This window comes from Delphinus delphis, chromosome 12, assembly GCF_949987515.2.
Source record: "Delphinus delphis chromosome 12, mDelDel1.2, whole genome shotgun sequence".
Lineage (NCBI taxonomy): Eukaryota > Metazoa > Chordata > Mammalia > Artiodactyla > Delphinidae > Delphinus > Delphinus delphis.
In genome coordinates, this window is record NC_082694.2 from 15616405 (window position 1) to 15673989 (window position 57585).

Genomic DNA, 57585 nt, shown 5'->3' on the forward strand with positions numbered 1-57585 from the left:
ATTCCTGTTCTTGAGACCAGTGACAATGATGGAACAAGGGGAGATAAAGAAAGACAGAGAGTTTCCATCTTTCTTCTCCAAACATATGCTCTCCACTCCTCCAACAGCTTGGGCCTCCAATGGGAGGATCTCTGCCAGAGGGCGTCTTTAGGGAGAAAAGAAATGGAAGGGCCAAAGGCAAAATGGAAAGGGAGAAAGTACCTCACATGCATAGGGATACTGAAAGGTCTTTATTGCCCACTGGCCACCCTCAGTTCCATCAGTTTCCCAGCCATGTGCTGGCCCTTCTGGGTCTCTCCAACCAACTCTGAGGACCCCTGAAACACAGCCACAGTCCAGCTCTCTCCTTCTGAGGACCAAGGTGCTCCCTGGGTCAGACAGTGTGGTAGAGGGGCCCCAGAATGAGGGGCGGGAGGATGGAGCATCATTCCCTGTGGAGAAGGACAGGAGAGAGGGCGCCTCTTGGCACCCACTATGGAAGGCTGCCCCCCAAGAAGAGGGCAGGGTGGGAGGGGTTCCCTAAGTTACTTAAGGGATGGCACCCGTGGCAAAGAGCACGATGAAGAGGACGATGATAAAAACAATCACGCAGATGAGGACGATCATCTTCACATTCTTCCACCAGAACTTCCGAGCCACCTTCTGCGATGTGGTCTTGAAGTGCTCGGACTGTTGGGAATAAGGCAGAATCACCCAGTGCCTCCCGCCGCTGGGATGAGCACACCGAGACCCACACGCCATACATCTAAACACTTAAGTGCTACGTTGAGGCAACAGACTGCTAAATAAAATAGTTAGTTCTGTCCTCCTACCTTGACAAATGTACCTTCACAACCATCTGGTGAACCAATTCAAATTCAGAATCCTTGGGCTCCCTCTGGTCCCCTGCCTGCCCCCTTCTCTTCTTTTTTTTTTTTTTTAACATCTTTATTGGGGTATAATTGCTTTACAATGGTGTGTTATTTTCTGCTTTATAACAAAGTGAATCAGTTATACATATACATATGTTCCCATATCTCTTCCCTCTTGCGTCTCCCCCCTTCTCTTCTTACCACCGCACTGCCATGCACACTGAGGGGCCTCTGATGCATGCTCACACCCAGGGTTGTGACACTGGCAGCACAACCCACCCTTGGGAGGGCAGACACTGGGGCTGAGGGGTGCAGGCTCCAGGTGGACACATCTCCCTGGTTCCATAACTCCTGGCCACATGAGGACCGCTGAAGCTGGAGGAGGGGCCAGGGCAGTCCAGGGGTTGGAACTGAGGGAAAATGCTCTTCCTCTCCCAACTTGAATTGGAGAAATTGTTTCCCTGGGCCATGCTTCCCAGCCTGGGCTGTGGAAAGAAACACTAAGTCCCAGGGAGTGAAATGAGCTATGCTCAAGATTACACACAGGACTCAGAAAGCCATGGCCAGTCTCTCTCCGTGGACACGGAATCTTAAGTCTCCAGCCCTCTGTTGAACTTTAGAGTTACTCCCTCCCTGAGCAGCTGGCTTCAGCCTCTGGCTGGAGGGAGAGAAGAATGAGATCTAGCAAGATGTGTGGGAGATATTATTCCAGCCTTCAGCCAGCAGAGGATCCTGGGATCAAAGACTTTTACCCCTCTTCCCAGCTTCTTTTTAAAGCTGGCTCAGCAAAACTCTAACAGTTTTCCACCCCCTGCCTAATAACTCCTGAGGAAGGCCAAAGGCCCTAAGAGGATTTTCTGGAGCCAATATTTTTGTCCTGGGGAGGCCAGGTCCAAATAATGTCAAGGGCAGCCTTCAAAGTGAAAGTCGATTTCATAGGAGAGAAGCCTAAGACAGCACAGGCTGACTGAGCCATCCATCAGTCTCACAAAATGTCTCCATGGGTCCACCCCCGCATCCCCAGCCCCAGTCCTTGAACCCATTCCCTGGACCCCAGTACCAATCAGTGGAGTAGAGCAGAATCAGAAGTGGGGATTCAGCTCACATCAATTCCCAACACAGGTAAAAAGGCAGACTTCCCTCCTGATCATTCTGCCACCAAGACCACCAAGCCTCAAGCCCCCAATAATCCTCCTCCCCCCTCTTCCCCTGGCCCCCACTGGGCTCCCCATCATCTCACTGTGGCTTCCAGATCCTCTGTCTTGTTACGGAGATGATCCAAGTTTTCTCCCCGGGCCAGGATCCGCTCCACATTCTGGGTCATAATATTCTTGACTCCCTCCACTTCGCTCTGCAGGTTTCGCACACGGTCATCTCCTCCACCACCGCTGGCCTCCTCCTGGGCAGCCACACAGGGGTTAATTAGGCCGAGTGCTGGAGGGACTGAGACTCAGCCTCAGAGGCCGGAGGAGACGGAGGCCTAAGGTGGACTTAGCTTTTTGTAATGCTTGAACTGTTTGCAGAGAGAATGTTTTCCTTGTAGTACTTGTGTAATCAAAAACAAATGCATTTTTAAGCCCCAGATGGTGAGAGCCATGCTAGGAGACAGACTGGATCCAACTTCTTTGTGGGTTTTCAGGGCACGTGAGACGACAAGAAGCACACCCCCAAAGCCCTCTCCACTGCTTCCTTGTTCCTCGGAGAGGGTCAGAGGAGACCGCTGAGCCAGCACCTCACAAGGCACAGCCCCACCATTACCTGTGAATTCCCAGATCCCACCGGTCCTCATTAAAAATGCCTGTGCCCCTCCCCCCACAGACCACCCTCCCCTAGCCTAACCCGCCCTCTCTTCAAGACAGCAGCTGGAGAGCTGCTCCGGCCTCCTGGGCAGCCTGAGCCACGGCAACCAGGCTCCAAGTCCCTCACAAGGCCCCGCGAGAGACAGCCGTTGGGCCACAAACTTCTGCTTTCCCCATCACTAAGGTCCTCGCGTAGGCACCATGCCATTGCCTACTTAAGCAAGTATGAAACATACAGACAGCAGCCTGGGTGTTGGGGGAAATGGAGGGCAAGTCCTCCCTGGCTGATGCCTCATCCTCAGGCTTTCTGATAAGGTTTTTGAACAGGGAGGGAAAAACACTACTAAGCTCCTCCCTCCCTGACCCACTAGACTTCCAGACACAAGCCAGGGGCGTGGGTCCAAACTAGATTATTACAGAGAAGCAACTTGTCTTTTTTTTTTTTTTTTAACAAACCATCAGCTCTCTTCCTCATGTTTATGGAGAGGGGGCAGTTTCCTTGGACTCGACGGAGAGACGAATTCTTTGGGTTTCTGTACAGGGATAAAGTGAGGGGCAGAGCGGGATTCCTGCCGCTGGGCTGGAATCTGCGCTGGGAACAGCAGAGGCACTGCCCAGGAATGTCACAACACCCGAAGGCCAAAGGCCGGAGGGCTGGAGGAGGAGATGAATTAGGAGCTCACACTCCCACCGAAGCTCCACTCCGGGCCAGCTCAGGGCTCAGGGGAGGGAGGGGGCAGAGAAGAGCAGGAACACCCGCCCAGGCAGCTCAGACCTATTTGCAGCCCAGCTGTCAAAGAAGAGAGGTCACAGTCAGCGCTGGCCCAGCCCTCAGATTTTGCCACCAGCTTTCCTTTGCTGCTCCCCAGCCCCCAGCCCCCTCTGGCTGCTCGTGAAATCAGCCCCTTCTTAGTTTCCCGCTCTCTCACCATGTTTCCGAGCGGCTCGGGCCTGTCGGCAGCAGGACTCTCGCCTAGCTTGTTTCCTCTCGGGCAGCCGTCGGTTCACTTCCTGCTTGTCCAACTTTCAGCCTGCCCCCGCCCACCTCGCCTCCAGAGCCTCTCCGGCCACACCTCGCTCAGGTTCCCCAGGTAGGCGGGCACTCCACTGCCCTCCCAAGTCTCCTGGGAAACCAGGGCTTAGGCTTAAAGCGACAGGGCTCCCCCGCACCACATTTCTAACTTGTCAGGAACAAGTAAAGAAAGATCAAGCAGTCCTCCTAGGTTTCCTGGTATAGAAAGGGCAGCCGTCTCCTTTTTTTATTTTTACTATTTTTTGGCTGCACCACGCGGCATGCCGGGGATCTTAGTTCCCTGACCAGAGATGGAACCCGTGGCCCCTGCAGTGGAAGAGCGGAGACTTAACCACTGGACTGCCAGGGAAGTCCCCCATCTCCTTTTTTTATGTGCTGAGTATCTCACCCCCAATTCTCAGAGACTGAAATCAACCCTAAGCACCCTGCCAGACCTTGTTCGCATGGAAACAGAACACAGATATGAACATTTCTTGCTGGACAACCCTTGTTCCCATGTCCGTCTTATTGCAGAAAGCATTGAAACCCCCAGAGTCTGGAACGCTGTAATCCTGGGCTCTGGTGTCGGAAAGCTGCACACTGAGTGAACCTTTTCACCTGCCTGGGTTTTGCAAGTGCTGATGCTTAACCTCATAGGGTGGTAGTGAGGAGTAAAAGGATAGCACATGCCATGTGCCTAGTACAGTGCCTGGAACAAAGGGCTGCCCACTGCTCAAATCAGGGAATGATGGCTCACCAACCCTCCTTTCCTTCCAGAGTTCAACAATCCTGCACGTCCCTTCCGAGGCCACCACGTCGGTTGGTGAGCCCCATCAGAAAGGGTCATGCGACTGCCCTATGGACAAGAGAGAGGGCCCAGGGCAAAGGATTTTTCCACCAACCTGGCTCCAGGCCAGAGAAAATCCACTTTTCCTGGACAGTGTTTATGGAGATAAAAGAACAATAACAGGGACCTGCAGAAAGGAACAAACATTCCTGTCCCATCCCAGAAGAAGTACCAGTTCCAAGAGGGAAATGTCAGCTTCTCTGACAAATGCTTTTTTAAAGAGTCTAATAAATTTTGGACCTCTGTAGCATTTGGAGACCCTTTATTCTCATTTATAATGAAATCTTACTCCCAATTAGATCAGATTATTATCTTTTTCAGACCTGAATTTTGGGGGACAGGATCAGTCTGCTTTCACAGAGAACGTGGCTGCCCCACTCCTCACCATCCTTAGAAAGGCGACAATGAAGCCAAGCGGAGGTGGCTCAGAACCCTTGATCTATACTTTCATTGTTCAATACAGTAGCCACTGACCACAAATGGCTGTTGAACATGTGATACGTGGCTAGTCTAAACTGAGATGAGATGTAAGAGTAAAACACACAGCAGATTTCAAAGACTTACTATGAGAGAAAGACTATAAATATCTCTTTGGTAATTTTATATATTGATGACATGTTGGAATAATGTTTTGGATCTTTTTTTTCCCTTTTAAAAAAAATCTGTAACGTGCTTTATTTTATTTATTTATTTTTTTGGCCACACGGCATGCGGGATCTTAGTTCCCCCACCAGGGATCGAATCCGTGCCCCCTGCAGTGGAAGCGCGGAGCCCTAATCACTGGACTGCCAGGGAATTCCCAAGTGCCTTATTTTTTTATTGAGTTATAGTTGATGTACGATATTATATAAGTTACAGGTGTACACTATAGTGATTCACTATTTTTAAAGGTTATACTCCATTTATAGCTATTATAAAGGCTCTATTATAAAAAAGCTACTATAAAATATAGCTATTATAAAATATAGCTATTATAAAATATTATAAAAAATAGCTATTTATAAAATATTATAAAATGTATTATAAAATACATTTATAGCTATTATAAAATACATAGTAGCTTGCACCTCTTAATCCCCTACCCCTAAATTGCCACTCCCCCTCGCTCTCCCCACTGGTAACCACTAGTTTGTCCTCTATATCTGTGAGTCTGCTTCTTTTTTGTTATATTCAGTAGTTTGTTGTATTTTTTAGATTCCACATGTAAGTGATATCATACAGCAGGGGTCCCCAGCCTTTTTGGCACCAGGGATGGGTTTCGTGGAAGACAATTTTTCCACGGAAGGGGTGTGGAGGGGTGGGAGGGATGGTTCAGGCAGTAATGCAAGCGATGCGGAGCGATGGGGAGCGGTGGGGAGCAATGGGGAGCGGTGGGGAGCTATGGGGAGTGGTGGGGAGCGATGGGGAGCGGTGGGGGGCAGTGGGGAGCGATGGGGAGTGGTGGGAGTGGTGGGGAGCAGCAGATGAAGCTTCACTCACTTGTCTGCCGCTTACCTCCTGCTGTGCAGCCCGGTTCCTAACAGGATGTGGACTGGTACCAGTCCAAGGACCGGGGGTTGGGGACCCCTGTCAGACAGTATTTGTCTTCCTCTGTCTGACTTATTTCGCTAGGCATAATACCCTTGAGGTCCGCTCATGTTGTTGCAAAAGGCAAAATTTCACTCTATTTTATGGCTGAGTAGTATTCCATTGTATATATATACCACATCTTCTTTATCCATTGGTCTGTTGATAGACACTTAGGATATATTGTTAAATAAAAAAAAAATATTGATAAAATTAATTTCACCTGTTTCTTTTCTCTTTTAATTTGGCTAATAGAAAATTTTAATTACCAACGTGGCTCAAATTACATTTCTATTAGATATGCTGATATGTACCTTAATATTTATGTGACGTTGGACAGATTTATGTAACATCTCTAAGCCTCAGTTACCTCCACTGTCTATGCCTGGTACTTTAAAAACCCTCAGTAAATGGTGCCTTTGTGATTACTATTACTAAGAATTCCAGATGCTAAGTGAATTGGTGGTTAAGAGAACATGAGGGGTGCCAAGAAACAAAGGGTCAGAGTAGGAAGTTTGTGGGGAGCAGGAGGAAATGACAGAGGATTCCCAGGGAGGGAAGGAGAGTTCCAACAGCTGAGGAGTTACTGGGGTCTGGTATGCCACTGCAAGCCTTGGACATACACGGGTGTCCCTGAGGGAGATGACCCTTGGCCTAGACCCAGCAACCATCAGGGAGATTCCGAAGTGCCCACAGTTGGGCCTGTGACCTGTCTGTCCTCATCTTCACCATAGAGAATTGCCACAGGCTTGGCCTCACCTGTACAAACATTACAATGTTACCCTTTGTCAGAAGACCATCTGGGAAGTTCCCTGTTGGCCTAGTGGTTAGGATTCTGGGCTTTCACTACTGTGGCCCAGGTTCAAACCCTGGTTAGGGAACAGAGATCCCACAAGCCGCAAGCCATGGCCAAAAAAAAGAAGAAAATGAAGAAGGAAAAAAGACCATCTGGCTAACACCCTCACAAGGTGAGACATTCAGTAAGGCACCAAACAATACTCTATGAGCAGAAATGGTGCTGTGGTCAGGGAACAAGAGAACAAAAGTCACTGATTCCTTTACAGTCAAGGAAGGCTCTGTCCCAGGAGAAGGGGAGTGTCAGTCACTTTGTAAGGAGAAGATGCTACATGGTAGGAGTTGCAACCAAAGAAGCAATTGGGGTGTGATGAAGAGTGTTCTCAGTCCCTGCGTGATCAGAAGATTTGGGCATCAGCTCTATGGCTCCCTGGTTGTGCTGTCTTAGGCAAGGTTCCCTCTGGGAGTTTTGGTTTCCTCATCTGCAAAATGGGAATAAGAATGAAAGCTATTTTGCGGGGTTATTATCAGGATTAAATGGTATGGGTATATATTTCTGCTAAAGCACATTACAAATGAAAAAGGAGACTAACAGAACAAATGGAATGAGAAAATAGGGGAAAAGGAATATGAACATCCTGCAAAGCAACCAGGCAAACTTTGTGGTACACTGGCATATATCCCAGTCTCATTTATGACCCAAGGGGGCAGTTGACTCCTGTACCTCTCAGGGAAAAGGCTAGCGAACAAGAAGAAAGCACGTTCGGGAGGCTCAGTTGGAATTGCTCCCTGAAAGATCATAAAGCTCTCCCCACTGCCTAGGCCTCTTTTGTCTCCAAAACCCTCTTTATAGACTGTTACACCACTGGCCATCCCATCTGTGACACAGTCACCCCCATCTTTCCCAGTGTGCTCTTCCTTTCTTACCGTGACCTTAGAACCCAAAGGTTCTGCCCTTGGCCAGCTTTTGACTCCGCACTCTCTCCTAGAGCAATCGGTTCTCTGTGGGGTTGATTTTGCCCTCCAGGGGATATCTGACAATGTCTGGAGATATTCTTGTTTGACACAACTGGTGGCGGAGGTGTGCTACTGGCATCTAGTGGGTAGAGGCCAAAGATGCTAAACTTCCTACAATGCCAAGAACAGCCCCTCCCCCCACCTCACCCATCCCCCCCAACGACAAAGAATATGCAGACCAAATGTCAATGCTGCCAAGGTTGAGAAACCCCGCCCTCCCTCTGGAAGTGCAATCAATGCCTTTACGGTTTCAACAGCCATTTATGGATGATCCCCAAATCTGTACATCTCTGTCAATTGCCACTGCTTCCTCTCCAATACCCTGGTCAGTCCACAGACACAGCCGACAGCCAGCCCAAACCCTTTATTTTTTCCCCGTGTTCCTCCTCCTGGATAGTACTCCCATTCTATCAGTGTCCCAAGTTAGGAACCGCTAAGCCATCCTACACACACAACGGGACATCACTAAGTCTTGGTCATGTCTCTCAAATCCACCCCCTCCTTTCCATATCAGCTTGTGCTTCCTAGGTAATGCCGGGCATTATCTCTTCTCTGAACAATTCCAGCCACCTCCAAACTGACCTTTCTTTTCCCATCCATTCCTCCTGGGGTTACTTGTTATCTTCCCAAAACACTGACTCGAGTATGCTGCACCTCCAGAGTAGAGCCCAAACTCCTTAGCATTCCAAGATTGCTGTCAACCTGCTTTTTGAAGCTTATCTCTCATGAGACTCACCTCCCAGCCCCCCAGTCATACTAAATTACCTGCCCTTCCCATAACACATCATTCCCTTTTATACCTTTGCTCGAGTGGACTTGTCTCATGATGAGTGACTATCCTCCTTCATTCATCACTGCCTATGGCAAGTCTATTCATATTTGAGACATTGCTTCCATGAAGTCTTCCAGATTTCCCCACTGAAGTTAAAGTCTTCCTCTTCTGATCGCCATCACACTGTATCTTTTATAGAGCCTATAATATGCTTTGCCATTAACTACGTACACATTTGACTCCTCTGAGACGCTAAGCTCTGTGAAGGCAGGGGCTGTGTTTTTACTTTGGTACCCCTCGTAGAAAATAACATATATCCTGCATGTAGTAGGCACTCACTAAATGTTTAGGGTATTGAATTGAGAGATCTGAAAGAGGGCTTCTTTCTCCACAGTGCAGACAGAAAGAGAATTTTTATTAGAAAAGAACCATGAAGAAATTCCTTTTGTAAATTTTGGACTATTTTATGGATAAATGAATGTCTGATGTCATGAGTCTCTGTATATTGGTCCTGAAAGGATAAACTGGAAATCAACGCCTTGAACAAAAACAAGTTAAAATCATGGGATGGAAAGGTGAAGAGTTAGCACAGCTCATTTACTAGCTGTAGTTCTCTTACACAGAATGCTCTCAGTTCACCCAAGACTATTGAGAACTTTTGATTTCCCTCTCTCCTCTCAAAATTTTACTCATCTTTTAAGGCCCAAGTTTTCAAAAAAACTTTCCTGATTTCTCCAGTCATAATTCATTTCTTCCTCAGTGCTCCCGTAGCACTTTGAACCTCACTTAATACTTATGACTTCCTACATTCTATTATTATTTTATTATTTCTATATATTTTTATTATTATACTTCTATAGGACAGAGGCCACAACTTAATCATTTCTGTTTCCTCCTCTGTAACTTGTCCAGTTCTTGGCACGTAACAGACCATCAACACTGAACTTAATGGAACCATCTAATTTTGAGTGATCCTGGAAGATCTAGCCCAAACTTCCCAACCCACACTGTATTCATTTGGACTGGCTTTGACAGTGGATTAAGAGATCCATCCCCTAAATAAATCTATGGCTTCCAAAGTGACTTGGCCCCCCTTGCCTATTAGGATGACCTAGAAGTGGGCCAGACCCTCAACAGCAGGAACACTTGTTAGCCCAGTAATTCCACCTGCCAAACACAACTGTGCCCAATAACCTCTACTTTTCCATCTACCCCTGCCGCCTTTTCCCTTTAGGATAGTGGTTGTCAGCACACGGTCCATGAACCCCTGGAGTCCTTAGGGACAAAACTACTATAATAATACTGAGATGTTATTTGCCTTTTTAACTGTGTTGACATTTGCACTGATGATGCAAAAAGCAATGGTGGCAAAACTGTTGGCAACTTAGCAGGAGTGAGACAGTGGCACCAAGTTGTAGTAGTAGTCATTGCATTCCTTCCTGCCATGCGTTTGCAATTTAAAAAAAATGCCAGTGGGCAGCCTAAAAAGAAAGTAAAAATAGAAAATAAAATGCCAGTGTCAATTAAGAACATCCTTAATGAAGAAGTACAAATTAATAATTTTATGAACTCTTGACACTGGAATACAGATCTTTTTACTATTTTGTGTGAAGAAATGGGAAATATGCATACAATGCTTCTGCATACCCAAATACGATGTTTCATAGTTTCTAAGAAAAAGCACTTGTGCAATTAAACGGTGAGCTCAAATCACCTTTGTTTGTTTTCAAACTAATAGACTTTATTTTTTTGAGTAGTAAGGACAGTTCCCATACACCCCTCATGCTCTCCCTGTTTCTCCTATTACTAACATCTTGTATTAGTGCAGTATATTTGTTACAAGTGATAAGCTAATAGTGATATTATAACTATTAACTATATAGTTATATTAATAACTATATATTATAACTATAATCATGGTTTACATTAGGGTTCATTCTTTATATTATACATTCTATGGGTTTTGACAAATATATAATGACATGAACTCACCACGACACCATTAGAGTATCATACAGAACAGTTTCACCCTTCTAAAAATCCTCTGCGCTACATTCTTCTCTCCCTTCCTCCCCCCCAATGCCTGGCAACCACCAATCTTTTTGCTACTTCCATAGTTTTGCCTTTTCCAGGTTATCACACAGTATGTAGCCATTTCAGATTGGTTTCTTTCAGTTAGCAATATGCACTTAAACTTCCTTCATGTCTTTTTGTGGCTTAATAGCTCATTTCATTTTATCACTGAATATTCCATCATATGGATGTGCTAGTTTATTTTACCCATTCACCTATTGAAGGACATTTTGGTTGCTTTCAAGTTTGGGCAATTATAAATAATGCTGCTGTACATTCACGTGCAGGTTTTGTGTGGGCATCAGTTTTCAACTCATTTGGGTAAATAACCAAGGAGCACAATTGCTGGATCATATGGTAAGAGTATGTGGAGTCTTGTAAGAAAATGCCAAAACTGTCTTCCAATGTGGCTGTACCATTTTGCAGTCCCACGAGTAATGGAAGCAGAGTTCCTGTTGCTCCACGTTAAGAGGCTCTGCATTTAAAACAGCTGTGTAACTCAGTGAAGCAATGTTTTCCAAATGACCATGCATATTTTACAAAATCATGCGTGAGTAAACGGTCCATTCAAAGCGCAAGATATACCAATGATTTTAATGTAATAGAGCATAAAGTTCATTATATGATTTTCAATTTCACATCTGACTAACCTTTAAAAAACGACTACTTGTAAGTTTGGGTGTGGTACAAAAGAATATCCAGTTATCTAAACAGGCTATTAAAACGCTTCTCTTGGGCTTCCCTGGTGGCGCAGTGGTTGAGAGTCCGCCTGCTGATGCAGAGGACGCGGGTTCGTGCCCCGGTCCGGGAAGATCCCGCGTGCCGCGGAGCGGCTGGGCCCGTGAGCCATGGCCGCTGAACCTGCGCGTCCGGAGCCTGTGCTCCGCGACGGGAGAGGCCACAACAGTGAGAGGCCCGCGTACCGCAAAAAAAAAAAAAAATAATAATAATAATAAAATGCTTCTCTTTTTTCCAACTAAGTATCGGTAAGGCCAGGTTTCCTTCACATACTTCAATCAACACCATTTCACAACAGATGGAATGCAGAAGCAGATACGAGAATCCAGCTTTCTTCAATGAAGCCAAACATCAAAGAGATTTGCATGTAAAAGAATACTATTCTCATGTATTTTCTTGGTATGGAAAATATACTTTTTCTCTTAAAAAGGTTATTTATATAAACATGTAATGGGTTTATTACTTTTTTCTTTTAGTGAATCAATACATATTTTAAACATTTCTCAGTGTAAATTTCCAATACGGTAAATATGGGAAAATATAACCCATTATAAACAAAAGCTCTTCAGGGTTCTCCATAACGTGGGTATCAGTGTAGAGGGGTTCTGAGACTAAAAAATGTGAGAACCCCTGGTGTAAGATGCCTTCCTCTGATCCTGCTGGTCAATCCCAGTGCAGAGAATTAGATGTTACAATGCTGTTCAAGACTCACCTCTCTTAAGACTTTCCTTGATCGACCACTCTATTCATTGCCCCTACTCTGCATACCCTCTGCAGCTATGTTGTTCCGGTTTCCCCTGCTGCTTTCAAACCTCTGGTTCATGGCAGGTACTGGAAGAGAGAATAAAGAAACTTGCACACAGTCTCTAGACCGGGGCAGCCCTTCCCGGTGCGTCCTAATTCGGCGGGAACCTCTCTGGGAAGAGTCTGACATTTGCGCCCTCGCTGCTCACGTCTGGAGAGGCCTAATGGGTGCGGGGAGTGACCCAGGGAAGCTGCGGGATCTCGGAGTCTTCTTAGGTTGAAAGCGCGGAGAGGGATCGGGAGGCCTCAGGGAAGAGACTGGTCATTCGGTGGAAGAGAGGCAGGCCCGGTGACACCTTCGCTCCTCCTGGGTCACCGGGGAGGCCGGGGCCTGACCACGCCCCTTCGCGGCCGCTTCGCCCCGCCCCAAGGCTCCTCGCTCCTCCCTCTGCCGCCAAGCAGGGAGCCCGGCGCGGCCGACTAGGGCTCTTCACGACAGTCCCGGCACTTTCCGGTCGGCCTCGCGGGTGCTGTTGTGTCGAGGAGGCGGGACTTAGGGGAGTTTTCCCTCGCGACGCAGCTACTCGGACGCTGTCTCTTGGCCGACCTACCTCCACGAGGCCATGGCGGTATCTGCTCGGTCTGCGCTGTCCCCGCCCGACTCAGGTAGGGTCAGAGCCCCGCCTTGTGGCGGATAGAGAGGGGCCCGGGTTTCAGAAGGGTGGGGGCCGGAGGGGCTTCCCTGTGGGACCTGGGGAAGGGAGCCTCCGATGGGAAGGAGCCGTAGAAAGAGATTGCAGTCTTCGGCTTCGGGGTAGTGATGACATTCAGGACGCTTTGCGGCTAGAGGGCTGCTGTCTGAGAAAGGTTCTGGGGCATTGGGGGATCCTGGAGGAGGGGCTGCACTGCAGGGATGTTTCGGGTAGTCAGAGATCAGAGGAAGAATCCAGGTAGGCAGAAGACCTGGGCCTGTGATTTCTGTGATTTGAGGAGGAGCCTATGTTAAAGCATCTCCATTCCCATACGCGCACCCACAACTTTCTCCATTTATCGGTTGCAGATAAAGTACAGAAAGATAAGGCTGGACAGACCTCAGGGCGCCGTCAGGGCAGCCGAATGGGGAAGCTCTTGGGTTTTGAGTGGACAGATGTGTCCAGCTGGGGGAAGCTGGTGACCCTGCTGAATAGACCAACAGATCCTGCAAGCCTGGCAGTCTTCCGTTTTCTCTTTGGTAAGTCCAGTTTCTGGGAGGGGCCAGCATGGTTGGGGATGGGGAAATGACAATCGTCCCTTGTCCATTTCTTGGATACTTACTTGCTTAGTGGACTTACCTTGCTTTTCCTAAGAGCTGAAGTTACTGATATCCTGGAAGAGGTCGTTGTGACCCAGTTTTGTCTCCGATTAGGGTTTGGAGACCAGAAATGCTTTGGTCTGAGGCTATAGGAAATATAGAGGTAGAGGAACAGGAACCCATTTTATTTGTGGCATGAAGTTGCCCAGTAAGTATGCTAAGGACTAGACTTTAGAGAAATGGCAGAGGTGACAGGGCAGACATTTAGGCCGTGACTCCCTAATCCAGATCTTTCTAACTCATAGGCCACAGCGTGTATGTTTGGAATGGGTTACAGATATGCTGAGATATTACTCCCTGTGCTTCTCAACGGGGAGTGAGTTTGCTCTCCAGGGGACATTTGGCAATGTCTGTAGACATTTGTATTTGTCACATCTTGGGGGTGGGAGGGAAGGGGAATAGGTAGTTACTGGCATCTACACAGAAGCCAGGGATGCTGCTGCATGACCTATGAACCACACGGTAGCCCTCCCAGCAAATAATTAACCAGGCCAAACTGAATAGTCCTGGGGTTGAGAAATCTTGCCTTAACTGGAGATGCCTTCCTGGCCTGAGTACCCCTTCTCTTTGCCCCAGTGTGCTGGCCAGACACTGCTCTGCCAGGTGTGCCAGAAAGTAAAAGAGGTTGAGGAGCACCACCCCAGAGCACTTTCTCTAGCCAGTAGGGCAGACCTTTACAAATATTACTATCAAATCTGAACAGCTTTGATCGCATTTTGTACACTTCTTTCATTTAATCTTCTCTGAAACCCTGCAAAATATTATGAGCCCCCTTTCACAAATGGGGAATTGGCTCGGTGAGGTGCAGTGGCTGTCTGAGATCACACAACTGGCATAATGCCTAGCACAGAGTAGGCGCTCTGTGGTTATTGTTGAATGAATTCTTTCCGGGGTTTGGAAAGAAGTCTGACCCTGGAACTGGGCGTGCTCGACTGTATTCCAGCGTGTTCCACGGCTCGCTTTGCTAAGGCCTAACGGCCCCCTCCCCCTCTGCCTTCTCAGGGCTGATGATGGTGCTGGACATTCCCCAGGAGCGGGGGCTCAGCTCCCTGGACCGAAGATACCTGGATGGGCTGGAGGTGTGCCGCTTCCCGTTGCTGGACGCCCTGCAGCCACTGCCACTTGACTGGATGTATCTGGTCTACACCATCATGTTTCTGGGTGAGGGAAACTGAGGAGAGATGGGAGTATTGACTGGCCTACCCAAAACCCAGAAATACAAAGCATGCTGGTGAATGACCAAGGTCTTGGGTTTCTTATTTCACTTCCTCTGTGACTTATAATTTCATCCTGCTGACCTATGTGTCATGTGAGCTGTGACCCCGTAACTCTGTTTAAAATGTTGAAATAACATTTAATTGAAATTTATTTTCACCTGGTTATAAAATGTCTGATGACCTTTCCTAATCCTACCCACAGCCTGTCCCAGGGGAGCTGGGCCTGTAGTGCCCCTCTGACCTCTTAATCCTCTCCCCCACAAATCCCAGGGGCACTGGGCATGATGCTGGGCCTGCGCTACCGGATAAGCTGTGTGTTATTCCTGCTGCCATACTGGTATGTGTTTCTTCTGGACAAGACATCGTGGAACAACCACTCCTATCTGTATGGTTTGTTGGCCTTTCAGCTGACGTTCATGGATGCAAACCGCTACTGGTATGAGTCTGGGGAAAAGAGGCAGGGGTTGGCTGCGTCAGGATGGTTACCAGAGATAGGGGCCCGGTGAGGTCCTAGAATTTGTCCCAGCAAACGTATTTTCAGCCATGCGTTGCAGAGTGTGGTTACAGGGTGACACTTTGATTTGGATGGATTTGGGAGAGGGAAGGGTCCGTGAGGTTGGGGCTCTTGGGGTGACAAAAAAGCAAAATGGCTCCATTCCCACCCCTTCACTCTTTCCCTATCTTCCCAGGTGCCTTGATCTATCCACTTCCTGTAATCCTCTTAGAGAGAAGAAGAGAAGACTAAAGCCAGACATAGCTGTTTTCAGATACTACAAGGGTGGTCATGTGGAAGAGGGAGCAGACTTTCTCTGTGTGAGCCCAGAGGTGCAGAGTTAGAGCCAAGAGTAGAAGTTGCTGTGGGGCAGAGTCATGTCAGAAGGAGAGGGCCCACCAGGGCTGCTGAGCAGTGCTGTCCCGGGAGGAGGTAACCCTCCTCGACCTCTGGCTCAGGTGACCATCTCTCAGGGGAGATGGAGAAGGGATTTGGAGGCAGGGTGGCAGGGCAGATGACCTTTACGGGTTCTCCCATTATTAAGTGAAAAGCGAGTATGAGCTGTCAGTAACATGAGTATAGGGGGGAAAAAATCTCAAACATTGGATTTGTTGGTGATTTATCAGTCATTAATTAAACTTCTTTCATCAACACACACATGCAGATGCTCCTTTTGTAAACCTTTACATTCATTCAGAGTGGCCAGCTGTCATCACAAAGAGGCACTTTTGACAGAATACTCCTGAAAAGTCTCATTTTTATGACTTTTACACAGTTTGAAAAAATATCCATCACTTACTGAAGGCTTTCCACGTGCCAGGCACTATGCTAAACACTTTTAATTTTTCCACTTTATAACCCCATGAGGTCCATAGTGCTGTTCCCATTTTATAGATGAAGAAACTAAGGCTTAGAGAAGTAAAGGACTTGCCTAGGGTCACATAGCATGTAAGAGGCGTAAGTGAGACTCCAGGTCTCCTTAACTACAGGCTCCCATGCTCTTGACCACAAGTGTAAGCTGCCCCTTTCCTGGCTTCTCTGCTCATTCTGTGTCTTCTTGAAAACGTACTTTGCTTCTGCCTCCCCAGAATACATCTAATCTTAGGAGCCTGGTTTTATCAGTTCTTAGCCTAGGTAAGCTGTTAGCAGGTACCCTCTGGCACTAGATCCTAGCATCTAGGTCTATGAAGTGTCAGTTTGTCTTAGAAATTGAAACTTGTTTTTAAATGCACTATATATATTTTCATACACCTTTAGCTTTTCAGACGTTGCCTCAAATTCGTTCTTTTTCATATTCAGCCATATTCTAGCATTTTAGTCTTGTTCCCAATCTATTTCTTTAGGAGAAACTAATTTGCTAACTAAACGAATGGTGAACACTGAACTTTCCGTTGTTATAACTCACTAGTAATATTTCTGTTGTGACTTAAAATAGTCGTTGTTGCAGTATGCTCATATAATTCTAAAGGACCTCAGAATAGCCCAGAGGACCAGAGAAGGTGTGGGAGACATCCTGGGATAGAGAGAGCATTACACTTAAAAAGCATTTCTACCAGTCCCAAGGTAGAAATGGGACTGGACTAAGAAGCTGTCCTCTATCCTTCTCCCCCTCGCTGCAGGTCTGTGGACGGCCTGCTGAATGCCCGGAAGCGGAACGCCCACGTGCCCCTTTGGAACTATGCTGTGCTGCGTGGCCAGGTACAGGATTTCAGGAGAGGGGGAGGTGTTCTCAACAGCCATTGTCAGCACGGCCGTTCCACTGCCAGACTAGGCTCTGCTCTGCCTCCCTGGATCTTCTCTTTTCCCCCTCTTGCTGGAAAGCTGGGCTGGCCTTCCCCTTGTTTCCAACCCCCTAATCTCTGGGGTCTCTCACCTTGTCATAGAAAGAGTCGAGCTTTGTTCCCGCTGGATTAGAATCCTCATGAGGAAAGAGTAACATTATGACTTTCCTTGGTGCCTAGTACTGTGCCTGGCATCTGTAGGATGTCGGGTGAGTGAATATATGAGAAGAGTGAATAGAAGAATGGATCTAGTCTCCCTTGGGCCGTGAACTGGCATCAGAACTGATTTGTGACTGTCTGTAGGGGACAAGGTTCTGACTTTGTTTGAACATTTGTTTTGTGTTTGCAGATCTTCATTGTGTACTTCATTGCGGGCGTGAAAAAGCTGGACGCAGACTGGGTGGAAGGCTACTCCATGGAATACCTGTCCCGGCACTGGCTCTTCAGTCCCTTCAAGTGAGCGGCAGGGCAAGAGGCCTCATGTGGCCCAGGTGCAGAGTGGGGGGCTTGACTCCCTCAGGTCTGCAGTCACGGCTGCTCTTCCCACTTTGCCTGAATTTGCACGTGTTTCCCTCTGTCCACTCATCTCCCTGTTCAGCAGAAGGCAGAGTTGATGGTATCAAAAGATCTAGGCCTAGCTGCCCCTGGGAGACTTACAGTGTGGGCGGAAACAAAGGGAAAAGCAGTAAAGGAAAGGAAAGCGCCAGGGCTAGGTGGCTTGGTGAGTGAGGCAGTGGCCCCAGCAGTTGCTGTGGTGGTGCCTCTGTCCTCGGGTGGCCACCCCAGCCTCTCGCCGGGACTCCTTGGCCGGCGTGCGGAGCAGATGGGCAGTCGGCGCCCCTTACCCCGACAGTACCATTGTTGCCAACTCTTTCCAAAACAGAGCTGCTCCTCTCTGACATTACTCTTCCTCCCATTTCTTCTTTCCTCTTGTTTTACTTTGTTCTTTTCCCTCTTTCCTGTCATCTCCCAGTTCCTAAAGTTTGACACCATGATGTTGTTAGCCAAGCGTTCCCCTATTACAGTTTCTTCTCATGTATAACCTCCACGAAGAACCTGCCCGCCACAACACACACTGCTCAATCAAATTGTGCCCTCGGAGATGCACTCTTGCTTATTACATAGGGTATGTTGAAAAAAGATGGCCACCTAAAGTACGTGGAAATGAAGAGGGGTTGGAAAACCCTACCAGAGGATGTCTTTGTGCAGAGTTCTTCCACCCACCTGCTGGGGTGGATCCTGCAGCAAGGACAGGGTAGCAGAGGTACATCTGCTGTGAGTGCGCTGTGAGTGCTGGTGCCTGACCTTTGACCCTGGTGTCCGCAGATTTGTATTGTCCGAGGAGATGACTAGTCTGCTGGTGGTGCACTGGTGCGGACTGCTGCTCGACCTCTCTGCCGGTTTCCTGCTCTTCTTTGATGCCTCAAGATCCATTGGCCTCCTCTTCGTGTCCTACTTCCACTGCATGAATTCCCAGCTCTTCAGCATTGGTCAGTTCCTGTACTCTGGTGGGAAATAGGAAACCACAGGTGTGAAGGGGAGGGACGAGCCAGCGGCACGTGTGGCAGTGGGAGGTGGTGACAGGGACGGGCGCCAAGCTGAGCCGGATACGGTCTCTGTGAGATGGAAACAAACAGGGAGGCGGCTGGTGGCTTCCGGGCTCAGCAAGCACGTTGTGTAGTAAGTTTCTCCGGGGAGAAATAGACTGGCGTTGAGAACTTCTTTCATCATCAGTGGAGTACCTGGGAAAGGCTGCCTAGGGGAAGGGGGTTGAGGCGATTACCCACGTTTTCCTCCGGCCAAACTCCCGACATGCTGGTTTTCTCCCTGCTTTTCTAGGTATGTTTCCCTACGTCATGCTGGCCAGCAGCCCTCTCTTCTGCTCTCCCGAGTGGCCTCGGAAGCTGGTGGCTCATTGCCCGAAAAGGCTGCAAGAACTGCTGCCCCTCAGGACTGCCCCCCAGCCCAGTGTTTCCTGCGTGTATAAGAGGAGCCGGGCCAAAGGTGGTCAGAAGCCAGGGCTGCGCCATCGGCTGGGCGCCGCCTTCACCCTGCTCTACCTCCTGGAGCAGCTCTTCCTGCCCTATTCCCATTTCCTCACCCAGGTACGTGTGGGCTGGGGGTTAACCTTGGGCAGCAGTGGAGGCGACGGCAACCGGGAGAGAACAGGGCTGGTCTTGCAGACCTCTCTTGGTGGAGGATGGTGTCAGCGTGAGGACCATCGAGCTGATTGCCGCTGCCCTGCCTCCTCAGGGCTATAACAACTGGACAAACGGGCTGTACGGCTATTCCTGGGACATGATGGTGCACTCCCGCTCCCACCAGCACGTGAAGATCACCTACCGTGATGGCCGCACCGGCGAGCTGGGCTACCTCAACCCTGGGGTGAGATGTCTGATGCTGACGATTTACTGGCCTTCAGAGGCCCCCTTGAGCTTTGGGGTCTGGTTTGGTCGTAAACACAATTACGAAATAAAACACATTTGGGCCCACTCTGCCCTTTCTCTGGAGCCCTGTGGAGCGCTTCTTTGGTGGGGGTTGAAATAGGGTGATGTCGTTCACTTCCCTGAACTGAGATGAGATTTAGGAAAGGTGAGTACCACTAGCCCAGCAATGAGAAATTCTTCCAGCGAGTTTTGTGTGGTTTTGTTGTTGTTGCTGTTTCTCTGTCAGAACTGGCAGCAGGCAGGGGTCTCTCTGTGCCGTTGGCATTGCATGACCTATCCAGAGGCTCCATAACAATGAGGTGGGACTAACGTGGGGGTTTGGGGCAGGTATTCACACAGAGCCGGCGTTGGAAGGATCATGCGGACATGCTGAAGCAATATGCCACTTGCCTGAGCCGCCTGCTTCCCAAGTACAATGTCACTGAGCCCCAGATCTACTTTGATATTTGGGTCTCCATCAATGACCGCTTCCAGCAGAGGTGGGCAAGGGGAGCAGAGAAGGGGGAGAAATGAAGTCCAGCTCTTTCTGCCAAGATGAATAGCCCATGCTCCCCAGTGTTGTCTTGCTTGAAAGGCTGTCCTCGGGTGCATGTCCCTGTTGACCTGGTTGTGGGCATAGCTGATTGCTTCCAGCAGGGGGCACCATCATCCTGAAGAAAAGGTAATGCACTTATTCTTTTCGAAGCTGTTATCACAGCTCTTGTCAGGTGGCCACTAACTCCCACTCTTCCCAGTGCTGCAGAATCTCTTTCCCCTCCTCTCTCTGTCCCAAACTGGCAATAACATGCTGACGTAGGCCATTTCTTCTTTCTGAAAAACCTGTTTCTTCTATCTGGGAACAGTGATGAAAAGAACAGAACCGGAAATGCCAGTGCATAGGTGGCTGTGGCCTCCTTAGAACATGGTTTTCTTTCCTAAGGATTTTTGACCCTCGTGTGGACATCGTGCAGGCTACCTGGTCCCCCTTCCAGCGTACACCTTGGCTGCAGCCGCTACTGATGGACCTGTCTCCCTGGAGAACCAAACTACAGGAAATCAAGAGCAGCCTGGACAACCACACCGAGGTGGTCTTCATCGCAGATTTCCCTGGTACGGAGGAGAGCAAGGAGGCTTTGCTGTCTCCCTCTTGGCTTTGTTGGCCAGGGATATGGCGTGTGATGGAGTGGGGAGGGGCCTCTCCTGGTGGGAGGAAGGTTTTTGAAACCCGAGGTGGGGGGTGTTGGTGAAGGTGTGATTTCTCTGTTCCGGCTGGGGGTGAGTTCACTCCACCATGGGGTGGGTTGGGGAACTCTTGCCTGACAGGGCTGCACCTGGAGAACTTTGTGAGCGAAGACTTGGGCAACACTAGCATCCAGCTGCTGCAGGGAGAGGTAACTGTGGAGCTGGTGGCAGAACAGAAGAACCAGACTCTTCAGGAGGGAGAAAAAATGCAGGTATTTTGCTTGAATTAACAATGGTAGAGGGACCACCACTTCCCTGGTGGTCCAGTGGTTAAGAACCCACCTTCCAATGCAGGGGACGTGGGTACCATCCCTGGTTGGGGAACTAAGACCCCACATGCTGTGGGGCAACTAAGCCCGCCCGCGCCACAACTACTGAGCCCACGCCACAACTAGAGAGCCCGCGTGCCGCAACTACTTGAGCCCATGCGCCCTGGAGCCCGTGCGCCACAACTAGAGAGAAGCCTGCGTGCCACGATGAAGGTCCCGCTTGCTGCAACTAAGACCCGATGCAGCCAAATAAATAAATAAATATTAGAAAAACAAAACAAAAATGACAGAATAAAACAATGGTAGAAAAGTTTAGACTAGTAGAGTTGATTTATTACAGACTCAAAATACTTTAACATAACAATAATGCAGTGGGAGCTCAAAAAGCAAGGGCCCCAGGGGGGCTGTGAGTAGCCTCATTCAGGGTTCTAGAGGTCAGTTCCTTTAGACTCTAACACACAAGAAAAAAGACGTCTGGGGCGGGGTACAGTGTAGGGAGGCCATAGGCTGGCTAGGGAAAGGCTAGAGGGTGAAAGAGATCTGTTTCTTCCCTCTTTTCAGTTGCCTGCTGGTGAGTACCATAAGGTGTATACAATGTCACCCAGTCCTTCCTGCTACATGTACATCTATGTCAACACTACAGAGCTTGCACTGGAGCAAGACCTGGCATACCTGCAAGAATTGAAGGAGAAGGTGGAGAATGGAAGTGGTGAGTATATGAAGATTTGGGCTGAGATAGCCCGCTTTAAAAGAAGTCAGTGTTGTGAGTGAGGATCTAGCCATTAAAGAATGAACTTGAAGCGTCTAGCTGGGGAAAGGGGAGTTCTAGGAGAGAGAATGCTCTCTCTCTCTCAGTGATTCCTCTTTTTGCCCTCTTTCGGGCAGAAACAGAGCCTCTGCCTCCAGAGCTGCAACCTCTGCTGGAAGGGGAAGTCAAAGGGGGCCCTGAGCCAACACCGCTGGTTCAGACCTTTCTTAGACGCCAGCAAAGGCTCCAGGAGATCGAACGCCGGCGAAACGCCCCTTTCCACGAGCGACTCCTCCGCTTCTTGCTGCGAAAGCTCTATGTCTTTCGCCGCAGGTAAGTTTTACCCACAGCAGTACGTGTCTTTGCCATTAGATGTTTGCAGACTGAGTAACTTTTCTCTGGTGAGGGTAACAGTAGGGACTGTTTCCCAGGAAAGGACAATCCAGTGCTAAATTCCTCCCTTTTGTCCTCTCCATTCTCCTCTCCCTGATTGAATGGGAGAGTAAGTGGTGTCTGATGGCCGCCTCTTGTTCTGCCTCAGGTTTTCTCCAGCCTCCCTGTGGGTTATTCCTACCCCACCCTGGAGTCCTCTACCAGACTGTATAAGGAGTGGGGTGCCTTTCCAACTGGGATGTTGGGGTGCTTGAGGGGAGAGTCTCATTTATGCCTGGGTGAGGGGATAGGACCAGGTGTCCCCTAAGGGCTTTGGCCAGAATGCCTATGTTGAAACAGGAGTTTGGATTGCTGGCTTTTTCCCTCTTTTTCAGCTTTCTGATGACTTGTATCTCACTTCGAAATCTGGTATTAGGCCGCCCTTCCCTGGAGCAGCTGGCCCAAGAGGTGACTTATGCGAACTTGCGACCCTTTGAGCCAGTTGGGGAGCCGAGTCCTTCAAACACAGATTCTTCAAATCCTAATCCTTCTGAGCCAAATGCTGACACTGTCCACTCAGAGTTCTGAGGGAAGCCAGATGTTGGGTACAGATATAGGAGCAGCCAGTTACAAGACCATTACCTATGCAGTGGACATCTGAAAAATTCAGATTTTTTTTACATTTTTCTTCCTTATCCATAGCTCTGATAAATTCAGAGATGATAGATTAGAGGAACCAAAGAAGTAAAGCAAGTATAAGATTTATCAATCCAAGGTTGAGGGGCCTGGGGAGTTAAAAAACGTGAAAATGTCTTTCTAGGATGAAAGGGTAAGGATCAGGTTTAAAGTGACTGGCTCCTTGGTGAAAGAGATTTAATGTTCCATGATGAAAATAATAGCTGGCTGTTCTCAAGTGCTTGCCATATGCTAGGCACTGTGTGAAGCACTGTTCCAGCATTATTACATTTAGTCCTTAACGGCCATAAGCCCTATTTTATGGTTGGGGAAACTGAGGCTGAGAGGTAATATAATTTGCTCATAAGACATATACCTAATAAGGGATGGACTGATGGTTTGAACCTCAAGTCTGTTTGACTTAAAGGTCCTGCACCCTGCTGCTTGTAGTTTTCAGAATCCTTGACAATAATGTAGCTTAAAACTTGTCCAATTATAAAGTGTGAGTAGGATGGTGATCAGGTTTTAAATGCACAGAGAATAATTTTCTCTTCACTGCGATTTTGGTTCCTTCTTTGTTCCTATTATTTATACAGCCAGTTTTTCAGTAGCAGTCACGAGCATAGTTAGAATAGCAAAAGAGTTAAACAAATAATGAAATTTAGGTGATTAGTAGTGGTATTTATCTACAAATAAGCTTAGTATTTAGCATTATTCTAGCCTTTAATGAGCAGGAGGTGATGTAAAGTAAGATTTAACCAAACGTGGTGAGGGATTAGGGAATGTTGACAGTCGCTTTGTAGACTCTGGATGTAGAAAGTTTGGATGTGATTTAGGAGGATCCTCAATGCTGTGAAAATTCAAAGGCCTGGCCCTGGGCTAGGAAGTTAGAATGCAGAGTAATTAAAAAGGAAAAGACAAACTAACTAAAAAACAGGCCCTGCTTGGGAGCTCATGGTCTTCCAGGCAGAGACGTCAGTAGACTGGCAGTCCCAGTAACTTTGATAAAGGATCGCATCTGTTTTGAGGCTTCTCTTCGCATGGTCCACTCCACCCAGTCTCAGGGTTCTTTCCTAGGCAGCTGCCTTCTCACTGTACACACTTGGGATGATTATGCCTACTCCATCGTTTCCAGTGATGCTGCTGCTTAGGTTTCTTTCCTGTGCCCTAGACCTGTGTATCTAGCTAGCTCCAGCTGGATATCCTACAGAGCTTTCAAACTCTGTCATAGACAGAACTTGCATTCATGCCCAACTCAGACTTGCGTCTCCTTTATTAGTGAATGGCAACTTTTTTTTTTTTAACCAAGCCATCTGTGAGTCATCAGCCTTGACTCTTCTTTTCCTCACATTTCTTGAGATTTCATGTCCCATTAATTAATTCTGCCTCCTACTTCTTGGACCTATTGAATTCATCTCTACCACCTCTGTTCTTTCAGCCTTTATACTGGAATCCAGTTAGGGACAGACCAGAGCAGGGCTGCCATGTAGTTGTGCAGGTTGGGGCTGAATAAGGGCACCCAGCTGAGGCCAAGTGGGGCCTGGCAGTAAGTCCCTCTGATTCATACAAGGCATTTTGTGGGTCAGTGATGGCTGTGCCACAGGGCATCTTGCACCGATGTGGGGGAAACACTGGTTTTCAGTCCTTTTGCAGATCTCAGCGACACGATACACCTTGGCACCACGTCCTTTCCCACAACTGCTGCCCACAGCCTCCTTTTTACTTGGTTAAAAAAACAAACTCTTCACTTCAGAAGGAAACTCCTGCAAAAAGTATCTTTCTTAATACAGGCAAGGATGCTGCTTTCCTGCAACCTGTCTCGTTTTCCAAATGAAAATGTTGGGGTGGGATGAAGAAAGGTGCTAGTCTAATACTGGTTAAGAAAAGCTGTTCACTGGTGAAAATCTGGGTTATTCAGATTTCAGTATTCAGGCCCTGGTAATTAATGTCCTTTTCGCCAGAAGGCTTTGCATCCTACCCCGAGCATTTAGATCTTCTGTCCCTGACCAGTGTCATCCCCCTTGAAACTCTGTAGAAAAGTATGATTTTCAACTTAAACATGAAATAGGACATTTCCTTCTATTAACAACACTTTATGCTTTTGATTCTCAGCTGTAATCACTTCACCCCTTGCTGTTTCTTGCCTTTGCTTCTACTCTCCTCCCTCAGCTGGTTAATCCCCACCTCCACCCCGCGGCTAGGTAGAGGACAAGCCACCTTGAAGGTCACTCTTTAGTCTGCAAACTCCTTGAAAGCAGTGGTCATCCTAGTAAATAAATATTGAACCGAACCTCAAAGCAGTTCTCTCTCTGGTATCACTTCACCAGCCTACAGGCATGTACTCATCCTCATCCCATTTGGTCAAGATGGTTAACTTATCTTCAGATAGCAATGCAGTGATCTAAAGGCTTCTTGAAACTTTTTCTGGAGTTTTTCAATGTCATGCAAAGTTGAACTTCTCAAGTTTCAGAGCAGGTCAGAAGATTTAACCTTGCCTTCCCTCCCAAATGTTTCTAAACTTCTAAGCCTCCAGGCAACCAGGTATAAGCATTCCTTGGGCCTCACGTCTGCAACAGCAGAGCACAGTGAAGTGTTTGAACCACGTGATCTCATACGTGCTGGTATGAACATGTGCCGAGTGGCTGCTAGGCTTAAGGAAGGATGGTCCAAGCTCTGGCTGATGAACCTTCTACAATTTTAGAATAAGCTTTTCTCTCACCACTGTTTAAAAACCCTTTTCAAACTGTAGTATGTACTGAACATGTAACTTGCAGCCTTTAACACCTGTTTATATAAACGGGAAACTTAAGGCATTAAATAAACTTTCTACATTTTCAAAAAGATGAAAATTGGCTTAAATTTTCTAAAGTGAACATTATCACTCCTTCCACATTACACTCACGTTAATGGTTTTTATGCCCTTAACCTTAGATAATTTAAAACACTGCTGATGGTGTAGATCTGGCTGCTGTAATAAGGAGCTGTGAATTTTGCCCAGTGTATTGGCCAAAAAAGGCAGTGCTAGACAAACTGAGATCAAACCTTGAACTTCCTTAGTGCAAGGGATATGATTTACAAACTGCTTGCAGTCAGGATTGAAGTGATTTCCCTAAACCATGGGTGGGATTACGATTATTCAGGGTTAAAAAGTATGTTCAATTCATATTCATACCAAAACACTTAAAAGAATAATGGACACAGGTTAAGGTAGAACCTAGCATTTTATTTAGATCTTCATTAAACTGTTGGAATTGAGAACCAGACATACGTAATAAACCTCCAAAAATAGATGCTGAAAGGCACTTTCTGCTTAGGGCAAGCAGTCATGGAATAAGCATGTAAACAAGCTGGCTTCTCTGTACCACACCAGCCAAGTCAGCTTTCTCCATGGCCAGCTGCACCAGCTCTGCCCTCCCTTCTGTTAACACCAGCCAGAACCCCTGTAGGTCTAACCCAAGGTTTTTCTGTAGGACACCTTGGCCTACCTGGGAATGCTGGAAACATGTTAAAGGAATCATGGTGTTGAGGAAAAAAAAAAAAAAAAAAAAAAAAATTTAAAAGCTGCCATCTGAGGTGATGGCTTCTCTGTACTTACGCCATACCCCAGAATACAATAAATAAGCAATTAGAAAATGTTCAAGTATGAAGGGATTTCCTCCTCCCCGCCAAAAGCACTGCTCTCTGAAGGAAGCTGGTTTCTCTGTAGCTACACCAGCTGTTCAGAAAGCTCATTGGACCTGGTTTTGAAAACAAAACAAAGTTAAAACCCTGGGAGGACTTATTGTGCAGTGTGGAGTGCTCAGTCTTTCTTATAAAGAAAAAAAAAGTTATCTGGTACCAAAGTGTGCAACCTACAGACCCTCAGGTACAGCCCTGTGACTTCTTTGTATGACATCACAAGGGTGCCAAGTGCCTGTTTTTCTAGAGCTAGGAGTTGGTGGTTTGGCTAGTGCTGAAACCATGCATAGGATTGATTTACTAAATAAAAACCTTATTACGTACGTCCTCCAAAAGACAGCTGAAAAGTGGAGAGATTTTGATTTGGTGCTGTTTAAGAGATGGCAATTAAGAGCATAAGCACCAGGGAGATGGTTTAATGGTAACTGCCTTTTTTTTTTTTCCTTTCTCATGTCAGGCTAGAGCTCCAACTGGAACTTGCGTTACATGCAAGAATGATTGGATAGAGAACACTCCCTGACAAAGAGCTACATAATTAGAAATGGATCAAGTTAAAGGGAGGATAAGGGAAGGCTTCACATTCATAATAGAGCTCAAGACATTACAAATTCATGCTGACAGGGCTGTGGCATTGCCAGACAGAGGCTATAATGGAACTACAAGTACTTTACGTGCACGTTACAAGGACATTTTCAGCATTTGGTGGGAAAGTCAATGCAATTAGGATTTTAGAAGGCTGGGTGATAGGGCACAAAGGTTCAATTTCAAAGCATTGTTTACTACAGTGCTGTTGGTTTGTTTCTAGGCAGTTACATGGATCACCTATGCTCACTAAATTCATTATAATGGTGAACAAAACACCTAGGGACAGAATAGCAAGCCCAACTTACAGTCCCCCACACAAGCTAAAATTCATGTCATTGACTAGAGTGACTGCAACTGATCAGGAGCTGAAAGAGGACAGGAAAATTTAGGAAGAAGGGCCCTTTCCCTCAGAGCTTGAAGGCTTCTCTGTAGCCTACGCCAACAAGTCTGGGGAAAAAAGGCTAACACTTTCAATATTTAAGCTTTTTGGGCACTTCCCATGGGAAGCTGTCCCTACCAAAGTGGCCATAGGCTGCAGTCCTCTGATAAATTGGCTTCTTCAGATCCAGATCCCTGGAATATACAAGTCCGTAACTTAATATGTAGCATTCAATTAAATTAAAGCAAAACAATCAGCAAGACTCATTTTCAAGACTTCTGGCAAATGAGTTCAGTTCTCTGGGGTATGCTAGGAAAGAAGTTTGTGGCAAAAGTGTTTGTTACTTCCCTGGTGTCCAAACTCCTTGCACAGTCCTTATTAGTAACTATAGTTCTTGTTTTTCCGTCCCTGGCTCAACAAATATGAAAACTTGTCATTATTCTGAGACATTGCAAGTGTCAAAAGCTCATCTAAAATCATGGAATACTTACCGAGGTCCCATGCCCACACCCTACCATGGTTATTTTCTTTGTAACAGCCATGCCCATTCATCTGTACTAAAATTTCTTTTAAGTAAACATCCCTTAGGTAACAGGAGCACAAAGCCTATATCAAATGTGGAGGACTTTCTAGGGTGGTTAGTCTCAGCCATGCAGCACTGTAATTTTAGAGTTTTCCTAATAATTTAAGCCTTTACTGACGGCAATTTAAAAATGACATCAACACATTCTAGGAATTACCATGTTTCCCCACTCCAGTCTTCCTTCACACCTTCACTTTCTCAGATTTGAATATATCAAGTATATATACATACACACCCACACCCTCAACGTTTTTCACTAGCAATAGTCTTTACCATCTTTACCTGACAATGACCCCAGGGCGGAGGTCAAAATTCTTCTTCACAATCTCTAATAGCTCTCTCTCACTCTTCTGAGAGGTGCCATAATGGAAAATGGAGATAGACAATGGATGAGATACTCCAATAGCATAAGAGACCTAAAAGAATTTAAATGTCGCAAGAGTCAGTGATCAAAAGACCCACATACTTGTGTAATACACTGGTATCAAAAAAAGACAAGTAGATAACTGCTAAATGCCCTCCCGCTTACATGCCTTTTAGTCAACCCAGTTATATAGAAGTATATACCTGAACAAGAACCCTTCTGCACAGACCTCCTTTAACAAGGGATTTTGCCACCCAACGAGCAGCATAAGCAGCTGAACGGTCCACCTTGGTATAATCCTTTCCTGAAAAGGCACCTCCTCCATGAGCTCCCCAACCACCGTAAGTGTCCACAATGATTTTCCGGCCAGTCAAACCAGCATCACCCTGAAATTATAGGATTTAAGTTACTTTATGCCTAATCCTTTCCAGTGGTTCTAGATCAGGCTTGTTAAATGGTTATTCAATATCACTTGGCAAATATCCTCAGAAGAGGCACAGGTAGGCTTCAAAAACCCTAGGAAAAAGGTGGAAGTAGCCAAATTTTAGCAAGTAACAGAAGACCCAAAAAAGCAACTGAATTGACATTGTAAGACCTTACCTGAGGCCCACCAATAACAAATCTGCCACTTGGCTGCAGATGATAGATTGTATCCTCATCAAGATACTTTGCAGGTACAACGGCTTTGATGACTTTCTCCTTTAGGGCATCCCTCATCTCATCTAGACAAACTTCTTCATCATGCTGAACAGATATAACAATTGTGTGGACTCTGATGGGAAGCACAGCACCTCGGTCCTGCATATACTGCACAGTCACCTTGAAAGTGAAACAGATCATCAGAACATCAATCTATTAAACAATAGCTTTGTTCCTGATTCTCTACCCTACATTACAATACGGAGAACAAACCATATTCTTCTCTTAGCTTTAATCAAAGCACCTTACTGAAGTCCTGTGCCAATGTAATGTGTGTAGTTTTGACACTCGTCACTTACTTGAGTTTTAGAATCTGGGCGTAACCAAGGCAAAGTGCCATTCCGGCGTAGTTCAGCCAGTTTGGCATTGAGCTTGTGTGCTAAGACAATGGTTAATGGCATACATTCCTCTGTTTCATCAGTGGCATAACCAAACATCAAACCCTAAAAAAGGAAAAGTTACCAATGCAATCAATCCAAGCTTTAGAATTTAATGTTAGAAGAGATGCAAACAGATGTCTACCAAGATACCTGGTCTCCTGCACCAATGTCTTCCTCATTCCGATCAAGATGAACACCTTGAGCAATATCTGGTGACTGTTGCTCCAAGGCCACTAGCACGTTACAAGTCTTGTAGTCAAACCCTATAAACAAAACGATGTTTTTTTGGTTTGTTTTTAAAGGGCCATAGCAATACTTTGTATTTACGACAAAATAAATTTGTCATTTTAAAATTATCTGGAATTCTAAATGCTGCTAGAGAAATCAAATATACCTAAAACTTAGTACTTTTAAAGAATAGGGCTGGAACAAAAACACTAAAAATATACAAGCAGAATTAAATATTCCCAGGAACACTCTAGAAGATATAGCTAGAGAGGACTGAAAAAAAATACCTGGAAAAATGAGGTTAGAAAGCCCACTCATTAAAACACACCTTTGGAAGAATCATCATATCCAATGTGCTTAATGGTTTCACGAACCACTTTCTGGTAGTCAACAGCAGCTCTGGACGTAATTTCCCCAGCAAGAAGGATCATTCCAGTTTTAGCAACAGTTTCTAGTAAAAGAGAGGTTCACAGTCAAACATCACTTTTATGAAGTAATTTTCATGCTACCTTTTCATCAGGTGATAAAGCAGTGTTCTGAACCTACCACAAGCCACTTTGGCATCAGGGTCCTGCTGAAGGTGGGCATCAAGAACAGCATCACTAATCTGGTCACAAATCTTATCTGGGGAAGAAAAAAATTCCTGGCTTAATTTCTTTAATTCACTGATAATGTCATGTATGTCATGCCCCCTTCCCCTATAACTACAGCTGGGAAGATCTCTGTGTTTTCTTTTAAAAAAACTGTGGCACGAATTCCCTGGCAGTCCAGTGGTTAGGACTTCGTGCTTCCACTGCAGGGGTCATGGGTTCAATCCTTGGTCAGGGAACTAAGATCCTGAAGGCCGCTTGGCAGGGCACCCTCCCCCCACCAAAATTGTGGCAAAACCTATACAGCATAAAATTTACCAATTTAACCATTTTCAAGTGTACATTTTCAGCGACATTCCAAGTATGGAGATCTTAACCGCTATACTGCTTTCGCAGAAACCATTTCCCTGAAGAATAAATGCTGGATATAGTGCTACATGTTTCCTAACTTGACACCTTGTTCTTCATATAGCTGTACCACAGATCACCAATTCAGATAAGCCAGCAGAACACCCAGCATGTTTAATACATTTAAGCTCATTGCAGTATATGCACTTTACACCTTTACAAGGACTTCAGTCCCATCTTTAAAGTATATCAGACATTTTGAAAAATTAAGTTCCTAGGCAAAAACAATTTCTATTGTTAAACAGGATAGCCACATAATGGAGATTGATTAAATGGAAGTAAGTAGAAAGTGTTTTATCTTCCATTCAAAAGCAAAGCAAGGAACATTTACCTTCACAGCATTAATTTTCAAAGACAATGGTACTTACATCTTATCCCCCGAATTTAAATTTTTCATTATAAATCTAACCAACCAGAAAGGTGAACCGTTTATCAGTCTCTCCCTGATTCTAAGGAACGCCAATTAGGGCAGTGAGAAATAAAGTCAGAGTTAAATGATGAAAGCAACGACACTTCATGAACAAAGGGAATAAAACGGCATTTGATTTTGTGTTAAGAGTAATCCAGGAACAAGAGCCGAATAGACTGGAAAATCCCCAAATGTATTCTGAATCCTTGCTGATCTTCCCCTCACTGTACTGCCCTCTATTAAAAATCAGGAGAACAGAAAAAAACCCCGAATATCACTTTCCTAAATTTTCTATAACCATCTAAAAAAAACTTAAGCAAAATGTGTACCGCAGTCCAGTCAGAGGCCCAGGACAATCTAAACATTTACAAATGCCTGCAGCTTTAAGTTAATAAAAGGCGGTTCAAATACACAGTGCAGTTCTCAGCGCTGGGGGAAAACAAACAAAACCACCCACACCACACCTGACCTTCACTCATCAGGATCTCGGGGTTTGTCCTCTCCTCTACCACTAGGTTGCTCGTGGGATTTCATCATAGGCACAGTAAGCTTGCTAGAGGGAAATGGATCCTTAAACCAACAGACGAGGCATCTGTCATTGTGGTCATCCCAAGAAAGGGCTGGACCCGTCTATTAGAATAACGATCTTCACTAGGTGAGGTTTTCAGGCTGGGATCGAAAGTTCCTTGAAATAGCTTCATTCGTTCACGTGTAAATTGATCGCCATAATGGCGGACCGGTGGACAAAGCCCGGAGGATGATATATGGAGTAAAAACCTTGCCTAACAGACAGCCCCAACGCAATGGCGCCATACACTTAATTCATGCTTCCTATCCTTTTCACGCACGATCCAAATAAGGAATGCCTCCTCCGACAAGCACTATATTTAGTTGGAGGCTGTCACCTTGACGCGAGGCCATATACCGGCTAAGGACATGTCGCATTCTTCGGTGTAGCCAAAGAATTAACGGGAAGAGCGGAGGCCCGGTGCCCCGGGCCACGCTCTGCAAACCAGCCGGCTCCCTCGCCCAGAAGCCACATGCGGCAAACACGTGGTTGAGGCTGCAATGCGGGGCGCGCGCTCTCGCGGGCCGGACGCGAGCACGCGAGGCGGGCCGCCCACTCGAGGTGGCTCGGACCGCAGGGCGGGGAGAAGGAACTAGTGCCCTCCCCGGCTAGAACACGAGCGGCCACGGCCCCCGCCCTTCTCGTTTTCTGGAATCTTCCGCATGCCGGGGCGCGCGGCCGGATGGGAGGGGAGGAGAGAGGAAGGGGGGGCGGCGGCCACGCGCTCGGCAGCGGCAGCGCCACGAGGAAGGCGCGCGGCCGCCGCTCTTTCCACCAGCAGCCGGGAGAGGGCCACCGGCTTGGGCACCGCGGCCGGCGGATTCTGCCGGCCAGTCCCGACCCCGCGCCCCGCCCCTCGCTTCGCTTCAGGCCCCGTCACCTCACCTGGGTGGCCTTCCCCCACAGACTCGGAGGTGAAGAGGAACGTGCCCTCCTCGATGAACGCGTCGTGGAAGCCGTTGAGCTGCCCGTTCATGGTGGTGGCGGTGAGTGAAAGTGGCGTTGAGGAAAAAAAGCGGCGAGCCGACAAGTGCGAAACGCGCTAGCAAAAGACCGCGTTCTTGTCAGCTCGAGCGGGCGGCGCGGAGCAAACGAGGCGGCGGGCAGCGCGGCCTACTATTTATACACGGCGCCCGCGCGCGCCCGGCTCGGGCCCCGCCCCTCGGCGCCGCGCGCCAATGCGCCACTCGCGCGGGGACGGGGGAGGGGAAGGGGCGGTGCACCGAGGGGAGTTCGACCGAACCATTCTGCCAGGCAGGGGGAAGGGAGCGGAGGTAACGCGCCCCTCTCGCGAATATTCGCCATCTTAAGCACTAATAAGGAGTGAGGGGAAAGGCAATATACTGGGTCGTTGTATGCTTCCGTGTTCGACGTGGGAGGAAGAGAGACAAGGGCTTTATGGGCCTGCTCCCCTGTGCTGTGACAATGGCACCTCCCTTCCGACCGTTGGCCGGGCTACCTGGCCGCTAGGTCGCGTCCCCCAGCGGGGGCAGCGGGAATCGTCGGGGGTTTTGTCCTCTGGCTCTCCCCGAGGGTCTTTCCGGCTGCCCTGCCTGGGGATGCCCGGGTGACAGGGAGCCAGTGGCCCACAGCCACGTGAAAGTGGCCATCTTGGCTGGTCAGCGTACGATCCTTCGCACGGCCTTGTGCATCCTCGCCCTGAGCGCAGCCGGCGGCTGGCAGCCCTGCGGGGGGCCGTCTAGTTGCTGGCAATTTCTTGGTTAATGGTTCTGTGGTGAAAATGGCCGAAAAGCGGAATAAAGAGAGTTCTGTCATCGATTTCAACGATTGCCGTCCCCCTTCCGCCCCCAGCGCTACAGTTTCTGAGAGAGGCCCTCACTCTTTGTGGACCCTACGGTGGAGGCCGCGCTCGGCCCCTTGGCTCCAGCCTTTTCTCCAAGAAAGGAGGCAGCTCACAAGGCTCACCTTGCATTTGCTGACTTTACTCTCTTGGAGGAGGAAAAAAGTCGATGTTTAGAGTATGATTTCAGTCTTCTGTTCAAGAGACTGTTGAATATTGGGGTGGGGGAGCCCCGTTTACGCCCTTGTATGTGATTCAGCAGATCTCTTGACAAGGTGATGGTCTGTTTCCTGAAGCTTTCACTTTAAAATGTCCACCTGCGTTTGTGCCAGGTTTGCCCATTTAAAGGAATTATAGGGAAAGAAGGGAAAAGAACAAAACCAAACTTGAGCCAACGAGGAGCCGGGAGTCGGGGACCGATTTCATGGCTCTCCGTTTGGAAGGAGCCCACAAGTGGCGGGTGGGCCGGTGTCACTTCCGTCCCGCACAGGGGCTTCGGACTTGGTGCAGGGCCGGGGCCGGGGGGCTGCTGCTGTCGCGGTGGCCCCGAGCGCATGAACTTCGGGTTTAATGATGTTATTAGGAGACCGCCTGCTCCTAGGATAGGATGCACGTTACCCTGGGGAGATGAATAAGACCCCTCGCAGCAGCCTCCAGCTGCTTACCGCTCAGAGAATTAGGTGAATTCGGAAGAACAATCCTCTCCGCGGCTTGCGGGAGGAAAGGTGGGTTTGCTGATTGGGAAACAATGGAAGCACTTGGGCTGTGCTTGGGGCTTTCACAAAGAACGTTATGAAAGGGCCCATCTCTAGACTTTATGACCACATCCATGGTCCTTCAAAGCAGGGAACAAGAAAAGGCTAAATCACAAAAGAGACAATATAGATGTTTATATTTGTTTCTGTTTTTCAAACTAACTTATGGAAAAATAACTGTGTAAGACGTTAATCATTTCTTGTTTGTTCTAGAGTAGTTCACTTTTTTTTTTTAAGCAGAATGCCAATTTGTTAACTTACAATGTGGAATAAAATTCCCAACTGAAACAAATTTCATGTGTAGGCTGCTCAGTGCATTATCTTCCAGCAGAAAAATCTATAGGGGAAGCTAGAATGTAAAGTTATTTGATTAATATGGAGTCAGAGCAAGGAGATTAAATTCAATGATTAGGTCATTAAACCCTGATACCCCTATGCTAACAACTCCACATGGGGTTGTTCCTGCCAGGAGATTAGAATCAGCTGTTCATACTTGCTTACCTACTCATTCTTGTTCTTAGCATACGTAATTTAATGGTTAAGGGTAGGGGTTTTGGAGTCAAGCCTCTGCCACTTATTAACAGTGTTGAGCAAACAGCTAACCCTCTCTACTCCTCAGGGTCCTCAGTCTGTAAAATTGGGGTAATAATCATACTCTCATAGGATTGCATCAAGAATTAAACAAAATCATGCAAGCAAAGTCTTTAGCACAGTATCTAGCACATAATAGTTAGCTGTAAAAAATAACCCTTCGGTGGCTTCCAATGCTGTTAGAATAAAGACCAAAATCCCTACATAGCCTTAAAGGCCTCAGTGTGATTTGGCTGCTACTTCTTTAACCTCATCTTGTGCCACTCTCTCCTTTTTGTCTTCTACTTTGCATTCTTTTAACTATTAACAGTTAAATTTCTTAATCGATTATGCTCAAAACAAAGCACATTTTCATTGATTTATATGTTTCGCATTGTCCCTTCCTCCCACAAATATTTACAAGCGTTTCTGTCAAGCAGACCCAGTATTGGTGCCATGACAGTCTTGGTCTCTGCCCACCCATAGCTCTAAATGAGGGGAGATGCCTGGCTAATTCCTCCCCATCCTTCCCACCCAGCTCAGCTGCCACTTCCTGGATGTAGCCTTCAGCTGCCTCTTTCTGGATGAAACTTCACCTACACAGATTTCTCACAGGGTCCTGTGTTTTTCTACATGGCACTCAGTGCTCTTTGAAATACAGATTTGGTGATTATTTGATGAATGTCTCAACTCCCAATTAGATTTGTAAGCTCCATGACAATAAGAAGGTGGTCCGTTTTGCTCAGGCTTTGTTGCTGAGAGCCTGACACACAGAAGGTGCTTAAGAATGTTTGTTGGAGGAGAGGGAGAGAGAAGAGAGGGAGAAAGGGAAAGAGACACAAAGAAAGGATGAGTAAATATAAGGGGTGGCACAAAGAAGTGGAGAAATGAGAAACCCTGGGGATCATGTAAAATCAATGAAAAGAGCCACCGCGTTGTTTTAGTCACCAGCGTTATAATTTATAACCCCGAGAGCTCTTTCCTAACAGGGAAGCTCATCGTCATCCTGTTCTGAGAGGAATGAGGTATCTGATTCCATACATTAGTGCCCTAAGGCTGAAATAAACTAGGAGGAGTTATTGGTTTATTTCATATTTAACATGAATGAGATTTGTTGAATGTGAAATGTTGCAAAACACATAGAAAAAATCGAATCGCCTAAAGCCTCCGGATCTCAAACCAAAGAACATTAATGTGGCAGTAGTTCCATGAAAGAGGCAAGGTTGGTATTGGATAAACTGGTGTGTGGGACTCAGCAAATATGATGACTCCAGGTCTTATCCATCTGCCAGTTAAGGAGAGAGTACCAGTAAGTAAGAGAAAGCATGTGCAGTGCAAGAAGCTGTTGATTTGACAGGAAAACAGAGGGAGATGACACTAGGTATATCAAAAAGCAATAGTAAAGTGTGGAGCTGTTGAGAAGAGAGCTCCTAAGCTTTCCAGACTGCCTTCTATGTGATGACAGGACAAGAAGAAAGAAATCTGGGCCAGACGTCTCCAAAATTGTGCCAGTTCTTTAGGGCCAAAGCTCAGACATGGCCTCAGAAGCAAACTAGCTCTAGCGGGTTCTGAAACAAGTACTATGTGAATCCCCTCAGTGTTAGGCTTCTTGTAATCTGTTTTTGTTTCTCTGTTTTTCTCTCCTGATAATCAGATCTTTTAACAATCCCAGTAGGTAGAGAGGGATGGAAGAATGCATAGGGTACAATGAAGAAGACACTGAAGGAGACAATAATATAATGATGATGACATCTATAATTTATCGTGACAGGCACTTTTCTAATATCTGTGCCTCACAACAATTCCAGTGAGGCATATATTATTTCTCTTCCTATTTTATACATGAAGGAACTAACATGTAATTCTCCCAGGTCACACACCAAATCAGTAGTGGACTTGAAATTGGATCTGAGCTCTAAATTCATGTTCCTTGCTACAAGTCATAGGATAGATACTTCACACTCCCTGAGGTAATTAACCATAAAATTTGGTTTGTATCCTCCCATACCTTTTTCTATAAACATGCACGCGCACGCACACACACACACATTTACCTGAAACATGGATTTTTCTCTTAACAATTTTCATGGCCATTTCTCCAGGACACTATATAGCGATAGAAATCATTCTATTTTTTTTCTCTTTTAAAAAATTCTGATAAAATAAACATAACATTTACCATTTTAAAGTTCTGTGACATTAAGAACATTCACATTGTTCTGCAAAATCATTCTTTTTAATAACAGTAAAACATACTATATTGTGACTCCATACAGTTCATTCAGCTGTTGCCTTAATGGTTGGTATTCAAGTTGTTTCTCATTTTTGCCATACGCACAATGCTGATGAAGGTAACATCTTTGTACATATACTTTTGTGAAGCAGTGTTTTTATTTTTGTGGAAGAGATGTCTCAAAGTGGGATTGCTGAGACAAAGGATATGTACATTTTTACGTTAGTAGTTACAGTCAGATTACTTTCCAAATGGCTGTCAAAACTTCCCGTGAGAAGTATGAGAAGGGTAGGAGAATATCTAGAAACCACAAAGGAAAAAAAAGACTGATAGACTTAACTACATAAAAATGAAAAATTACTGTGCAAGTAAAAGACAAACAATAGAAGAAAACATTTGCAATACACATGACAGACAAAGGCTTAGTACCAATTGATGGGAAAATGACAAACAGCCCATGAAAACTAGGAAAAAGAGTGTAAGTGAGCAATTCACCCAGGAGGAAATGCAAACGTACGAAATGATACTTAACCTCATTGATAGGGAAATGAATTAATTCATTTGTACAGTGAGTTTGGGAAAAACAAGACGTGTGGAGGAGGGGAGGGTAGAAGCAGGAATCTAAAGAACAGGAAGCTCCGTCTCTAGCTCCCCCATTAGTTTGGCCTTTAGTGGAGCTTTCGTTTTTCTGATGATTGATCCTTATGTGGCTTTTGATTGTTTGTTGTTTTGGGGCATTTAACTCAGAAAGAGTTAAAGACATTTAGTAAAATTGCTCTAACAAAGTCCCTTCCCTAACTATTTACTTATTTATATAAACAAGGTTGCTCAGTGCTTATACCTATAAAAATGAAAAATAGATCAGTAACGAACCCTGTCTCTTTCTAGCAATAAGTAATATTCTTTCATGGATTTTAAACTAGCATACATACACACACGTGTGTTTATATGTTTTTCCTTTTTTGATTGATAATTATAAAAAATTAGAATATATTTATTTTGATCAGTCATTTACTGATTATTAGTAAGTCAAGCCAAAGGAAATTTTGCTAACTCTTAAGAGACTTATAGTTATAATAAACATTTTCTGATATATGTATTTCAATTTATATGCATATTTTGGTCCAGAATAGGTGATAGGGTGATCAATAAAAGACTTGCAAGATAAAATATAAAATATATTACACTACTATAAAATTCTGCTGGGGAAGTAGATTGGAGTTCACAGAGAAAAAGAAATAATACAAATTTTTGCACTATTAAAGAAGAATTTTTCATGTACTTTGTTTTTTTTTTAATGAATTTATTTATTTTATTTATTTTTGTCTGTGTTGGGTTTTCATTGCTGCGTGCAGGCTTTCTCTCTAGTTGAGGCAAGCGGGGGCCACTCTTTGTTGCGGTGCGCGGGCTTCTCATTGCGGTGGCTTCTCTTGTTGCAGAGCACGAGCTCTAGGCATGCAGTCTTCAGTAATTGCAGCACGCGAGCTCAGTAGTTGTGGCTTGCGGGCTCTAGAGTGCAGGCTCAGTAGTTGTGGCGCACGGGCTTAGTTGCTCCAAGTCATGTGGGATCTTCCCGCGGACCAGGGCTCGAACCTGTGTCCCCTGCATTGGCAGGCGGATTCTTAACCACTGCGCCACCAGGGAAGCCCTGTTCATGTACTTTTAATTTTTATTTATTTATTGTTCATTATGTCTATTTTTAATTTTTTTTTGGCCACACCACACAGCTTGTGGGGTCTTAGTTTCCTGACCAGGGGTCGAACCCAGGTCCTCAGCAGTGAAAGTGCAGAGTCCTAACCACTGGACTGCCAGGGAGTCCCATATTGTTCATTATTTTTAAATGAATGATAGTGGGTATTAACTCTATGATATTTAGATTCCACTGGATCTACTTAAGAGTGATGGCTTAGTATATTTTAAATGCCAATATTTACAATGTGTTGAAAGATACAACCTTTCAACCATTTCTTAATGGTGAAAAACTTTAGCTGTCTACTTAAAAATATGCTTATAGCATATAATTTTAAAAAATTATTTTTGGAGTTAAAAAGCCATAGAAATTTGAAGAACATCTACCTAGATCCATTTGAGAAGAAAGGGTATTCCAAGGATTCATCCTCAGATTGTTTAGAAATAGATTTCTCCACAACAATGTAAATCAACTATACTTCAATTAAAAAAAAAGGAAAGAAAGATATAGATTTCTCTAAGTTTATGTAAAAGTGATTGCAAAAGCAGAAACTTCATGTGAGCCAAGTCCAGGTAGCATGTGAAATATCAATACTGTAATAATAACTCTCCAGTCCAAAATAGTGTGTAGATGCTATTAATCAGATTTTTTTTTTTTTTGCGGTACGCGGGCCTCTCACTGTTGTGGCCTCTCCCGTTGCGGAGCACAGGCTCCGGACGCGCAGGCTCAGCGGCCATGGCTCACGGGCCCAGCCGCTCCGCGGCATGTGGGATCTTCCCGGACCGGGGCACGAACCCGTGTCCCCTGCATCGGCAGGCGGACTCTCAACCACTGCGCCACCAGGGAAGCCCATAATCAGATATTTTGCAGGGTTTCTCCAACCTTGGTGGCAGTGACATTTTGTGCTGGATAATTTTTTGTTGTAGGGAACTATTCTGTGCACTGTAGGACGTGTAGCAGTATCCCTGGCCTCTACCCACTAGATGCCAGTAGCAACCCACCCCCACAGGTTATGACAACTGAAAATGGGCTCCCCAGTTGAGAACCACTAAGCTATTGGAAACATTGCAAAGTTATAGTTAACGCTGCAGTTCAAAAGTCAGGGTCCAAGTTGTGCCCTGTCTGGAAGGCAGCCTTGCTTTCAGTCTCTGAGGATTGGGATGAACTTGTAAGTCCCTAAAAGCCTTCCCTGATGAAGCCCACAGCCCTGCAGGGTGTAAGGCCCCTGTGTGTGGACTACTATAGACCTGAGTCTCTGGGAATAGCCTGACAGGGAATAGTCCCACTTGGCTGGGCTTTTGGACCCTGGATATGGAAGCAACACAGGGGAGGAGGGGTGGTGAAGCAGATTGGAGGCTGGCCACAGCCCTCACTTCCTAGAGATGAAGCCATAGTATGGAGAGGGCCTCCCAACCTGAGATCCAAGAACACCAGCTGACCAGACATATCTCATCCAATTGAGCCTAAGCACCGTCCAGGAACACAGGACTGTGTCTGTGGCGCTTCACCTTTACCCTAGGGGCAGGACATTTTGGTGGATGCCACTATTTGCTCTCCTTGTGGGTGACACTGGACCTGGACAGGAAGTAGCCCTTGCTGGACAAGTTCCTGCTCAGTTAAGTTGCTCAAAACCTGCAAATTCAGTGCTTGTGGTCCAGAGCCACAGGGAAATGCCAGCTCCCTGCAGCACAGTGGTTCATAACCATTTTTGTAGGTCTGCAGAAAGCTGGGATCTCTCCCTAGAAATACGCAGCACATATACTCACACACACATAATTGAATATGTAATTTCTGAAGCTCAACCATATACTACAAGTTAAGAATCCTTTATAGTATCTCATGAATTTAAATTTACATTCCCTAGTAACCTGCAGTCCCACCTCTAGCAACCTATTCTTTTTATTTTTTTGAATTTTTGTTTGTTTATTTTATTTTTTTAACATCTTTATTGGAGTATAATTGCTTTACAATGGTGTGTTATTTTCTGCTTTATAACAAAGTGAATCAGCTATACATATACATATATGCCCATATGCCCTCCCTCTTGCGTCTCCCTCCCATCCTCCCTATCCCACCCCTCTAGGTGGACACAAAGCACCGAGCTGATCTCCCTGTGCTATGCAGCTGCTTCCCATTAGCTATCTATTTTACATTTGGTAGTGTGTATATGTCCATGCCATTCTCTCACTTTGTCCCAGCTTACCCTTCCCCCTCCCTGTGTCTTCAAGTCCATTCTCTACATCTGCGTCTTTATTCCTGTCCTGCCCCTAGGTTCTTCAGAACCTTTTTTTTTAGATTCCATATATATGTGTTAGCGTATGGTATTTGTTTTTCTCTTTCTGACTTACTTCACTCTGTATGACAGACTCTAGGTCCATCCACCTCACTACAAATAACTCAATTTCGTTTCTTTTTATGGCTGAGTAACATTCCATTGTATATATGTGCCACATCTTCTTTATCCATTCATATGCCAATGGACATTTAGATTGCTTCCATGTCCTGGCTATTGTAAATAGAGCTGCAATGAACATTGTGGTACATGACTCTTTTTGAATTATGGTTTTCTCAGGGTATATGCCCAGTAGTGGGATTGCTGGGTCGTATGGTAGTTCTATATATTTTTTTTTTTTTTTGGTAGTTCTATTTTTAGTTTTTTAAGGAACCTCCATACTGTTCTCCATAGTGACTGTATCAATTTACATTTCCACCAACAGTGCAAGAGGGTTCACTTTTCTCCACACCCTCTCCAGCATTAATTGTTTGTAGATTTTTTTGATGATGGCCATTCTGACTGGTGTGAGGTGATAACCTCATTGTAGTTTTGATTTGCATTTCTCTAATGATTAGTGATGTTGAGCATCCTTTTATGTGTTTGTTGGCAATCTGTATATCTTCTTTGGAGAAATGTCTGTTTAGGTCTTCTGCCCATTTTTGGATTGGGTTGTTTGTTTTTTTGATATTGAGCTGCATGAGATGCTTGTGAATTTTGGAGATTAATCCTTTGTCAGTTGCTTCATTTGAAAATATTTTCTCCCATTCTGAGGGTTGTCTTTTTGTCTTGTTTATGTTTTCTTTTGCTGTGCAAAAGCTTTCAAGCTTCATTAGGTCCCATTTGTTTATTTTTGTTTTTATTATCAACCTATTCTAAAGAAATATTAGCATTTGATGTGTAAATATGTTGTGTGTGTTTATATCAGCATTTTTGTAATAGCAAAAATATGGAAAGAGCTTAAATGGATACTAGCAGGGAAATTGAAAAATTGTTCATTCATTCATTCACAATGGAATACTATGCAGCTATTAAAAAGAATGAGGAGCTTCCCTGGTGGCACAGTGGTTAAGAATCCAGCTACCAATGCAGGGGACACGGGTTCAAGCCCTGGTCTGGGAAGATCCCACATGCCGCGGAGCAACTAAGCCCATGCACCACAACTACAGAGCCTGTGCGCCTAGAGCCCGTGCTCCGCAACGTAAGAAGCCACCGCAGTGAGAAGCCTGCGCGCTGCAACGAAGAGTGGCCCCCATTCGCCGCAACTAGAGAAAGCCCACTCACAGCAACGAAGATCCAACGCAGCCAAAAATAAAAATAAGTAAAAAATAAATAAATAAAAAATAAATAAAATTAAAAAATAAAAAGAATGAGGTACAATTATATGTATGGATTGAAAATAGGTCTGTGATATTCTTCTGTATAAAAAAAATTGAAACAATTTTCATCTTTGTAAAAATTATTGCATATGTGTAAGTACAAATGTGTGTGTATGTGTGTGTGTGTGTGTGTGTGTGTATATACACATTTATATAGATATATAAAATATGTTTGGGTTCATAGAATAAATACTAGGAGTCTAAGCACCAAACTTTATAGCAGCTACTTCTGTGGGGTGAGATTTATGCTTTTCCTGTATTCACTCCTGTGTTATTTAAAATTGTAAAAATTTGCAACACTTATTTCTGTAAGTTAAAAATAATATTAACAGCAACAACAAAAGTGAGTTATCTCTAGGGTGTGGAGTGTGGTGGAGGAACCTGCTTCAGTCCAGTCAGCCTAGCCTCCCCAGGTAGAGTAGGCATTTTCTATGGCACAGGTCTCATGGGAAGGTCCCAAATACCAGACAACCTGCTTCTGAGGTGTCAGCACCACTGCAGAGCCCTCTTTGAAAAGGACAGCTCCCCACCATGCTCCATTAATTGGTCCTTTGAAGTCATTTGTCCCTAGGGAGACCACCGAATTTTAATTTTTTTAAATATACAAACTTTACAAAATAGACTGCTCTCTCTCATTCTCTCTCCCTCTCTCCTCCTCGATCCCTCCCCCCAAACCCCGCCCCCCCCCCCCCACACCCTGGATACTGCCCACAGTCCCAGCCTAAGTTACAGTGTTCTGATATATCCTATTCCACAGTATCTATTCCAGAGATATTGCCCTAGGCATTCCTTTGGATTGAGAATTGGAGATTGGACTAAATTCATGGTTTCTGGACTCTGGCCTGGGCCTTGAGAACCATCTCTCACAAACCACGCCTTGTAGATGTGGCCTGGTGTGTACAGACTCTGCCCTCTTTTTGGACTCTGGCCCATTGCTGCCACCAATGACACTGCCAGGCTCTGACCCTCTCCCCTTGGCCTCCTGCCATGCTTCCCTCCTGACGTTCCCTCAGACACACTTGGGAGCACATAAACTGGAGGGAGTCGGTGTTGAAGACTTGTATAACTCTCAGCTTTTGCTCTTGTTCTAAGCAACCAAATCACAAAAGACAGTGTCTAATAGTAAGTGGACCCCATGTAGGTTTTCCTCTTGGGAGCCGAGCATGAATACAGCTATACCTTCCTCTTTACAGTTATTTTATAGGCTTATTTTTTTTTAAAAAAATATGTATAAAAAAATATATATGTATAAAAGTAACAAAGCACATTAAGGAAAGTTTGGAGGAATAGGAATGAGAGTCCAGAAATAAACCCCATACATCTATGGTCAGTTGACGTTCTTTTTTTAAAATATTTATTTATCTATTTGGTTGCATGGGGTCTTAGTAGCGGCCGGCAGTCTCCTTAGTTGTGGCTTGCGGGCTCCTTAGTTGCAGCTCACCAGCTCCTTAGTTGCAGCATGTGAGCTCTTAGTTGTGGCGTGCATGTGGGATCTAGTTCCTTGACCAGGGATCAAATGCGGGCCCGCTGTATTGGGAGCGTGGAGTCTTATCTACTGGGCCACCATGGAAGTCCCCATATGGTCAATTGATTTTCAAAAAGGTGCCAAGATCATTCAAGGGGGAAAGAATAGTCTTTTCAACAAATGGTGCTGGGACAACTGGATAGCCACGTGCAAATGAATGAAACTGGGCCCCTACCTCACACCCTATAGAAAAATTAACCCAAAATGGATCAAAGATATATATGTAAGAGTTAAATCTACACAACTCCTAAAAGAAAACATAGGAGTAAATCTACATTGTCTTGGATTAGACAATGGTTTCTTTTTTTTTTTTTAATTAATTTATTTATTTGTTTATTTTTGGCTGTGTTGGGTCTTCGTTGCTGCACCGGGGCTTTTTCTAGTTGCAGCGAGTGGGGGCTCTCTTTGTTCTGGTGCATGGGCTTCTCATTGTGGTGGCTTCTCTTGTTGTGGAGCACGGGCTCTAGGCACGTGGGCTTCAGTAATTGTGGCACATGGGCTCAGTAGTTGTGGCTCACAGGCTCTAGAGCGCAGGCTCAGTAGTTGTGGCACACGGGCCTAGTTGCTCCGTGGCATGTGGGATCTTCCTGGACCAGGGCTTGAACCCGTGTCCCTTGCATTGGCAGGTGGGTTCTTAACCACTGCACCACCAGGGAAGTCCCTAGGTGATGGTTTCTTATATATGACACCAAAAACACAAGCAACCAAAGTAAAAATAGATAAGTTAGACTTCATCAAAATTAAAAACCTTTCTGCATTAAAGGAAACTGTCAACAAAGTGAAAAGACAACCCACAGAGTGGGAGAAAATATTTACAAATCATATATCTGACAAGGGTCTAGTATCCGGGATATACAAAGAACTCTTACACTTCAACAATAAAAAAACAAGAAATCTAACTTTTAAATAGGAGAAGGATTTGAATAAACATTTCTCCAAAGAAGATCACAAATGTCCAATATGCACATGAAAAATATGGTCTAAATCATTAGTCATTAGAGAAATGCAAATCAAAACAGTGAGTTACCACTTCATGCCCACTAGCATGGCTATAATAAAAGAGACATAATAACAAGTGTTGAGAATGATGTGGAGAAATTGGAACACTCATATATTGCTGGTGAAAATGTAAAATGGTGCAGATACTATGGAAAACAGGTTGGTAGTTTCGTCAAAAAGTTAAACATAGGATGATCGTATGACCCAGCAATTCCACTCCTAGATATATACCCAAGAGAGCTGAAACATATGTTCACACAAAAACTAGTACATGAATGTTCATAGCAGTTTTTCCATAATAGCTAAAAGTTGGAAGCAAACCAAATGTCTATCAATAATAAACAGAATGTGGTATATCCATACAATAGAATATTATTTGGCCATAAAAAAGAATGAAATACTGATACATACTTCAGTGCGGACAAACCTTGAAAACATTATGCTAAGTGAAAGAAGCCAGTCACAAAGGATCACATATTATGATTTTATTTATATGAAATGTTCGGAATAGGAAAAGTAGATTAATGGTGTCCAGGACCTGAGAGGAAAAGGGAATGGAAATGATTTGCTAATAGATATGCGGCTTCTTTTTGGGGTGATGCTTGCATAAGAAGTAAGGTGTGGTCAGCTGACTGGGCCAAGCATCACTGGACAGAAAACTCCAGGAGTAGATCCTTACTTTAGCTTTCAGGGACCACTCAATCTTCGATTGTTTGAGGCTCCTATTTGGGCAAAGTTGAAATTCATGGAGTTCTATCAATCTATTAACTTCCCTGGGAGAGACAACAGTTCACACACCCAGACTCAAACTAACCACCAAATAGGCAGAGGATGTGAACAATCTACAAGAAACACAAATAGCGAATAGACATGTAATAGACATGTATTCAACCTCACTGGTAGTTAAAAGAAATGCATCGCAAAACAATGAGATTCCATTTGTCATCCATCAGATTGGTAAACAAAAGTTTGGTAATGCCCAGTGTTCACAAGATTATGGGGAAATAGGCACCTTCATACACTATTCCTGGGAGCATAAACAGATTCAGCTCTCCTGGAGGGCAATTCAGCAATGTCTGTCTACATTTTGAATGCCTATTCCCAGTGACTTAGAAATTCTACTGCTAGAAATTTGCCCTAGGAATATACTGGCAAAATTATGCCAAAATTATGTACAAGGATGTTCACTGCAACATTGTCGGGAATAACAAAAAAACTGGAAAGCACCTAGACGTCCATCAGCAGGGGATAAGTTAAATACACCCACGTAATGGAAAAGTATGCAATAATTAAAACATGAGGTAGACCTGTATATACTGGCATGGAAAGATCTTCTAGATGTGTTTTGTTTAAAAAAATAAACCAGTGTGCACAGCAATACGATCTTATTTGTGTTAAATTAAAAAATAGATATATGCAGACTTTTTCTTTCAGGAAGGGTACATAAGAAGTGGTGGTAACTTTTGGAGAATGGTTCTGGGGGTTGGCAGGAGGAAAAGATAACTTCTGCCTTTTATTTGATGCTTTTCTATACTATTTGATTTTTTTTAATACTATGTGAATACAAGACTTTTAAAATAATAAATATTTTAGAAACGGACAAGGAACGTGGAGGGATAAAGAAGGAGAAGAGGGATCCCTTAGTTGGGAGATTATGGTTTGTCCTGACACAGGACTGTCTTGTTTTAGCTGCATTAATGAAAGCATTGTGACCGATCGTTTGGGTTTTAGGAAGGTCACCAGGGCAGCGGGCTGGAGGATGGAGAGGAGATATGAGACTAGAGTCAGGGGGACTGGTCAAAGGCTTTTGCAACAGAGCGGGGCCCAAACTGAGAAAGTGATGGCGGGGGTGGAGACACTGCCTCAGACAGGAGAGTTATTAAAAAGGGAGACTGATGGTCTTTTTTAAAAAAATATTTATTTATTTTGGCTGCACTGGGTCTTAGTTGCAGCACTAAGGGCTTTAGTTGCAGCATGCGGGTTTCTTAGTCGCGGCATGTGGACTCTTAGTTGCGGTATGCAAATTTTTTCGTTGTGGCATGCACGCGGGATCTAGTTCTCTGGCCAGGGATTGAACCTAGGCCCCTGCATTGGGAGTGTGGCGTTTTACCCACTGGGCCACCAGGGAAGTCCTGGAGACTGATGGTCTTGATGCCTGATTGGATAAGGAGGATGAGGGGGCCGAGGCATCTGCTTTGGGCAAGTGAGTGGATGGTGATGCTGTCCAAGGAAACACTCAGAAGGAAGGAGAGGGATAGAGATGGAAGAGGGTGGGAAAGAAAACAATGAGTTCAGTTGTGAACGTGCTGAGTTGATGAACATGTTGAATTGGATCATGTTGAGTAGGCATATAGGGATGGAGCTCAGAGAATTCTGAGTTGGAGATGGAACACATCAGATCGACAACCAGTAGTAGTTGAAACTTAGGATTTGGGTAGACCAAAAAAAAGGCCAGGTTCAAAGTTGGACTCTATAGATCCCTGTCCTTAAGTGTTGGGTAGAGGAAGAGGAACCCTCAGTGAGGCTGAGGAACGATCAGAGCTGTGAGAGGAAAACAGGAGGGAGTGGGGTCACACACAACTGATGTTCTCTGTTCCTGGCCAGACACAACGGCTGAATTTTTAAGCTACCCTGGACTTTCTGTTTATGCTCTTGAAAAGGCCACCCACCAGTGAGAAGGGCCCCACTCCAAGTTCACGGTCTGTAGCTCTGCTGGGCTCTCCCTGTACCACCATCAAATTATTTCTACTTATCCTTGGTTGGCTCTGGCTCTCATTCCCCAGTTATTCTAAACGGTCACCATGTTCATTTCTCACATTTCACTTCCACTCTCATCTTTGTGGCCTATCTTGCCTTTCTACTTCAGGGAACAAACGAGGCCCTCAGGGGTGAGTGCCTTTAACATCTCAGCCCTCTCTCTATAAGTGTATCTAAAACAGGATTTACTTTCTTTCCTAGTATTCAGTCTCAGAGAATGGTGTTCAGCTCCTGTTTAGTTCTAGAGTCCCTCCAGGAGATCTCACCGACCCTATTCCATCCCTGAGCCTCAGCTGCTTGCTCCTCCTTCTGTCTGTATGGCTGCAACACACGTTGTATATTTCTCTATCACCACATTTACCTTGTGGAACCAAAGTTATCTCACTCTCTGTCTCCTCCAATTAACTTGATCCTATGCATGAGATTTTCCCCCATTAACCTCTTATTAATATGTAACAGTCAAGCAGAAAAAATGCACATATTGTAAATGTATAGCTCACAGAGTTGTTATAGCTCACAACTGCTGAAGAAGTCCCCTGGTTGCTTTTAAAGACAGCACTGGGCCAGTGGCTACATATTTGGGAAAGGCAGCTTTCTGCTCAATAATAATCATGATATCGGCTTGTATTTAGAGAGCAGTTACCATATATCAGGGCCTGACACGTGCTGAGGGTTTGCTATCCATTAGTTCTATACAAGAATGGCTTTTGAGGGCTTCCCTGTGGCGCAGTGGTTAAGAATCCACCTGCCAATTCAGGGGACATGGGTTCGAGCCCTGGTCCGGGAAGATCCCACACGCTGTGGAGCAACTAATCCTGTGCGCCACAACTACTGAGCCCACATGCCACAACTACTGAGCCCATGTGCCACAACTGCTGAAGCCCACATGCCTAGAGCCCGTGCTCCTCAACAAGAGAAGCCACCACAATGAGAAGCCTATGCACTGCAACGAAGAGTAGCCCCCACTCACTGCAACTAGAGAAAGCACACACGCAGCAATGAAGACCTAATGCAGCCAAAAATAAATAAATTAATTTTTTTTTAAAGTTATCCAAAAGATAAACTTTAAAAAAAAAAACGGCTTTTTAAAGGATGAGACTTGAGCATGAGCTGCCTGGTGAAACTGTGATCACTTCATGGCTGCAGACACTAGCAATTGCTGAACCCTGGGAAGTTATATTTATAGGCTCGTGGTTTATCTGAAAAGCCCTCCTCTGACTTGGCTCCCTGCCTTATTCCCTTCTTTCTTCCTAGAACTGTCCTTCCTGAGAGCAGCCTCCTGCAGCACCACCCTGGGTCCCATCACAGCAAACAAATTATTAGGTGTTTCTGTCTGGAGCTTCCTTCCACTCCAGGCCCACCTCGCCTGGCTGGGACCGTCTCCTTTCCACCCCAGGATATGTCTCCTTCCAATGACTCAAAACTTTCACCTGGGGGCTTCCCTGGTGGCACAGTGGTTAAGAATCCGCCTGCCGATGTAGGAGACACAGGTTCGAGCCCTGGTCCGGGAAGATCCCACATGCTGTGGAGCAACTAGGCCCGTGCACCACAACTGCTAAGCCTGCACTCTAGAGCCCACAAGCCATAGCTACTGAGCCCGCATGCCACAACTGCTGAAGCCTGAGCACCTAGAGCCCATGCTCCGCAACAAGGGAAGCCACCACAATGAGAAGCCCACTCACTGCAATGAAGAATAGCCCCCGCTCGCCGCAACTAAAGCCCGCACACAGCAATGAAGACCCAGTGCAGCCAAAAGTAAATAAATTAAATAAATTAATTTAAAAAAAACAAAAAACTTTTCACCTGCTTGGATGATGACTCTGGCCAGGGCTGTGGCCACAACAGGCCTGACCCTTCAGGCAGCCAAGGGTCATTTTGGGTTATCCTAAAGTTTGTTTGTTTATTTGTTTGAGACAAAAAGAGTGAGGTAGGAGCAATGAAATTTAGAAAGTACCTGGGGGGGAAAAAAGCTGCGGAAATCCTTTTTCTAGATGTATTCATCCAGTTTAGGCCTCAGAAAGAAGAAAAGCGCAGACAAGTAAATCTGATTGGCTGAATGCAAAAGGTGTTTGTCAGGGGAAGCAAAATGCTGTCATCCTCGCAGGATAAGCTATGCGGCTGGCCCTGGGACAAGATGCTTTATCTCACCAGTGGCGCCTGAGGCCGAGGCTAGGCAACTGCAGAATCACCAAAAAGACAGTGGCCTGAGTTAGACAAGCAGGCCTTGTGAAGTGCTGGCGAGCTGAGTCCCCACCCCTCTCTGCCCTCCCTCTCGCTTTCTCTGCTCTGTTCCCTGCCCGGGCACCCTCCTCTCTCCTCACTCCTATTTCTTCCGAATGCTTGATTTTTTTTTTTTTTCTTGGAAAGGGGCTAGCAAGAGTCCAAGATTTAGGAAGCTGAACAACATTCGGGCAGATCCCCGAAGGCTCGCTCTCCCCCACGTCCACAGCCATAACTCATATCTTCTATTTCTTCTCTTCTACCAGACAAAGCCAAACACACACTAACAGTGTTAACACGATAAATATCAGCAGTCCTGACCTTTCTCTCTGGGTCCTGGAGTCGCCCTGGCTCCCAAGCTCCGACTTGCCTGTGCTTAAAGTGGATTAGCACTTACCCTAGGCCGCAGGGCCCTGCACTTGGGTTTGATGGGAATCAAAATAGAGATTACCTTATTTGACTTAAAAAAATTTCCACTTGAAAGATAGAATCCCCCAGAGAAATACACTGGGGCTTACACATACACAATTTTAAATTGGATTTTAAAAATAGTTTGCCAGCTGTTTGCTAGGTCGTGCCTTAGGTCTCATCCTTGATTGATGTTGGGTCCATCTGGGAAATAAGGCCAAGAGGGGACAGAGAGACTGGCAAGGCGGCAGGATCCTGGATGCCTGGGGACGTTCCCAGGAGCCCTGGCAGTTGTTGCCATGGGCCTTTGGAAACCCTTGGAGCCCTGGCACCAAGGGCTGTGTCTCACCCAGGGAAACTGACGGAGTGCAGACCACCTCCCCTGGACCTCATCTCATTCCGGCACTGCTTCTTCTAGGCCAAGTCCCGAAAAAAAAGAGATGAAAGAGGACTGCTCTCAGCTGGAAGGGTCTTTCACACTTTTTGTGGCTAAATACTTATTTTAGCTCCTTGTATCACCTTCAAGTGATACATACACGGGCCCTGCCCAGAATTCTCACCACCCCCTCCTCTGTTTCTGCCGGACTGCTTTTCCTCTCTCCGGCCTCAGCCAGAATGTCACTTTCTCAGGGAAGCATGAGGGGCAGCAGAGGGCGGTGGTTAAGAACACCAGTGTGCAGGGGGGGTTAAACCCTGGCTCAGCACTTGCTAGCTGTGTGACCTTGGGCTGGTCACTTAACCCTTCTGCGACTCAGTTTCCTCATCTGCAAAAAAACGGGGCTAATGATAGCACCTACCTCACTAGGGTTGTTGTGAGGACTCAGCGAGTTCGTCTATGGTGTATAGAATATGTAAAGTGCCTAGAACGTGGCCTAGTATGAAATAGCATCTGCTTTTATTACCCTCCAAAGCACATCTCCCCAGGCTCAGCTGCCTGCCGCTGCCCTGTCTCCCCCCGCTCCTGTACTTCCGTGCAGCACTCGTTTACCGCTATTGCTTAATTATCTGTCTTCTCCACGAGGGCAGGAAGCATGTCTTGCCACTGGCCAGTCCTCATAACCTAAACCCTGCCTAACTTATGACATACTCAAGAAATGTGTTGGGTTTTTTTTTTTTTTGTTATTCTATAACTCATTTTTTCTTTACGATTTCACAATTTCAACACTGAATCCTTTTTTTTTTTTCAGTATGCGGGCCTCTCACTGTTGTGGCCTCTCCCGTTGCGGAGCACAGGCTCCGGACACACAGGCCCAGCGGCCATGGCTCACGGGCCCAGCCGCTCCGTGGCATGTGGGATCTTCCCGGACCGGGGCACGAACCCGTGTCCCCTGCATCGGCAGGCGGACTCTCAACCACTGTGCCACCAGGGAAGCCCCTGAATCCTTTTTATTTATTTGTATTTTGACAATAACAATTTCATCCATAAATAAAGCTGCTTTCCACTGTTCATCATACTGTCTACCTCTTATCAAACTGGCTAGTTTAAACTCTCATGCAAAATATATCTTCTTACCATAGACTTTACTATCTGCATTATTATTTTTTTCTTTAAAAAATTAAAAAAAAATTCAATACAGTTTTTAACGGTTACTTTCCATTTACAGTTATTACAAAATATTGGCTATACTCCCCGTGTTGTACAATACATCCTTGAGCCTGTCTTACACCCAGTAGTTTGTGCCTCCCACTACAATAAGAAATGAAAAATAAAAAAGAAGAAATGCTAAAGCACAAATATGATCCAGAAGACAGAGAAACTTGGGGCTCTTGGGTCATTTTTCTCCATCTACATTTGCTACATATACGTACTTGGCCTCTTCATTTTGTTTGTCTGACTGTTAAACAAAGATAGAGTTGATGAGTTTTGAGTTCCGGGAATATGAGGATAAGGCTTTGTAATCACGTCTTTTGAAGGAGACTTCTGCCCCTATCTTGTTTTTCAAAATCCAATTCAATATTAAATGCATATAATAGATCATATGAGAAAGTGTAAAAAATGAACACCCAACTACCTACAACCCAGTTTAAGATATGTTACAACCCACACCATTGAAGCCCCCCTTGTGTACTTCTTCCCATCCCAGCCCCCTCCTAAATTTTTGTTGCTTATCCTCTTGCATTTCTTTGTAATTTTACCCTAAAATACTCATCCTTGAACCATCTGCTGGTTTTTCACACTTTTGAACTTTATATAAACGAAATTACACAGTACGTGTTCTTTGATTTGCTTTTCTCAACACTCCACATGATATTTGTGACATTCCCGTATGCCGTGGCCTATAGCTGTATCATGCTCTGCTCTGTGAACGCTCTGCCATTTTTTTCTCCATTTGCCTCTCAATGGATGTTTGGATTGTTTGCAACTTCTTTGCTGTTGCTGGCAGTGCTGCTGCGAACATTCTTGCATGTGACTCCTGGGGCCCACCATCAAGAGTTTCTCTGGGGTTATTTCTGGGACTTAAGGTTTATACATTTTCGACTTGTCTAGATAATGCTGAATTGATTTTCCAGAGGGATTCCAGCTTCCCATCCGGTCCCAAGCCTCAGTCCCTGCTCTGTTCATCCTCAGGTTCTAGCAGACCTGTTGGAAAGGGGCTTTGAGACAGGGCCGGAGAGAAGCCTGTCAGCTTGCACTGCAGTGACCCCCACTTCCGGGCACAGGAGGTGACAACCTTGCCTGAACAACCTGGAAAATCTCCCCCTGTGGCTTGGGTGGGGTCTGACTCACAAGCACCACTCAGAGCTGCACCGACAGGAGCAGACTCTGTTGACCCAAAGACAAAAAGTCCAGTGAAAACCAAACAAATGTCTGGAAACAATATTCTGGCTAATCTATTCTTTTCAAGATAACAAAAGTGTTAATATTTCTTTGATTAAGTGAAAGTGGTATTAAAAAACATTAATTTCCTTGTTACAGCTTACCTTTGAATTCATTGTTTTAAAATTCCAAAGTGTCTTGAGTGTAGTGGGTTCTCAACAAATATGGACTTTTATTTGGGGCATTTGCTGCCTTGGTCAGCAGGATTATTCCGGCATCTAGCTGCCAAAGCCAAAAATGGAAATGCTCTCTCCTGTTTTCTGCAACTCTCTTCAATGATTTTATGTTGCCTGTTTAATAATAAGTTAAAAGAAAGATGTAACAAGGAAACCTGATGAATTCCTAAGGCCTGTTGTGACTTTCTCCTGGAAACTTACGTGTTTGGCCACTGTCAGCTCAACAGGGTGCCCCGGCCTAACTTCTCTGTCTACAAAGGAGCTCCAAGTTTGTTGGTCACTCATGCCCCCTTTTGAGAAGGCATGTTGATCCTTCAAGAAAATGATCCTTGGGGCAGTTTGTAAGCAAAATCTGTTGTTAAAAGCAAGAAGCTATAGAAATAAGCCAGTATTGCATATAAACCTAGTTATACCTAGCTTGGGCTGACTGGTCACTTTGATTCACTAATACATTGTTTTTCTCCTGTCACATGTGGTCACAAACTCTTGCCAATTTGTCTTTTATAATGTTTCTCCTGCCCCTCCCATCATCGTGTTTGGTCCTTTTTCACCTCATGCCTGAACCATAAGAGACTGAAATCATCTCCCTACTTGAGTTCCTCCTCATCTAACCCACCACCTCTGGATTAATCTTTAAAAAATAAAAACCAAGCGACAGCAACAAAACCCATACACAACAACTGTTTTCCCCATGATACCTTGCATTTTGGCCTCCAAACTCATTGGCTTCCATGGAGTAAAATCCAGACCCTTCAGCCAAGGCATGCAAAGCTCTCCCCAAACTCCTTGGGCCTCCGTGGCCATCGCTGCCGAAGCCTGCACAAACATACCCCCAAAGCAGCACAGCTTCAGGGCTCAGGACCCCTGAAGACAGCCACAGACCGGGGGTTCTGAGCCCCTGCTCCATGACGGCCCTACCTTCAGAGTTGTCGTTCCCTCTGCCCCACCCGCTTCTCCAGTGCACCCCGCACACCAAGTTTATCAGACACAGCCAGCCTGTGTCAGCCTCTGCAGCCTCTCCTGGGGCTTCTCCCTGCCCAGAACCCATCCCTCAGCTTGGGTCTCCCAGGTCCAAAGCCTTTGGGGCCCCACCTCCTCCAAATCTTCCCTGACTCCCTTCATTTGACCACCGCCCCCTCCTCTAGACTTCTGTCCTGACCCAGAACCTATAGCTGATTCCATACAGACCACCCAACTGGATTGGAAGCTCCCAGTGGGCAGGAGTTATGACATTTATGTACACCAGTGCCTTGCGTGTGTTCTGTGCCAATATATGTTGCATTTCAACATAGATGGTGAAGATGACAATGCAGGGGAAAAATAAAAACCAAATAAAAGGCTAATTCCCTCTTTCTCTATTTCAAATTAGACCCTCCCTCCCCCTCCTTCAAAATCTGCTAAAAAAACACTCAGCATAACTTCTTTATCATGTCATGTATTTAAAAAAAGGAAGCAACATTCTAGGGAATAGAGAAGTTGAAAAAGCAAATACATTTCTTTCAATGACTCAAATAGCCTAGGAAAGATAAATAAACAACTTGGACCCGAGACAAAATGTTGTTGGCTACTGAGGGAGCTAATCCAGGTGCTTCTGGGTCTAAGCTGAGCCAAAGCCTGGGTGGGATAGTGAATAAGCCTTCACTGCTGAGCTGGGTCTGCAGGGTGAGTTGACAATAAGGGAACGCAGCTCACAAAAACCAAAAAGAGGGCCAAATTGAACCTCACTGTTCATCTCTGAAATACCAAAGGGTTAATATTGTGTGGGAAGAGTTTTTTGTTGTCGTTTTTTTTTAAACGCCCACATACTCTGGTAACTAGAGTGTGACAAGCACGAGAAGTGTGGTTGTAAATCCACAGGGTCTTGAGTGGAGACCCACCATCTGATTTGGGACTTTCAGAGCTGTGACAGTCACCTCACAGTAGTGTAAGCGTCTTGTTTTGAAGGGTAAATAAACTTCATTTAAAGGGAAAACAAATATTCTGGGAGGGGCCTGTCTTTGTTAGGAGGTAGAACCACTTATCCTAAGTCACGAGTTATACTGCAAATATTTAGGTTTCTTTAAAGGAGTGGGAAAAAAATCTTTTTTCTGCAGTCTTTCCATCACTTCATCCTGCCCATCTCTGCCAAACCCATCTTTCTCAAAAATCCACTTTCACCTTGGGACTCTTTGCTCACAACTGTGTGGTGGCTTTCTGTTTCCTAATGCATGAATGTAATTATTATCATGCCTGGCCCTGAGGCCCCGGCAGTCTGTCCCCTTCCTAAAGCTGTTTCCCCCTCCCCACAGCCAGCCTCCTCCCTGCTGGGTGCCCATGCTTCACCCCTGCGCCTGGGTTCCACTGGAGGCCCAGCTCCTCCTTGCAGCCTAATGGAGATGTTCCAGTGCTCAGTGAGCTTGGAGCTTCCTGTGAAGCACACAGGAAAGATTTTCTGCGGGTTACACTTAGTTCCCTAGTTAAAGGGTAAAGTCCTCGAGGGCAAGGACCAGTCTTTTCCGCCGCTAAGCCCAACTTCTATGTCTGGACTACAGCCAGCCCAGGGTGGCTCTTCCGTGCTAGTTAGTCTTGTCCCCTCACTTCCTTCCCCCAAGACCTACACCATCCCCCTCTGAGTCTCAAATCAGGGCAGCCCTAGTGCCCCCACTTATCTTAATCAGATGAGAATAATCAGAGATGACGTATTTAAAGAAGCCTTGGGCGAGCAATTACCAATAGCTCAATTTCATTTACAAGGGACTTTCACTGTTATCTCATACAGAAGTAGAGGAGACAACTGTAACCCCTATTTACAGATCTGATGAAAACAGAGGGATTAAATGCTCTGTTTGAGGTCACACATATAGGATGTGTCAGAAGTGGCATTTAAAGTCAGGACATGTTCTACAAAACAGAAACCGGGGCTTCCCTGGTGGCGCAGTGGTTGGGAGTCCGCCTGCCGATGCAGGGGACGCGGGTTCGTGCCCCGGTCCGGGAAGATCCCACATGCCGCGGAGCGGCTGGGCCCGTGAGCCATGGCCGCTGAGCCTGCGCGTCCGGAGCCTGTGCTCCGCAGCAGGAGAGGCCACAACAGTCAGAGGCCTGCGTACTGCAAAAAAAAAACAGAAACGGGCTCACAGACTTCGAAAACAAACTTATGGTTACCAAAGGGGAAAGGTGGCAGAGAGGGATAAATTAGGAGTTTGGGATTAACATACACACGCTACTATATTTAAAATAGATAACCAACAAGGACCTACTGTATAGCACAGGGAACTCTACTCAATATTCTGTAATAACCTGTATGGGAAAAGAATCTGAAAAAGAATGGATATATGTATAAGTAAATCACTTTGCTGTACACCTGAAACTAACACAACATTGTAAATAAATTAAACTCCAATATAAAATAAAAATTAAATTACAGTTTTTAAAAATAAAAAAAATAAATTCGGGACATGTCTTTTAAGTCTGTCAATGTCCTTTTTCCTATACCAGGTTGACTCTTGGTAGCTAATGGTGATAATAAAGCTATTTTTATTTATGAAAAAGGAAAGATATGTCAATATGTATGTTTAGATTTTTTTCCTAGTTATTACTACCTTGAAGGGTAAATTCTAATTATTACTACCTTGAAGGGTACAAGATATGGAAAGTGTTTTCGTCTTATCTGTCTTCCTGAATTTGGGATTTTAGGATTATTACTGGCCATCTAGTGTGTTTATGTTTATCACAGTGAAAACCAGTTAACCTTTTGGGTATTTAATAAAATCCCATGTGTATTTTAGAAAAACTACCCAAAGTGTCATATATTGGTAGCAGTATATTGACATATAAAAGATAACATGTTATTTTTAGGCATTCCTGGAATTGTGAAACTTAGATAGCATATTTATTTTTAAAACGTGTTTATTTAGTACTTTATATGCATTGTAAACCTAATGAAAACTCTAGAACGAGTGTGTAAGAACTGGCATTTTAATCTCCATTTTATTTTATTTTTATTTTTTAAAATCAATTTATTTATTTACTTATTTATATTTTGGCTGCGTTGGGTTTTCGTTGCTGCGCACGGGCTTTCTCTAGTTGCAGCGAGTGGGGGCTTCTCTTCATGGCGGAGCATGGGCTCTGGGCGCACGGGCTTCAGTAGTTGTGGCTCGTGGGCTCTAGAGTGCAGGCTCAGTAGCTGTGGTGCACGGGCTTAGTTGCTCCGCGACATGTGGAATCTTCCCGGACCTGGGCTCAAACCCGTGTCCCCTGAATTGGCAGGCAGATTCTTAACCCCTGCGCCACCAGGGAAATCCTATCTCCATTTTAAAGATGATGAAACCAAGACCTAAGTTGGTG

The 57585-nt window shown here is 45.5% G+C and overlaps 3 protein-coding genes and 1 long non-coding RNA gene across 6 annotated transcripts; 1 reads left to right on the forward strand and 3 right to left on the reverse strand.

Annotated features, from left to right (window-relative positions):
- Nucleotides 1-211: 211 nt before the first annotated feature.
- Nucleotides 212-3716, reverse strand: VAMP8 (vesicle associated membrane protein 8). Its single transcript, XM_060027430.1, has 3 exons — nt 3580-3716; nt 2092-2250; nt 212-669 (listed from the first exon to the last, which is right to left on the reverse strand). Exons 1-3 carry the CDS (start codon nt 3580-3582, stop codon nt 529-531), a joined length of 303 nt encoding a protein of 100 aa, XP_059883413.1. The 5' UTR covers nt 3583-3716; the 3' UTR covers nt 212-528.
- Nucleotides 3717-9065: 5349 nt separating this feature from the next.
- LOC132435616 (uncharacterized) lies at nt 9066-12603 on the reverse strand. Of its 2 annotated transcripts, none has more exons than XR_009521587.1 (3): nt 12403-12603; nt 12183-12301; nt 9066-10140 (listed from the first exon to the last, which is right to left on the reverse strand). It is a non-coding gene; the product is annotated as an uncharacterized lncRNA (long non-coding RNA). The 2 variants fall into 2 exon arrangements; XR_009521588.1 differs by lacking the exon at nt 9066-10140 and adding an exon at nt 10394-11207.
- A 158-nt stretch (nt 12604-12761) lies between these two features.
- On the forward strand, nt 12762-23012 carry GGCX (gamma-glutamyl carboxylase). 2 transcript variants are annotated; one of them, XM_060027431.1, is made up of 15 exons: nt 12762-12880; nt 13275-13445; nt 14568-14726; nt 15053-15218; nt 16895-16973; nt 17406-17512; nt 18383-18546; nt 18896-19161; nt 19310-19441; nt 19831-19982; nt 20423-20592; nt 20806-20936; nt 21555-21702; nt 21879-22074; nt 22509-23012. In XM_060027431.1, the coding sequence occupies exons 1-15, from the start codon at nt 12838-12840 to the stop codon at nt 22699-22701; spliced, it is 2277 nt and encodes a 758-aa protein (XP_059883414.1). In that variant the 5' UTR covers nt 12762-12837; the 3' UTR covers nt 22702-23012. The 2 variants fall into 2 exon arrangements, with proteins under 2 accessions (XP_059883414.1, XP_059883415.1); XM_060027432.1 differs by lacking the exons at nt 21555-21702; nt 21879-22074; nt 22509-23012 and adding an exon at nt 21019-21533.
- Nucleotides 23013-25990: 2978 nt separating this feature from the next.
- MAT2A (methionine adenosyltransferase 2A) lies at nt 25991-32676 on the reverse strand. Its single transcript, XM_060027433.1, has 9 exons — nt 32545-32676; nt 30231-30308; nt 30013-30135; nt 29607-29719; nt 29376-29519; nt 28978-29196; nt 28581-28763; nt 28296-28429; nt 25991-27624 (listed from the first exon to the last, which is right to left on the reverse strand). The coding sequence occupies exons 1-9, from the start codon at nt 32633-32635 to the stop codon at nt 27522-27524; spliced, it is 1188 nt and encodes a 395-aa protein (XP_059883416.1). The 5' UTR covers nt 32636-32676; the 3' UTR covers nt 25991-27521.
- Nucleotides 32677-57585: the final 24909 nt, after the last annotated feature.

What these genes read in the sequence shown, in the direction of transcription:
- VAMP8 (XM_060027430.1), bottom strand. An exon ending in CAGAGGATCTGGAAGCCACA is followed by an intron (nt 670 to 2,091) that starts GTGAGATGATGG and finishes TATTCCCAACAG; the next exon opens with TCCGAGCACTTCAAGACCAC.
- GGCX (XM_060027431.1), top strand. Translation starts at nt 12,838, where the DNA reads ATGGCGGTATCTGCTCGGTCTGCGCTGTCCCCGCCCGACTCAG. An exon ending in TTCCCAGCTCTTCAGCATTG is followed by an intron (nt 18,547 to 18,895) that starts GTCAGTTCCTGT and finishes CTGCTTTTCTAG; the next exon opens with GTATGTTTCCCTACGTCATG. An exon ending in GAAGGTGGAGAATGGAAGTG is followed by an intron (nt 21,703 to 21,878) that starts GTGAGTATATGA and finishes TCTTTCGGGCAG; the next exon opens with AAACAGAGCCTCTGCCTCCA.
- MAT2A (XM_060027433.1), bottom strand. Translation starts at nt 32,635, where the DNA reads ATGAACGGGCAGCTCAACGGCTTCCACGACGCGTTCATCGAGGAGGGC. An exon ending in ACATTGGTGCAGGAGACCAG is followed by an intron (nt 29,520 to 29,606) that starts GTATCTTGGTAG and finishes TTCCTTTTTTAG; the next exon opens with GGTTTGATGTTTGGTTATGC. An exon ending in GCCCAGATTCTAAAACTCAA is followed by an intron (nt 29,197 to 29,375) that starts GTAAGTGACGAG and finishes TTCACTTTCAAG; the next exon opens with GTGACTGTGCAGTATATGCA.